General features: G+C 37.0%; 2 protein-coding genes across 2 annotated transcripts; one reads left to right on the top strand and one right to left on the bottom strand.

Moving 5' to 3' along the window:
- Nucleotides 1-6,569: 6,569 nt before the first annotated feature.
- On the bottom strand, nucleotides 6,570-37,846 carry LOC146735845 (ras-related protein R-Ras2-like). Its single transcript, XM_085506259.1, has 6 exons — nucleotides 37,631-37,846; nucleotides 28,608-28,695; nucleotides 26,930-27,032; nucleotides 11,828-11,936; nucleotides 10,882-11,000; nucleotides 6,570-8,249 (listed from the first exon to the last, which is right to left on the bottom strand). The coding sequence occupies exons 1-6, from the start codon at nucleotides 37,724-37,726 to the stop codon at nucleotides 8,168-8,170; spliced, it is 597 nt and encodes a 198-aa protein (XP_085362385.1). The 5' UTR covers nucleotides 37,727-37,846; the 3' UTR covers nucleotides 6,570-8,167.
- Nucleotides 37,847-57,049: 19,203 nt separating this feature from the next.
- On the top strand, nucleotides 57,050-59,520 carry LOC144349730 (uncharacterized). Its single transcript, XM_078008232.2, has one exon. The coding sequence runs from the start codon at nucleotides 57,050-57,052 to the stop codon at nucleotides 58,607-58,609; it is 1,560 nt and encodes a 519-aa protein (XP_077864358.2). The 3' UTR covers nucleotides 58,610-59,520.
- Nucleotides 59,521-65,362: the final 5,842 nt, after the last annotated feature.

The following is a 65,362-nucleotide window of genomic DNA, read 5'->3' as shown; positions in this document are numbered from 1 at the left end:
TTACCTGTGCAATCACAGTACATACCAACTACCAGTATATCAATATTAACTTGCCCATACAAACACAGTACATACCAACTACTAGTACATCGATATTAACTTACCTGTGCAATCACAGTACATACCAACTACCAGTATATCAATATTAACTTGCCCATACAAACACAGTACATACCAACTACCAGTATATCGATATTAACTTACCTGTGCAATCACAGTAATACCAACTACCAGTATATCAATATTAACTTGCCCATACAAACACAGTACATACCAACTACCAGTATATCGATATTAACTTACCTGTGCAATCACAGTACATACCAACTACCAGTATATCGATAATAACTTACCCATACAAACACAGTACATACCAACTACCAGTATATCGATATTAACTTACCCATATAAACACAGTACATACCAACTACCAGTATATCAATATTAACTTACCCATACCAACACAGTACATACCAACTACCATTATATCGATAATAACTTACCCATACAAACACAGTACATACCAACTACCAGTATATCGATATTAACTTACCCATTAACTTGAAATGGTGACACCGATGGCTAATGAATGGATGATACCATGACTAAAGACTGATTGGCACAGAGGGCTAAAAGCTGGGTGACATCGAGGGCTAAAGACCAGAAGGCATTGAGGGTATAAAGGCCGTCTGATTATGAATGACTAAAAACTGGATGACGCACCAAGGGCTAAAGGCTGATATACACCGATAGCTAAAGACCGGATTACACTGAAGAATAACAACTGGATGACATTAAGGGCTAAAAACTGGTTAACACTGAGGCTAAAACTGAATGACACTGGGGCAAAAGATTGGATGACATTGAATGCTAAAGGCCAGGGCGACATCGAGGGTTAATGACTGGTTGACACCAAGGCTAAAAAGTGAATGACACTGGGGGCTATAACCTGAATGACACTGAGGGCTAAGGACTGTATGAGACAGGGATTAAAAGGCAGTGGTCGTCGAGGGCTAAAGACAGGATGACACGAGGGCTAAAGACAGGATGACACGAGGGCTAAAGACTGGATGACACAAGGGCTAAAGACTGGATGACACCAAAGGCTAAAAGCTGAGTGATACCGAGGGCTAAAGAGCGGAAGACATCAAGGGCTAAAGAGTGGAAGACATCAAGGGCTAAAGAGCGGAAGACATCAAGGGCTAAAGAGCGGAAGACATCAAGGGCTAAAGAGTGGAAGACATCAAGGGCTAAAGAGTGGAAGACATCAAGGGCTAAAGAGCGGAGGACATCAAGGGCTAAAGAGCGGAAGACATCAAGGGCTAAAGAGTGGAAGACATCAAGGGCTAAAGAGTGGAAGACATCAAGGGCTAAAGAGAGGAAGACATCAAGGGCTAAAGAGTGGAAGACATCAAGGGCTAAAGAGCGGAAGACATCAAGGGCTAAAGAGCAGAAGACATCAAGGACTAAAGAGCGGAAGACATCAAGGGCTAAAGAGCGGAAGACATCAAGGGCTAAAGAGTGGAAGACATCAAGGGCTAAAGAGTGGAAGACATCAAGGGCTAAAGAGTGGAAGACATCAAGGGTTAAATACAAGATGACACGAAGGCTAAAGACAGGATGACACGAGGGCTAAAGACAGGATGACACGAGGGCTAAAGACTGGATGACACAAGGGCTAAAAACTGGATGACACAAGGGCTAAAGACAGGATGACACGAGGGCTAAAGACAGGATGACACAAGGGCTAAAAACTGGATGACACGAGGGCTAAAGACAGGATGACACAAGGGCTAAAGAAAGGATGACACGAAGGCTAAAAACAGGATGACACAAGGGGTAAAGACAGGATGACACGAGGGCTAAAGACAGGATGACACGAGGGCTAAAGACTGGATGACACGAGGGCTAAAGACTGGATGACACGAGGGCTAAAGACAGGATGACACAAGGGCTAAAGACAGGATGACACGAGGGCTAAAGACAGGATGACACGAGGGCTAAAGACAGGATGACACAAGGGCTAAAGACAGGATGACACGAGGGCTAAAGACAGGATGACACGAGGGCTAAAGACAGGATGACACGAGGGCTAAAGACAGGATGACACAAGGGCTAAAGACAGGATGACACGAGGGCTAAAGACAGGATGACACGAGGGCTAAAGAAAGGATGACACGAGGGCTAGAGAAAGGATGACACGAGGGCTAGAGAAAGGATGACACGAGGGCTAAAGAAAGGATGACACAAGGGCTAAAGAAAGGATGACACAAGGGCTAAAGAAAGGATGACACAAGGGCTAAAGACAGGATGACACGAGGGCTAAAGACAGGATGACACGAGGGCTAAAGAAAGGATGACACAAGGGCTAAAGAAAGGATGACACGAGGGCTAAAGAAAGGATGACACAAGGGCTAAATTAAGGATGACATGAGGGCTAAAGAAAGGATGACACAAGGGCTAAAGAAAGGATGACACGAGGGCTAAAGACAGGATGACACGAGGGCTAAAGGAAGGATGACACGAGGGCTAAAGACAGGATGACACGAGAGCTAAAGAAAGGATGACACGAGGGCTAAAGAAAGGATGACACGAGGGCTAAAGAAAGGATGACACGAGGGCTAAAGACAGGATGACACGAGGGCTAAAGACAGGATGACACGAGGGCTAAAGAGAGGATGACACGAGGGCTAAAGAGAGGATGACACAAGGGCTAAAGACAGGATGACACAAGGGCTAAAGAAAGGATGACACTGACGGTAAAGGATTATATGACAACTATATATGATAAATGTATTCAGCATTTATTACATATAACAAACACTCCTCAGAAGGCTAAATAAAAATTGGAAGACATTTCAACCCACTGGTTTAACTCATATTCAAGCTCTGTTATGCTAGAATTAAAAAAAATGTTTTAACATCAGTGATAAAATTGAATCATGGCCCCTATTTCTTTAAGCAGTTTAGGGTAGATAATAGACAACGATCAAGTATAAAAACCTTTGTTTACATTGATACATGTCTCAGATATATTATGAATGGCACACCTATAAATAATTAACTAGGTTGAACATCAAACATTGTACAAGGCAGCAAGTAAACAAGAGTATTTAAAGTAAATAAGCACAATGGTGCTGTAACTGAAAATTTACAATTAAGCCCAAAAATGATCTACAATTATAGGTGATTACCACATTGCAGTCAGTGGCCATCTTGTTTTTCCTGCAAGTATTTTAAAACATTTTATTAAAAAGTAACTGTCAAGCACTAGTCTGTAAATTTGCAGTATATCACAGCAATACAGAAAATGTTTTTAAATTATTTTAAACAATAACAAGCAGCCTGTCGGCTGAGACAGCTCCGCTGTTAGCAATGCACATTTCAATTAAAGAACAGAAGATATCATTAGAAAATGAACAATATGTATAAGTATCAAAGCAACAGGACTTGCTGTTTTCAACAAGAAGTCGAAAATATCACTTTTTACCAAAAATTAAAAAAATATTCACTAAAATTAGAGAATTAAAGATATCATTACAAAATGAACAAATCTGAGAGAGGTCCACATGCAGTACCTATATATGTAATATCAAAGCAATTGGACTTGCGGTTTTTAACAAGCAGTCGAAAATATCACTTTTTACCAAAAATGACAAAAATATTCACCGAAATTAGAGAATTGATGATATCATTACAAAATGAACAAATCTGAGAGAGGTCCACATGTAGTACCTGTATATGTAATATCGAAGCAATTGGACTTGCGGTTTTTAACAAGAAGTTGAAAATATCACTTTTTACCAAAAATGACAAAAGTATTCACCAAAATTAGAGAATTGAAGAGATCATCATGAAATGAACAAATCTGAGAGAGGTCTACCCAAGGTACATATACACCAAGTATCAAAGCATTCAGGCTTGTAGTTTTCAAGAAGAAGACGAAAAAGTAAAACATTGACACGGACGACGATTTACAATCACTCATATGATAAGGTCCGCATGACAAAGTCGACAGCGGAGCTAAAAAAGAATACTGAAAAAGTTGAGGAATACATACACATTGACACAAGAATGATTTATGTTGATACAAGATACAAAGAGCATGAAAAAGATATTGTATTACAATGTTTATGACACAATGCAGATGATCAGTTTGTTACACATCCATTATGTAACTAACACTGTAAAAACTATGTAGCTAATGTATCTACACTGTAGATAGCATGTAGACAAATTATGTACAATGTAGGTACTATGTAGCTAATTTATCTACACTGTAGATAGCATGTAGACAATTTATGTACAATGTAGGTACTATGTAGCTAATTTATCTACACTGTAAATAGCATGTAGACAATTTATGTACAATGTAGGTACTATGTAGCTAATGTATCTACACTGTAAATAGCATGTAGACAATTTATGTACAATGTAGGTACTATGTAGCTAATTTATCTACACTGTAAATAGCATGTAGACAATTTATGTACAATGTAGGTACTATGTAGCTAATGTATCTACACTGCAAATAGCATGTAGACAATTTATGTACAATGTAGGTATTATGTAGCTAATGTATCTACACTGTAAATAGCATTTATACAATTTATGTACAATGTAGGTACTATGTAGCTAATTTATCTACACTGTAAATAGCATGTAGACAATGTAGCTAATGTATCTACACTGTAAATAGCATGTAGACAATTTATGTACAATGTAGGTATTATGTAGCTAATTTATCTACACTGTAAATAGCATGTAGACAATTTATGTACAATGTAGAAACTATGTAGCTAATGTATCTACACTGTAAATAGCATGTAGACAATTTATGTACAATGTAGGTACTATGTAGCTAATTTATCTACACTGTAAATAGCATGTAGACAATTTATGTACAATGTAGGTACTATGTAGCTAATGTATCTACACTGTGGATAGCAGGTAGACAATGTAGCTAATGTATCTACACTGTAGATAGAGTGTAGACAATTTATGTACAATGTAGGTATTATGTAGCTAATTTATCTACACTGTAAATAGCATTTATACAATTTATGTACAATGTAGGTACTATGTAGCTAATGTATCTACACTGTGGATAGCAGGTAGACAATGTAGCTAATGTATCTACACTGTAGATAGCATGCAGACAATTTATGTACAATGTAGGTATTGTGTAGCTAATGTATCTACACTGTAAATAGCATTTATACAATTTATGTACAATGTAGGTACTATGTAGCTAATGTATCTACACTGTAGATAGCATGTAGACAATTTATGTACAATGTAGGTACTATGTAGCTAATTTATCTACACTGTAAATAGCATGTAGACAATTTATGTACAATGTAGGTACTATGTAGCTAATGTATCTACACTGTGGATAGCAGGTAGACAATGTAGCTAATGTATCTACACTGTAGATAGAGTGTAGACAATTTATGTACAATGTAGGTATTATGTAGCTAATTTATCTACACTGTAAATAGCATTTATACAATTTATGTACAATGTAGGTACTATGTAGCTAATGTATCTACACTGTGGATAGCAGGTAGACAATGTAGCTAATGTATCTACACTGTAGATAGCATGCAGACAATTTATGTACAATGTAGGTATTGTGTAGCTAATGTATCTACACTGTAAATAGCATTTATACAATTTATGTACAATGTAGGTACTATGTAGCTAATGTATCTACACTGTAGATAGCATGTAGACAATTTATGTACAATGTAGGTACTATGTAGCTAATTTATCTACACTGTAGATAGCATGTAGACAATTTATGTACAATGTAGGTATTATGTAGCTAATGTATCCACACTGTAAATAGCATGTAGACAATTTATGTACAATGTAGGTACTATGTAGCTAATTTATCTACACTGTAAATAGCATGTAGACAATTTATGTACAATGTAGGTACTATGTAGCTAATGTATCCACACTGTAGATAGCATGTAGACAATTTATGTACAATGTAGGTACTATGTAGCTAATTTATCTACACTGTAAATAGCATGTAGACAATTTATGTACAATGTAGGTACTATGTAGCTAATGTATCTACACTGTAAATAGCATGTAGATAATTTATGTACAATGTAGGTACTATGTAGCTAATGTATCCACACTGTAGATAGCATGTAGACAATTTATGTACAATGTAGGTACTATGTAGCTAATGTATCTACACTGTAGATAGCATGTAGACAATTTATGTACAATGTAGGTACTATGTAGCTAATTTATCTACACTGTAGATAGCATGTAGACAATTTATGTACAATGTAGGTACTATGTAGCTAATGTATCCACACTGTAGATAGCATGTAGACAATTTATGTACAATGTAGGTACTATGTAGCTAATGTATCTATGCTGTAACAGTATATAGCTCACTTTATCTACACTTTATCTAAAAGGCATTGTGTTATCATGCACCATTCTCAAGGCATTATTTGTATACAAATAGGCCAATTCAGGGCTATCATAACATGTGAGTGCAAGTGTGTCCACAGTACAGTGCATACAAAAACATCTGTTATCCATTTTAGGTTTCAACACTGCTCTTATGAGCCATGGCAGTATTTCAAAATTTCAGAGAAGCTAAGGGACTTGAGTCCATTTAAATTTTATCATGGAATTAAACAGCCTTTACATTTTTACCCTGGAGTTTTCTCAGCCAGGTAAAAAATAGAATGGAATTGTAAAACCTTCAAAAAATAATGCATCTAACATGATTCTCATTTTAGGCAGTGTGCCTATCAGTATTTATATTTGTAATTTCATTCTATATAACTTATATATACTCAGAATATCAACAATGTTACACACGGCAAAAAAATACTTGAAAATGTTTACAAAAATGCAATTTGTAATTTAAATGTCATCTATATGGATGGGTTGGGATCTATGGTAATACCAATGCAGTTGACAGGCACGCACTAAACATGGAAAATGCCACATTGACTGATCATGGGACCCATACAGTATACAACGGACACCTATTGACTGTGACCATGGGATCCATCCAAAATATAACATTTATTGAGGTGTAGTTGGTGAGACTAATAACTTGCAAAGCCGCAATGGTACCATGGTTTCTCCAGTCATACAAAAGATTTGGGATGAGACCAATATGGCATTTTTACAATACGGCACCAGACGTACATGTATGAGTTATGCGTTAAAACCTAATTTCGGGACTGATGGGCTAATCCGATGGCAATATAAAAATAACGATGAATCAAGAAAGTAGCACCAGGTGGTCCCTGCTTCAAGGGACGGCTTCAATATCAGGGTGGGTTGTGTTGGTGGGGGAGTGATCACAACCTTTTAGGGATATTATTTCTGAAACGTTCAGTAGAACTATTTAAAAAAAAATGCACAGGGTAGAAGTGCACAGATGCAGAGCAATTTGTACTGCAAGTATTTAACATTCTCAAGTTCATTGGTTATAGCATTAGTTATGACATCACAGTATTACACATGACATCACAGTATTAAATATTACATCACAGCAGTAAATCTGTGATGTGATAGTGTACTACCAAGATGCTGTCAACTACTACCAACTACTGTGAACACTAGTAGCAAAGTTATGTTCATTGTTAGGAGAGGAGAATGCACTGTTACATCTAAAGTTATGTTCATTGTTAGGAGAGGAGAATGCACTGTTACATCTAAAGTTATGTTCATTGTTAGGAGAGGAGAATGCACTGTTACATCTAAAGTTATGTTCATTGTTAGGAGAGGAGAATGCACTGTTACATCTAAAGTTATGTTCATTGTTAGGAGAGGAGAATGCACTGTTACATCTAAAGTTATGTTCATTGTTAGGAGAGGAGAATGCACTGTTACATCTAAAGTTATACCACAACTGCAACCAATATATGCAGGCCATGTTTGCGGAAATAGTAGCTAATATTGGACAGACTAGAGATGGCATTCACTCAAATCCAGGAAGTATAGTTCCAGAATAGATTCTTGAATATAAATAAATCCTACTTTTACTGTTTTCTTCCCTCCTCTTATAAGAACATTTTTTTCTTAAAATAAATAGGGCGCCCTCTTTAGGTACACTAAGTTAATTGCAGACATAATTGAGCCCCCTTTATATAGGTAATGTAAATTCAAGTCTATTTTTTTATATTATAACACATTTTTTTCTTCTTCCTGTTCCTGTTAAATTACTTGATGCTTTAGGATTTTGTTGGGCTTGAAACTTCCTGTAAAAAAATGAGATAGGAATAACAAATGTTAGAAGCTGATGAGATGTCCCACACCCTACAATTTACAACAAGTACATGTCAACCCAAAATAGCTTAACAGCTTTTTGACTTCTGTTTATTGTTTATAGCTTAAAACACACCAATGTCAATGCTAAGTATTATGTCACACACCATGTCAATGCTAACTATTGCCACACACCATGTCAGTATTAACTATTATGTCACACACCATGTCAATACTAACTATTATGTCACACACCATGTCAATGCTAACTATTGTGTCACACACCATGTCAATACTAACTATTGTGTCACACACCATGTCAATACTAACTAGTATGTCACACACCATGTCAATACTAACTATTATGTCACACACCATGTCAATACTAACTATTACAATGTATGTCACACACCATGTCAATGCTAACTAGTATGTCACACACCATGTCAATGCTAACTATTGTCACACACCATGTCAATGCTAACTATTGCCACACACCATGTCAGTATTAACTATTATGTCACACACCATGTCAATGCTAACTATTATGTCGCACACCATGTCAATGCTATTATGTCACACACCATGTCAATACTAACTATTATGTCACACACCATGTCAATGCTAACTATTATGTCACACACCATGTCAATACTAACTATTACAATGTATGTCACACACCATGTCAATGCTAACTATTATGTCACACACCATGTCAATGATAACTATTATGTCACACACCATGTCAAATCTAACTATTGCCACACACCATGTCAATACTAACTATTACAATGTATGTCACACACCATGCCAATGCTAACTATTATGTCACACACCATGTCAATGCTAACTATTATGTCACACACCATGTCAATGTTAACTATTATGTCACACACCATGTCAATGTTAACTATTATGTCACACACCATATCAATGCTAACTATTATGTCACACACCATGTCAATGCTAACTATTATGTCACACACCATGTCAATACTAACTAATGTGTCACACACCATGTCAATGCTAACTATTATGTCACACACCATGTCAATGCTAACTATTATGTCACACACCATGTCAATGCTAACTATTATGTCACACACCATGTCAATACTAACTATTATGTCACACACCATGTCAATGCTAACTATTATGTCACACACCATGTCAATGCCAACTATTATGTCACACACCATGTCAATAATAACTATTATGTCACACACCATATCAATGCTAACTATTATGTCACACACCATGTCAACGCCAACTATTATGTCACACAAAATGTCAATAATAACTATTATGTCACACACCATGTCAATAATAACTATTATGTCACACACCATATCAATGCTAACTATTGCCACACACCATGTCAATGCTAACTATTATGTCACACACCATATCAATGCTAACTATTATGTCACACACCATGTCAATAATAACTATTATGCCACACACCATGTCAATAATAACTATTATGTCACACACCATATCAATGCTAACTATTATGTCACACACCATGTCAATGCTAACTATTATGTCACACACCATGTCAATACTAACTATTATAATGTATGTCACACACCATGTCAATGCTAACTATTATATCACACACCATGTCAATGCTAACTATTACCGGTATGTCACACACACCATGTCAATGCTAACTATTATGTCACACACCATGTCAATACTAACTATTGTGTCACACACCATGTCAACACTAACTATTATGTCACACACCATGTCAATACTAACTATTACAATGTATGTCACACACCATGTCAATGCTAACTATTATGTCACACACCATGTCAATGCTAACTATTATGTCACACACCATGTCAATGCTAACTATTATGTCACACACCATGTCAATACTAACTATTATGTCACACACCATGTCAATACTAACTATTATGTCACACACCATGTCAATACTAACTATTGTGTCACACACCATGTCAATACTAACTATTGTGTCACACACCATGTCAATACTAACTATTGTGTCACACACCATGTCAATGCTAACTATTATGTCACACACCATGTCAATGCTAACTATTATGTCACACCTTATGTGAACCATAACTAGTATGTCACACACCATGTCAATACTAACTATTGTGTCACACACGATGTCAATGCTAACTATTATGTCACACACCATGTCAATGCTAACTATTATGTCACACCTTATGTGAACCATAACTAGTATGTCACACACCATGTCAATACTAACTATTATGTCACACACCATGTCAATGCTAACTATTATGTCACACACCATGTCAATGCTAACTATTATGTCACACCTTATGTGAACCATAACTAGTATGTCACACACCATGCCAATGCTAACTATTATGTCACACACCATGTTAATGCTAACTATTATGTCACACACCATGTCAATGCTAACTATTATGTCACACACCATGTTAATGCTAACTATTATGTCACACCTTATGTGAACCATAACTATTATGTCACACAACATGTCAATGCTAACTATTATGTCACACACCATGTTAATGCTAACTATTATGTCACACCTTATGTGAACCATAACTAGTATGTCACAGTATGAATGTAAATAAATACATGACTACATACCTAAGTACTCTAACTAACTGATGAAAAGCATGGTCTACATTCATTCTACTTTTTGCGCTGGCTTCTACAAATTCTATTTTTAATTGTTTCGCAAGTTCATCTCCTTCTATTGTAGACACCTACGCCAAGACAAAAAAATATGTTATTGTATTAGAATAAAAATATAATATGATATATTATCTACATATTGTACAGAGAGAGAACATCAAGATAACAGATGAGATTACTCTAAATCAAATTATGAATGTGATCCAATACATTGCCTTATATCTTGAAATAAGAGTACTGTAATACAAAACGTACCGTACAGTCAATGTATTAGAGATTATTGCTATATCTCCAAGTTAAGCAGTGTCATCGTCAAGTTTTTTCAAAAAATTAGTTGTTTTCAAAAGATAAACTGAGCATTTGAACAGCTCATTGTTGAAACAAAGCTTACCCATTCACGCTAGTTACAATAAACATCATACTCTTGAATAGACGTCAATGACTACGGTAAAACTTAAATTAGACTACTGTGGAATACTTTATTTTCGCTGGAATTAATTTTCGCTGAAAAGGCTTTTTGGGCGTTTTGTATGGAACTTATTTTCACTGATTTTTGATGAATTTAATGTGAAATATAGGAAAAAAGTATATTCGCTGGATTTTATTTTCACGGAATCATCCATTCAGCGAAAATAGTGAAAATAAATTTCAAGCAAAAATAAAGTATTCTACAGTATTTTAGGCATCAGGAATGATTCAAAATGTCCGAAAAATGACACCAAAATATTAAAAAATACATCTTAAAAAACTTCTGAAAATTTTTCGGTCCCATTTTATTTTTTTAAAAACCCAAACTGCCATTTAACGACCCAGGCTGAATTTACGCCACAATCCAGTACGTGTAGTATTATATCAAGCAATTTTGGGGCACATGTATGTGGGTAACAGTTAGACATACCTGTCGTTGATTTTCTAAATCTGCTTTATTACCTATGAGTATCATGGGAAATTCATCCATATCTTTCACTCGTAATATCTGTCTGTGATATTCATATATTTCATCAAAACTGCAAAAAAAAATACAAAAAATATATAAAATGGGCCCAAAATGATTAATTGTGTCACTAAAACAGTCCTACAAGGCTTGTCATGGAAAATAAAACCAAACACATTTGGTATGGGTTCTACAAGACTTGTCTTGGGTAATGAAACCTAACATATTTGGTATGGGTTCTACAGGGCTTGTCATTGGGTAATGAAACCAAACATATTTGGTATGGGTTCTACAGGGCTTGTCATTGGGTAATGAAACCAAACATATTTGGTATGGGTTCTACAAGGCTTGTCTTGGGTAATGAAACCAAACATATTTGGTAAGGGTTCTACTAGGCTTGTCTTGGGTAATGAAACCAAACATATTTGGTATGGGTTCTACAGAGCTTGTCTTGGGTAATGAAACCAAACATATTTGGTATGGGTTCTACAAGGCTTGTCTTGGGTAAAGAAACCTAACATATTTGGTATGGGTTCTACTAGGCTTGTCTTGGGTAATGAAACCAAACATATTTGGTATGGGTTCTACAAGGCTTGTCTTGGGTAATGAAACCAAACATATTTGGTAAGGGTTCTACAGAGCTTGTCTTGGGTAATGAAACCTAACATATTTGGTATGGGTTCTACTAGGCTTGTCTTGGGTAAAGAAACCTAACATATTTGGTATGGGTTCTACTAGGCTTGTCATTGGGTAATGAAACCAAACATATTTGGCATGGGTTCTACAAGGCTTGTCTTGGGTAATGAAACCAAACATATTTGGTAAGGGTTCTACTAGGCTTGTCTTGGGTAATGAAACCAAACATATTTGGTAAGGGTTCTACTAGGCTTGTCTTGGGTAATGAAACCAAACATATTTGGTATGGGTTCTACAAGGCTTGTCTTGGGTAATGAAACCTAACATATTTGGTATGGGTTCTACTAGGCTTGTCTTGGGTAATGAAACCAAACATATTTGGTATGGGTTCTACTAGGCTTGTCTTGGGTAAAGAAACCTAACATATTTGGTATGGGTTCTACTAGGCTTGTCTTGGGTAATGAAACCTAACATATTTGGTATGGGTTCTACAGAGCTTGTCTTGGGTAATGAAACCAAACATATTTGGTATGGGTTCTACTAGGCTTGTCTTGTGTAATGAAACCAAACATATTTGGTATGGGTTCTACAAGGCTTGTCTTGGGTAATGAAACCAAACATATTTGGTATGGGTTCTACTAGGCTTCAGGGTTCTCCCCAGAAAAAATGCATAGCGCCGGGGCTAATTTGCATAATAATTTGCATATCATTTACATATCTTTCCTTCATTGATTAACAGAACTTATTTACAATTATGAATATTAGTGAGCTCAGTCACAGGGCAAATATTTTTTTTAATGGAATCAACACATTATGTTTCACAATTTAGAAGAGTTTGAAACATTCTCGAAATACAAATGCTACAGATTAAAAACAAACACAAATACATTATTGTTGCAATTTAATTGTTTTGTAAAACCATGGAACTATAACTTATAGTTCCATGGTAAAACGTTGAAGGAAACGCATTCAAAACGTTAAGCCAGATTTATGTTCACGAATCTCATAATTTTATTCACTCCAAAAACATTCTCCTTCAAAAAATCGATCACGTAATTAATTGACGTATTGTTGTAATTTATTATTCGTACCATCAACTTCTAAAACGTTTACAATTACAGTAATGAGCGAACAAATAAAGCTTCAAAACGATCATCAAAGTTACGACGTGACATAACTTACTTGGCCATGTTATACACCAGTTATAGCAATAATTCCTCAACAAATTTTACTTCTTTTTTTTTTATATGAAATGTAAGTAAAATCCGACTTATTTTTATCGGGAGCGATTATTTTTGATCACTTGATCGCTTCGGTAAAAAAAAAACAGACCCGCCATGATGTTTGTGAAACATTAGCATGTGTCCTTTGACCCGATGGGTCAAGAATTCCATTAACCAATCAAAATGCCGCATGGTAATGCCGGTAGAACCCGAAGTTTTCCGAATGGTAGTGATCATAAAAATTACATTGCGGAAGTAAAGCGATGTCGTAGCACGATGTGTTGGCATCAATTTCAATTGAAAACTGCATGACAGCTTTCGAAAGAGGTGATTTGCAATTTTTAAAAGGTAAATTAGGTCTTGAAAGAAGAGTTTTTACATGATTCGCAATGATAACAGTTCAAATGTATTTTACTAAATCACGCAATAAACACGTTGTTTTTTTCTTGAGTAGCGTGAACTGATCGTGAACTCCGATTTGACCATGTTATATCGAGGTGGAATTGATTTTGAAATAATTTTAGCTTTCAATCTAAAGACTGTGTCTATCGCAGAAAGTATTTACTTACAAACAAAGAGGTGCTAATTCCACAAATTTGACTAGCCGCTACGTATCGTGCGACTAGGTCTATTGTTTATAAATTATAATCCACGACTGGCAGGATGCGTGTCGGTCGGTACGTAATTATACCAACAATCAGACAATAGTCCTCGTCGGAAGCATTTCCGTGGTGGTCACTAATTTTGAGTGACGGTCGGGGCCGACCGGCGTGGCGAACAAAGCTTTTTCACATCTGATATTGGCATGTCAAATATGAAATCAAGCGCCGAGGTGGGAACACATAGCGCCGAGGTCCCAAGTGAAGCGCCGAGATTCACAGGTATAGCGCCGCGGACCTCGGCGCTAAAAAGCCCTGGGGAGAACCCTGGGCTTGTCTTGGGTAATGAAACCAAACAAATTTGGTAAGGGTTCTACTAGGCTTGTCTTGGGTAATGAAACCAAACACATTTGGTATGGGTTCTATAAGGCTTGTCTTGGGTAATGAAACCAAACACATTTGGTATGGGTTCTACAGAGCTTGTCTTGGGTAATGAAACCAAACATATTTGGTATGGGTTCTATAAGGCTTGTCTTGGGTAATGAAACCAAACATATTTGGTATGGGTTCTACAAGGCTTGTCTTGGGTAATGAATCCAAACATATTTGGTATGGGTTCTACAAGGCTTGTCTTGGGTAATGAAACCAAACATATTTGGTATGGGTTCTACAAGGCTTGTCTTGGGCAATGAAACCAAACATATTTGGTATGGGTTCTACTAGGCTTGTCTTGGGTAATGAAACCAAACATATTTGGTATGGGTTCTACAAGGCTTGTCTTGGGTAATGAAACCAAACATATTTGGTATGGGGTCTACAGAGCTTGTCTTGGGTAATGAAACCAAACATATTTGGTATGGGTTCTACAAGGCTTGTCTTGGGTAATGAAACCAAACATATTTGGTATGGGTTCTACAAGGCTTGTCTTGGGTAATGAAACCAAACATATTTGGTATGGGTTCTACTAGGCTTGTCTTGGGTAATGAAACCTAACATATTTGGTATGGGTTCTACAGGGCTTGTCTTGGGTAATGAAACCAAACATATTTGGTATGAGTTCTACAAGGCTTGTCTTGGGTAATGAAACCAAACATATTTGGTATGGGTTCTACAGAGCTTGTCTTGGGTAATGAAACCAAACATATTTGGTATGGGTTCTACTAGGCTTGTCTTAGGTAATGAAACCAAACATATTTGGTATGGGTTCTACAAGGCTTGTCTTGGGTAGTGAAACCAAACATATTTGGTATGGGTTCTACAAGGCTTGTCTTGGGTAATGAAACTAAACATATTTGGTATGGGTTACACTAGGCTTGTCTTGGGTAATGAAACCTAACATATTTGGTAAGGGTTCTACTAGGCTTGTCTAGGGTAATGAAACCAAACATATTTGGTATGGGTTCTACTAGGCTTGTCTTAGGTAATGAAACCAAACATATTTGGTATGGGTTCTACAAGGCTTGTCTTGGGTAGTGAAACCAAACATATTTGGTATGGGTTCTACAAGGCTTGTCTTGGGTAATGAAACTAAACATATTTGGTATGGGTTACACTAGGCTTGTCTTGGGTAATGAAACCTAACATATTTGGTAAGGGTTCTACTAGGCTTGTCTAGGGTAATGAAACCAAACATATTTGGTATGGGTTCTACAGGGCTTGTCTTGGGTAATGAAACCAAACATATTTGGTATGGGTTCTACTAGGCTTGTCTTGGGTAATGAAACCAAACATATTTGGTATGGGTTCTACAAGGCTTGTCTTGGGTAATGAAACCAAACATATTTGGTATGGGTTCTACAAGGCTTGTCTTGGGTAATGAAACCAAACATATTTGGTATGGGTTCTACAAGGCTTGTCTTGGGTAATGAAACCAAACATATTTGGTATGGGTTCTACTAGGCTTATCTTGGGTAATGAAACCAAACATATTTGGTATGGGTTCTACAAGGCTTGTCTTGGGTAATGAAACCAAACATATTTGGTATGGGTTCTACAAGGCTTGTCTTGGGTAATGAAACCAAACATATTTGCTATGGGTTCTACAAGGCTTGTCTTGGGTAATGAAACCAAACATAGTTGGTATGGGTTCTACAAGGCTTGACTTGGGTAATGAAACCAAACATATTTGGTATGGGTTCTACAGGGCTTGTCTTGGGTAATGAAACCAAACATATTTGGTATGGGTTCTACTAGGCTTGTCATAGGTAATGAAACCAAACATATTTGGTATGGGTTCTACAGGGCTTGTCTTGGGTAATGAAACCAAACATATTTGGTATGGGTTCTACTAGGCTTGTCTTGGGTAATGAAACCTAACATATTTGGTATGGGTTCTACTAGGCTTGTCTTGGGTAATGAAACCTAACATATTTGGTATGGGTTCTACAAGGCTTGTCTTGGGTAATGAAACCTAACATATTTGGTATGGGTTCTACAGGGCTTGTCTTGGGTAATGAAACCTAACATATTTGGTATGGGTTCTACAGAGCTTGTCTTGGGTAATGAAACCAAACATATTTGGTATGGGTTCTACAAGGCTTGTCTTGGGTAATGAAACCAAACATATTTGGTATGGGTTCTACAAGGCTTGTCTTGGGTAATGAAACCAAACATATTTGGTATGGGTTCTACAAGGCTTGTCTTGGGTAATGAAACCAAACATATTTGGTATGGGTTCTACTAGGCTTGTCTTGGGTAAAGAAACCTAACATATTTGGTAAGGGTTCTACAAGGCTTGTCTTGGGTAATGAAACCTAACATATTTGGTATGGGTTCTACAGAGCTTGTCTTGGGTAATGAAACCTAACATATTTGGTATGGGTTCTACTAGGCTTGTCTTGGGTAATGAAACCAAACATATTTGGTAAGGGTTCTACTAGGCTTGTCTTGGGTAATAAAACCAAACATATTTGGTAAGGGTTCTACAAGGCTTGTCTTGGGTAATGAAACCTAACATATTTGGTATGGGTTCTACAGAGCTTGTCTTGGGTAATGAAACCTAACATATTTGGTATGGGTTCTACTAGGCTTGTCTTGGGTAATGAAACCAAACATATTTGGTAAGGGTTCTACAAGGCTTGTCTTGGGTAATGAAACCTAACATATTTGGTATGGGTTCTACAGAGCTTGTCTTGGGTAATGAAACCTAACATATTTGGTATGGGTTCTACAAGGCTTGTCTTGGGTAATGAAACCTAACATATTTGGTATGGGTTCTACAAGGCTTGTCTTGGGTAATGAAACCTAACATATTTGGTATGGGTTCTACAGGGCTTGTCTTGGGTAATGAAACCTAACATATTTGGTAAGGGTTCTACAAGGCTTGTCTTGGGTAATGAAACCTAACATATTTGGTATGGGTTCTACAGAGCTTGTCTTGGGTAATGAAACCTAACATATTTGGTATGGGTTCTACAAGGCTTGTCTTGGGTAATGAAACCAAACATATTTGGTATGGGTTCTACTAGGCTTGTCTTGGGTAATGAAACCAAACATATTTGGTATGGGTTCTACTAGGCTTGTCTTGGGTAAAGAAACCTAACATATTTGGTATGAGTTCTAGAAGGCTTGTCTTGGGTAATGAAACCTAACATATTTGTTATGAGTTCTACTAGGCTTGTCTTGGGTAATGAAACCAAACATATTTGGTATGGGTTCTACAGAGCTTGTCTTGGGTAATGAAACCAAACATATTTGGTATGGGTTCTACAAGGCTTGTCTTGGGTAATGAAACCAAACATATTTGGTATGGGTTCTACAAGGCTTGTCTTGGGTAATGAAACCAAACATATTTGGTATGGGTTCTACAAGGCTTGTCTTGGGTAATGAAACCAAACATATTTGGTATGAGTTCTACTAGGCGTGTCTTGGGTAATGAAACCAAACATATTTGGTATGGGTTCTACAAGGCTTGTCTTTGGTAATGAAACCTAACATATTTGGTATGGGTTCTACAATGCTTGTCTTGGGTAATGAAACCAAACATATTTGGTATGGGTTCTACAAGGCTTGTCTTGGGTAATGAAACCAAACATATTTGGTATGAGTTCTACTAGGCGTGTCTTGGGTAATGAAACCAAACATATTTGGTATGGGTTCTACTAGGCTTGTCTTGGGTAATGAAACCTAACATATTTGGTATGGGTTCTACAGAGCTTGTCTTGGGTAATGAAACCAAACATATTTGGTATGGGTTCTACTAGGCTTGTCTTGGGTAATGAAACCTAACATATTTGGTATGGGTTCTACAAGGCTTGTCTTGGGTAATGAAACCAAACATATTTGGTATGGGTTCTACTAGGCTTGTCTTGGGTAATGAAACCAAACATATTTGGTATGGGTTCTACAAGGCTTGTCTTGGGTAATGAAACCAAACATATTTGGTATGGGTTCTACAAGGCTTGTCTTGGGTAATGAAACCTAACATATTTGGTATGGGTTCTACAAGGCTTGTCTTGGGTAATGAAACCAAACATATTTGGTATGGGTTCTACAAGGCTTGTCTTGGGTAATGAAACCAAACATATTTGGTATGGGTTCTACAAGGCTTGTATTGGGTAATGAAACCAAACATATTTGGTATGGGTTCTACTAGGCTTGTCTTGGGTAAAGAAACCTAACATATTTGGTATGAGTTCTAGAAGGCTTGTCTTGGGTAATGAAACCAAACATATTTGGTATGAGTTCTAGAAGGCTTGTCTTGGGTAATGAAACCAAACATATTTGGTATGAGTTCTAGAAGGCTTGTCTTGGGTAATGAAACCAAACATATTTGGTATGAGTTCTAGAAGGCTTGTCTTGGGTAATGAAACCTAACATATTTGGTATGGGTTCTAGAAGGCTTGTCTTGGGTAATGAAACCAAACATATTTGGTATGAGTTCTAGAAGGCTTGTCTTGGGTAATGAAACCAAACATATTTGGTATGAGTTCTAGAAGGCTTGTCTTGGGTAAAGAAACCTAACATATTTGGTATGAGTTCTACTAGGCGTGTCTTTGGTAATGAAACCAAACATATTTGGTATGGGTTCTACAAGGCTTGTCTTGGGTAATGAATCCAAACATATTTGGTATGGGTTCTACAGAGCTTGTCTTGGGTAATGAAACCAAACATATTTGGTATGGGTTCTACTAGGCTTGTCTTAGGTAATGAAACCAAACATATTTGGTATGGGTTCTACAAGGCTTGTCTTGGGTAATGAAACCAAACATATTTGGTATGGGTTCTACAAGGCTTGTCTTGGGTAATGAAACCAAACATATTTGGTATGGGTTCTACAAGGCTTGTCTTGGGTAATGAAACCAAACATATTTGGTATGAGTTCTACTAGGCGTGTCTTGGGTAATGAAACCAAACATATTTGGTATGGGTTCTACAAGGCTTGTCTTTGGTAATGAAACCTAACATATTTGGTATGGGTTCTACAAGGCTTGTCTTGGGTAATGAAACCTAACATATTTGGTATGGGTTCTACAAGGCTTGTCTTGGGTAATGAAACCAAACATATTTGGTATGGGTTCTACAGAGCTTGTCTTGGGTAATGAAACCAAACATATTTGGTATGGGTTCTACAAGGCTTGTCTTGTGTAATGAAACCAAACATATTTGGTAAGGGTTCTACTAGGCTTGTCTTAGGTAATGAAACCAAACATATTTGGTATGGATTCTACAAGGCTTGTCTTGAGTAATGAAACCAAACATATTTGGTATGGGTTCTACAGAGCTTTTCTTAAGTAATGAAACCAAACATATTTGGTATGGGTTCTACTAGGCTTGTCTTGGGTAATGAAACCAAACATATTTGGTATGGGTTCTACTAGGCTTGTCTTGGGTAATGAAACCAAACATATTTGTTAAGGGTTCTACAGAGCTTGTCTTGGGTAATGAAACCAAACATATTTTGTATGGTTCTACTCGGCTTGTCTTGTGTAATGAAACCAAACATATTTGGTAAGGGTTCTACTAGGCTTGTCTTAGGTAATGAAACCAAACATATTTGGTATGGATTCTACAAGGCTTGTCTTGAGTAATGAAACCAAACATATTTGGTATGGGTTCTACAGAGCTTTTCTTAAGTAATGAAACCAAACATATTTGGTATGGGTTCTACTAGGCTTGTCTTGGGTAATGAAACCAAACATATTTGGTATGGGTTCTACTAGGCTTGTCTTGGGTAATGAAACCAAACATATTCGGTATGGGTTCTACTAGGCTTGTCTTGGGTAATGAAACCAAACATATTTGGTATGGGTTCTACTAGGCTTGTCTTGGGTAATGAAACCAAACATATTTGGTAAGGGTTCTACAGAGCTTGTCTTGGGTAATGAAACCAAACATATTTGGTAAGGGTTCTACTAGGCTTGTCTTGGGTAATGAAACCTAACATATTTGGTAAGGGTTCTACTAGGCTTGTCTTGGGTAATGAAACCTAACATATTTGGTAAGGGTTCTACTAGGCTTGTCTTGGGTAATGAAACCAAACATATTTGATATGGGTTCTACAAGGCTTGTCTTGGGTAATGAAACCTAACATATTTGGTATGGGTTCTACTAGGCTTGTCTTGGGTAATGAAACCTAACATATTTGGTATGGTTCTACAAGGCTTGTCTTGGGTAATGAAACCTAACATATTTGGTATGGGTTCTACTAGGCTTGTCTTAGGTATTGAAACCAAACATATTTGGTATGAGTTCTACTAGGCGTGTCTTTGGTAATGAAACCAAACATATTTGGTATGGGTTCTACAAGGCTTGTCTTGGGTAATGAAACCAAACATATTTGTTAAGGGTTCTACAGAGCTTGTCTTGGGTAATGAATCCAAACATATTTGGTATGGGTTCTACTAGGCTTGTCTTGGGTAATGAAACCAAACATTTGGTATGGGTTCTATAAGGCTTGTCTTGGGTAATGAAACCAAACATATTTGGTAAGGGTTCTACTAGGCTTGTCTTGGGTAATGAAACCAAACATATTTGGTATGGGTTCTACAGAGCTTGTCTTGTGTAATGAAACCAAACATATTTAGTATGGGTTCTACTAGGCTTGTCTTGGGTAATGAAACCAAACATATTTGGTATGGGTTCTACTAGGCTTGTCTTGGGTAATGAAACCAAACATATTTGGTAAGGGTTCTACAAGGCTTGTCTTGGGTAGTGAAACCAAACATATTTGGTATGGGTTCTGCAAGGCTTGTCTTGGGTAATGAAACCAAACATATTTGGTATGGGTTCTACAGAGCTTGTCTTGGGTAATGAAACCAAACATATTTGGTATGGGTTCTACTAGGCTTGTCTTGGGTAATGAAACCAAACATATTTGGTATGGGTTCTACTAGGCTTGTCTTGGGTAATGAAACCAAACATATTTGGTATGGGTTCTACTAGGCTTGTCTTGGGTAATGAAACCAAACATATTTGGTATGGGTTCTACTAGGCTTGTCTTGGGTAATGAAACCAAACATATTTGGTAAGGGTTCTACAAGGCTTGTCTTGGGTAGTGAAACCAAACATATTTGGTATGGGTTCTGCAAGGCTTGTCTTGGGTAATGAAACCAAACATATTTGGTATGGGTTCTACAGAGCTTGTCTTGGGTAATGAAACCAAACATATTTGGTATGGGTTCTACTAGGCTTGTCTTGGGTAATGAAACCAAACATATTTGGTATGGGTTCTACTAGGCTTGTCTTGGGTAATGAAACCAAACATATTTGGTATGGGTTCTACTAGGCTTGTCTTGGGTAATGAAACCAAACATATTTGGTATGGGTTCTACTAGGCTTGTCTTGGGTAATGAAACCAAACATATTTGGTAAGGGTTCTACAAGGCTTGTCTTGGGTAGTGAAACCAAACATATTTGGTATGGGTTCTGCAAGGCTTGTCTTGGGTAATGAAACCAAACATATTTGGTATGGGTTCTACAGAGCTTGTCTTGGGTAATGAAACCAAACATATTTGGTAAGGGTTCTACAAGGCTTGTCTTGGGTAGTGAAACCAAACATATTTGGTATGGGTTCTGCAAGGCTTGTCTTGGGTAATGAAACCAAACATATTTGGTATGGGTTCTACAGAGCTTGTCTTGGGTAATGAAACCAAACATATTTAGTATGGGTTCTACTAGGCTTGTCTTGGGTAATGAAACCAAACATATTTGGTATGGGTTCTACTAGGCTTGTCTTGGGTAATGAAACCAAACATATTTGGTAAGGGTTCTACAAGGCTTGTCTTGGGTAGTGAAACCAAACATATTTGGTATGGGTTCTGCAAGGCTTGTCTTGGGTAATGAAACCAAACATATTTGGTATGGGTTCTACAGAGCTTGTCTTGGGTAATGAAACCAAACATATTTGGTATGGGTTCTACTAGGCTTGTCTTGGGTAATGAAACCAAACATATTTGGTATGGGTTCTACTAGGCTTGTCTTGGGTAATGAAACCAAACATATTTGGTATGGGTTCTACAAGGCTTGTCTTGGGTAAAGAAACCTAACATATTTGGTAAGGGTTCTGCAAGGCTTGTCTTGGGTAATGAAACCTAACATATTTGGTATGGGTTCTACAGGGCTTGTCTTGGGTAATGAAACCTAACATATTTGGTATGGGTTCTACAGAGCTTGTCTTGGGTAATGAAACCAAACATATTTGGTATGGGTTCTACAAGGCTTGTCTTGGGTAATGAAACCAAACATATTTGGTATGGGTTCTACAGAGCTTGTCTTGGGTAATGAAACCAAACATATTTGGTATGGGTTCTACTAGGCTTGTCTTGGGTAATGAAACCAAACATATTTGGTAAGGGTTCTACAAGGCTTGTCTTGGGTAGTGAAACCAAACATATTTGGTATGGGTTCTGCAAGGCTTGTCTTGGGTAATGAAACCAAACATATTTGGTATGGGTTCTACTAGGCTTGTCTTGGGTAATGAAACCAAACATATTTGGTATGGGTTCTACTAGGCTTGTCTTGGGTAATGAAACCAAACATACTTTGTATGGGTTCTAAAAGGCTTGTCTTGGGTAATGAAACCAAACATATTTGGTATGGGTTCTACGAGGCTTGTCTTGGGTAATGAAACCAAACATATTTGGTATGGGTTCTACGAGGCTTGTCTTGGGTAATGAAACCAAACATATTTGGTATGGGTTCTACTAGGCTTGTCTTGGGTAATGAAACCAAACATATTTGGTATGGGTTCTACTAGGCTTGTCTTGGGTAATGAAACCAAACATATTTGGTATGGGTTCTACTAGGCTTGTCTTGGGTAATGAAACCAAACATATTTGGTATGGGTTCTACTAGGCTTGTCTTGGGTAATGAAACCAAACATATTTGGTATGGGTTCTACTAGGCTTGTCTTGGGTAATGAAACCAAACATATTTGGTATGGGTTCTACAGAGCTTGTCTTGGGTAATGAAACCAAACATATTTGGTATGGGTTCTACTAGGCTTGTCTTGGGTAATGAAACCAAACATATTTGGTATGGGTTCTACTAGGCTTGTCTTGGGTAATGAAACCAAACATATTTGGTATGGGTTCTACTAGGCTTGTCTTGGGTAATGAAACCAAACATATTTGGTATGGGTTCTACTAGGCTTGTCTTGGGTAATGAAACCAAACATATTTGGTATGGGTTCTACTAGGCTTGTCTTGGGTAATGAAACCAAACATATTTGGTATGGGTTCTACTAGGCTTGTCTTGGGTAATGAAACCAAACATATTTGGTAAGGGTTCTACAGAGCTTGTCTTGGGTAATGAAACCAAACATATTTGGTATGGGTTCTACTAGGCTTGTCTTGGGTAATGAAACCAAACATATTTGGTAAGGGTTCTACAAGGCTTGTCTTAGGTAATGAAACAAAACATATTTGGTAAGGGTTCTACTAGGCTTGTCTTGGGTAATGAAACCTAACATATTTGGTAAGGGTTCTACTAGGCTTGTCTTGGGTAATGAAACCAAACATATTTGGTATGGGTTCTACAAGGCTTGTCTTGGGTAATGAAACCAAACATATTTGTTATGAGTTCTACTAGGCTTGTCTTGGGTAATGAAACCAAACATATTTGGTATGGGTTCTACAGAGCTTGTCTTGGGTAATGAAACCAAACATATTTGGTATGGGTTCTACTAGGCTTGTCTTGGGTAATGAAACCAAACATATTTGGTATGGGTTCTACTAGGCTTGTCTTGGGTAATGAAACCAAACATATTTGGTATGGGTTCTACTAGGCTTGTCTTGGGTAATGAAACCAAACATATTTGGTAAGGGTTCTACAGAGCTTGTCTTGGGTAATGAAACCAAACATATTTGGTATGGGTTCTACTAGGCTTGTCTTGGGTAATGAAACCAAACATATTTGGTATGGGTTCTACTAGGCTTGTCTTGGGTAATGAAACCAAACATATTTGGTATGGGTTCTACTAGGCTTGTCTTGGGTAATGAAACCAAACATATTTGGTATGGGTTCTACTAGGCTTGTCTTGGGTAATGAAACCAAACATATTTGGTATGGGTTCTACAAGGCTTGTCTTGGGTAATGAAACCAAACATATTTGGTATGGGTTCTACTAGGCTTGTCTTGGGTAATGAAACCAAACATATTTGGTATGGGTTCTACAAGGCTTGTCTTAGGTAATGAAACAAAACATATTTGGTAAGGGTTCTACTAGGCTTGTCTTGGGTAATGAAACCTAACATATTTGGTAAGGGTTCTACTAGGCTTGTCTTGGGTAATGAAACCAAACATATTTGGTATGGGTTCTACAAGGCTTGTCTTGGGTAATGAAACCAAACATATTTGTTATGAGTTCTACTAGGCTTGTCTTGGGTAATGAAACCAAACATATTTGGTATGGGTTCTACAGAGCTTGTCTTGGGTAATGAAACCAAACATATTTGGTATGGGTTCTACTAGGCTTGTCTTGGGTAATGAAACCAAACATATTTGGTATGGGTTCTACAGAGCTTGTCTTGGGTAATGAAACCAAACATATTTGGTAAGGGTTCTACTAGGCTTGTCTTGGGTAATGAAACCAAACATATTTGGTATGGGTTCTACAAGACTTGTCTTGGGTAATGAAACTAAACACATTTGGTATGGGTTCTACTAGAACTTTAATGATAATCTAATTCTCTATTAAGTTTATCTAGAATTAATTAATTCTTGTCATTGTCTGTGTTGTCTTTATTCAGTTTATTTTTTTATTTAATCTCTTTTGTCAGCTACGCTATAATCAGTGGTGACTGAGCAAAGCTCTTCATTTCACTGTAGGTGACTGTCTGTCACCAATGTCAACAAATTTATTTTCAACTTTTTTTTTAAAACAACCAGCTCAATTGATTTGATACTTTTGTATGTAAGGCCTTGGGTTGACCTCTGTCAGATTGATTCATTTCTTGATCATATCTACAATTTGTAAACAATGGAACTAGTCGCCCAATGAGGTAATAACTTGTAAAGAACACATTAGTAGACTTTTTGAGCACCTTCTTTAAACACTTTCTGACGATTTAGAAAACCCTTAATTTGAAAATTCTGTCAAAACCACTCCCACTCCAATATATCGTGGTCAAAGCAGAGCTCACATTCTGTTTATGCTACTCAAAACAAAAACAAAAAAAAGTAATGAATGACACTGCCTTTGCTTGTTGTCATTTGAAAGTTGCAACACATAATTTAATCAGTTTCTGGCAAGGACATAAATTGGCAAACATGATTTCTATGGTATTTTCAAGTTTATAGCACTCTCAATGCTGGTCAGCATCATTCTCAGCATGAAAACCAGATAGTGACAAACTAGGACAACACGTACAATGACATTTAGAAAATGAAAGAAAGTATGCAAATCAGAGATCTGCAATCGAATTATCAAAGCAATCGGACTTGCAAGTGAAGTTTTCCCCAAAATGACAAAAATATTCATCAAAATTATAGAATTGAAGATATCATCATGAAATGAACAAATCTAAGAGAGACCTACCCAAGGTACATATACACCAAGTATAAAAGCATTCAGGCTTGTAGTTTTCAAGAAGAAGTTTAAAAATAAAGCATTGATCGTACGACGCCAGACAATCACTCGTATGATAAGTTGACAGCGGAGCTAACAATTATTACAATTGCTACAACAAGCTTCTAAACACAGGCTGAATCTAAGCATATTCAAGATATTACATGTTTCTCTTTGAAGAATTTGACAGTGTGAACAAATGTTAGAACGATTGTCTGTATTGTTGATGTTGTGACGTCAAGCACAGGAATATCAATAAACATAATGAATGGTAGAAATAAGATAAATAACCGAGATATATGAAACACCTGTAGTTTAATACAATTTATTTAAAAAAAACCTTACAAGGTATATGATAAAAGCTATAAGGACTGAATATGGCTATTGTGACCCTTGATCGTATGACAGAGCGCCCAAGCATGCAATTTACTTTACACGGGTTGAGTCCAATATTGAGCAGGAGGTAGTGTGACGACTGCCTTTTAAATAAAATCAGGGTTCCCTTTAATTTAAGTAGGCATGAGGATAAATAAACCAGAAATCAATAGTTGCTGCCTTGTTTGGTGACGTATCTGATGAGATTAATAGTATATTCACTTACCTTCCCCTGTCAATAACTGAATACACTAAAAGAAAACCTTCCCCAGTTCTCATATACTGCTCTCTCATTGCACTAAACTGTTCTTGACCAGCAGTATCTAAAACTACAAAACAAATACATATGGTTAGACATGTATACTCACTTTACATGAATAGACATGTACATTGTATATGAAATATATACTTACTATCTAGTCTTACTACTGCTTCATCTATGACACATTGCTTTGTGTAGGAATTATATGAAATATATACTCGCTATCTAGTCTTGCTACTGCTCCATCTATGACACATTGCTTTGTATAGGAATTATATGAAATATATACACACTATCTAGTCTTGCTACTGCTTCATCTATGACACATTGCTTTGTGTAGGAATTATATAAAATATATACTCACTATCTAGTCTTACTACTGCTTCATCTATAACACATTGCTTTGTATAGGAATTATATAAAATATATACACACTATCTAGTCTTGCTACTGCTTCATCTATGACACATTGCTTTGTGTAGGAATTATATAAAATATATACACACTATCTAGTCTTGCTACTGCTTCATCTATGACACATTGCTTTGTGTAGGAATTATATGAAATATATACACACTATCTAGTCTTACTACTGCTTCATCTATAACACATTGCTTTGTATAGGAATTATATGAAATATATACACACTATCTAGTCTTACTACTGCTTCATCTATAACACATTGCTTTGTATAGGAATTATATGAAATATATACTCACTATCTAGTCTTGCTACTGCTTCATCTATGACACATTGCTTTGTATAGGAATTATATGAAATATATACTCACTATCTAGTCTTACTACTGCTTCATCTATGACACATTGATTTGTATAGGAATTATATGAAATATATACACACTATCTAGTCTTACTACTGCTTCATCTATGACACATTGCTTTGTGTAGGAATTATATGAAATATATACTCACTATCTAGTCTTACTACTGCTTCATCTATGACACATTGATTTGTATAGGAATTATATGAAATATATACACACTATCTAGTCTTACTACTGCTTCATCTATAACACATTGCTTTGTATAGGAATTATATGAAATATATACACACTATCTAGTCTTACTACTGCTTCATCTATGACACATTGATTTGTATAGGAATTATATGAAATATATACACACTATCTAGTCTTACTACTGCTTCATCTATAACACATTGCTTTGTATAGGAATTATATGAAATATATACTCACTATCTAGTCTTACTACTGCTTCATCTATGACACATTGCTTTGTGTAGGAATTATATGAAATATATACTCACTATCTAGTCTTGCTACTGCTTCATCTATGACACATTGCTTTGTATAGGAATTATATAAAATATATACTCACTATCTAGTCTTACTACTGCTTCATCTATGACACATTGCTTTGTGTAGGAATTATATGAAATATATACTAACTATCTAGTCTTACTACTGCTTCATCTATGACACATTGCTTTGTGTAGGAATTATATGAAATATATACACACTATCTAGTCTTGCTACTGCTTCATCTATGACACATTGATTTGTATAGGAATTATATGAAATATATACACACTATCTAGTCTTTCTACTGCTTCATCTATGACACATTGATTTGTATAGGAATTATATCAAATATATACTCACTATCTAGTCTTGCTACTGCTTCATCTATAACGCATTGCTTCATGTAGGAATCTTCTATAGTAGGATCATAATCTTGTACAAAATATGACTGAAAACCAAAACGAGATTTTGTCATTGGACATGGCAGTGTTCACTTAATAACAGCGTTAATCACTTATATTATTTTCATTCATTTTCACTTATATTATTATTTTATGCTGAGTGTTTAGCCCAAATAAAGAGTTGGCAACCCTACATGAATTACATTACAACAGGTTTCCTAATAAAACACATGTGCCTCAAAGTTGAAAATATTTTTCTTGGTGTTCAAGACTACTACAGTACAGCGGAGTATTCTACAGTATTTTATTAAATTTGTATGTTTGTTAATTGTTTATTGTCTCCATAAAACAATCACAATACTTGAAATGAATTACAGTCTATCCAAAGATATATGATGTATGTGTAAAGTTTGAATGTTAACAATCTAGTTACATGCATACAAATTAGTTTATTATCATGTCTTTTCCATGTCAAACAGCATATTGGATACTGTAGAATACTTTATTTTCGCTATTTTCGCTGAAGGGATGATTCCGTGAAAATAAAATCCAGCGAATATACTTTTTTTCCTATATTTCACATTAAACTCATCAAAAATCAGTGAAAATAAATTCCATACAAAACGCCCAAAAAGCCTTTTCAGCGAAAACTAAATCCAGCGAAAATAAAGTATTCCACAGTATTTTTGATATCACACCCCTGATATCCAATGGGCTGTTGATAGGGATCTTGCCAGCTCGAGATCTCAAATGCTGGTTACTCATAAATATTAATGAGCTTGGTAACATGTGTAAATACATTTTTTATTCAAGTAAGAATATTTGTTTATTTTTCAGTTATGGAAAAAATTGGACATCAAATAAAACAACAATTCCATTTAAAATGTTAAACAGTTGGAATTTAAAAAATAAACCAGTTCTAAACATTGCTGAAATGCAAATTGCTCAAATTTATTATTGTTGCAATGTCTATTGGAAAACATCGTCTGAATCGCACAGTTTGTCTGCCTACTCCACCAACCCGTGCGGGATCAGCCTGGGTAAACACGTGTTTTATGTTAAACAAATGGTCAAGTTTGATTGGATGCGACTGTTGGAAAGGCGTTCAATTAGACGCTGTGTAACATTGCAGGTAAGCTAAAGAACAAAGTGTCGAACATGGCGACATGTAGCACGGTTACTTCACAATTCTTTAAGTAACCATGCGTATAGAGTGTGCTTAGGTTTGCCAAACTCCAAAAACCGACGCTGCATTTTTTCACCCACTATTCCTCAAATTTTTATGTCAACGTTGCAGGCTGTTTGTGGCACACATCATCAGCAAAGTGACAAATATTTATGTCGACCATGTTTTAACAAAGTAGTGAAACTATCAACTCTGAAAGAAAATCTACTCGACTGATCGATCAAGAGTTGAACTGTTACACAATATTTGTGATTTGCCACTCCCTGTCCATGTTGCAACAAACTCATCTTTTTTAGCTTTTGCCTCAATTGCATAGGTTTTGTGGTTGGGTTCGGTTGGGCAACATTCCAACTTGAGTAGGATTTCAGCGGAACTTTACCTTAAACTCTCACAAATCAATTGATAACATGAACTGCATTTATTTGCGAACGACACTCTTCAACAAACTGATAAATACATAAACTTGTAGAACTGACCCACAGTTGAGCACGGACCAACAAACTGGAACACAACTACTGTTCAACTTTAAAAGTGAAATAGAACATTACGGCGTTTTCCACGCAGACGAAGATTAACCAATCAGTGACTGCGTTCTGAATTAATAATGGAATCTCAGTCAACACCTATGGCTTATTATGGTTTCAACGATATACTGGCGGCAGGCAAAAGTTGCCTTCTAAAGCAATATATAAGCATAGTGGGTTTAACAATAGAAATGGTTAATAAACCTCAAAGTTAAAAGTTTAAAAAATTCAATAAACTAATTAACAACAACAATAATGGAAGTGTGACTCTGAAAAGAGACGCTGAATAAAATATCACTGTACAGGAGTGAAACGTTTATAAAAGTTTATTTATCAGCTTTCACACCAGATCATCTTCATATAGCTGGGTAATCCTTCTGTTTGCATGTTCTGCTGATACTCTCTTTGAACGTGAATTGTTAATTGGTGATTGTGATGATTGTTCAGGTATTTTGTTTTCAGTCTGATCCGGTGATTTGTCCGAAGATTCTGCCGATAATTCTAAGGGATACAATTGTGAAATGGCACGATTCGTTGAACCGTATTTGGTTTTGAGTTCAACTGCACGTGTTATACCATCAGCGCCCGTCAGCAATTTGGTCACCTTGGCCATATGCCAATGAATTCGCTTTCGCACATCATCATAGATTAACACAATGTTGCCAACTTTAACTGTGTTTGATTTAACACCTTTGATTTGATTTAAATGTCTCTCGCATAGGGATGTTATGTATTCAGATGACCATCGCCTCCAGAAAGCATCATGTAACACAGTCAAATAACGATAACGACGGTTGACAGTATTAGAATTCATCGAAAAGTTGGAGTTATGATCTGTGACAGAAACGCGAGGTAAACTTCGAATGGTTCGCCCATTAATGAGATGTGAAGGTGTAAGCGGTGTTAGATCGTCGATACTTGTTGATAAGTACATTAAGGAACGATCGTTTATAGCAGCTTCGATCTCTGCTATTAGTCTCCATTTCGACGTACGAAATACAGGTACGACCTAGTACCTTCTTCAAACTTGTTTTCGTTATACCTATGAGTCTTTCATAAAAGCCTCCCACCCAGGGAGAACGTTTTGGAATAAATCGCTAAGTTATCCGATTATCTGCCAAGTACCACTGAACAGAGGAATCAGCCATGGTAGTGTTTATCTCGTTAGTGGCTGAAATAAATGTGGTAGCATTGTCTGAAATGATCAACTGTGGTGTTGACCGACGGGCAGTAAATCGTCTCAATGCCAGTATGAATGAGGCAGTCGTCAAGTCCTTGACGAGTTCTAGATGAACAGCACGGGTTATGGCGCAAGTAAACAAACAAATATATGTCTTTATAATCGTGTTATCATGTATGTTTTTCACAAACAAATGTCCGGTATAATCAATCCCACAGACAGAAAAAGGATTCGCTCGCTTCACACGGAATTCTGGAAGCAAAGCTGGAATCGGTCGTGAATACGGAGGGACATCCACCTTCTTACATACCACACACTTATTTAGAACTGTGTTTACGAAACGTTGAATGAATGTTATCCAGTATCGTTCGCGTAGACTGGTAATTGTAGCGAGAGCGCTGCTGTGTTGTAACCGCACATGGGCATTGCAGATAACAAGTGTGGTGAAGTGATCTTTTCCGGGTAATATTATTGGGTGCATCGTATCATAGGGCACAATTCAGTATTTTGAAGTCTTCCGCCTGTCCTGAGTATTTGTTGACTGTCGATAAATAATTTTAGTTGGCGGTTTATTGATCCTAGTTTAGAATTATTTCGGATGAGTCCGTTAATAGTAATGAGATCGTTGTACTGTTCGTATCCATAGAATGATGTCATATCTAAGAGTTTGTCGATGCCATGGGTTGTTTCCGTAGTTTCACACACATTAATTGATGAATTTGAATTCTCATGGATTGGGGATTGATGCGATGTAGAAGTGATTTCAGTAGCAACATGATTGACAGTATTTGCAGAGACTTCACTTGTAGATCACATTTCGGCCAATGTTCGTGTGAGCTTAGCCATGGTGGCCCATGCCACCAGAGTTGAAACGTTGACAAATCTTTAGGAGTAATCCCTCTAGTTAAGAAATCGGTGGGGTTCTGAGTCGTTGGAACATACATTGTAGCGTAATTCCTGTTTGAAAAAGTTGATCTCTGTGACGCGGTTTCGTGTGAATGTATCTTGAGTTCCATGGCCATTCAACCAATGAAGCACGATTTGGCTATCAGACCAAAGATTGTAACGAATAATTTTGTATTTGCTTTCGCGAGATTGAGATACAAATTGACTGAGACGGGTGGCTATCACTACACCCATTAATTCCAGGCGTGGCAGTGTCAGGGCTTGTTTATTGATTGGAGATACACGAGTCTTAGCCATGATAATTGCAGATTCAGTGTCCGTAGCTAGATATATCACACCATCATATGCCCTTTTAGAGGCGTCTGAGAAGGCATGTATTTCAACACTTGTAGGATTGTTTTTGAAATACATGTATCGTCTAGAAATATCAATGTCAGTAACTTCATAGAGATCATGTGCAATTTGCGTCAAATTCTTTGGTTATAGGCATGTCCCAATTGTGATTGAACAACCAAAGAGTTTGTATTAGCAATTTTGCTCTTATTTGTATCGGAGAGAACAGTCCTAACGGGTCGTACAGGCTCGCCGAGTATCCGACAATGTCGCGCTTCATGGTATAGGAGCCAAAATCGGGCATTTTGGGTGGTTTTACTCTCAGCGTGTCGTCATCTGAGTTCCATCGGAGGCCAAGTACACTAACATTTGTATTCATGTTGGATCGGCAGTCGTTGTTCATGACAGTGTGCAAGAAAGAATCGTTCGTATTCCACAAGTGTAGATTAAATTTGCGTGTTGCAAATATGGAGGTCGATTGTTCATAGAAATTGATTGCTTCGATAGTATTACTGCATCCTGAAACAACATCGTCGACGTAGATATTTTGTTGTATGTCACGTGCTACCCGTAACCGGTTTATGAATGTGACTATCTATTAGGTTTCTTATCACAGCGTTGAGTATAAAAGGTAAACAAGTTGCTCCGAATAACACGGATGCGAACTGGTATGTTTTGAAACTACTGTTAATATCGTCAGCGTTCGACAACCAAAGAAATTTGGTAAACTTTCGATCCCTTTCGTCGAGTTTGATTTGCAAGAATGCCTTTTCGATGTCTGCTGTAAGCGCGATTGGATTTGCCCTGAATCGGAGTAGAATTGACGTTAATGAGTTTAGCATGGGGGGACCCGTGTCCAGACATTGATTCAAATTTGGTTGACCCTTACCTGGGGTCGCTGAGCAGTCATACACTATTCGTATTGGCATGGTTTTACTGTCTTTCTTTACAGAACGATGGGGTAAATAATGTTCTACTTCAGAATTATCTTGCGTTACTTCTTCAATGTACCCTTTCTCGATTTGTTCGCGTATAATATTATCGTAGACGGTAAGAAGATGGCATTTTAGCGATCGTATTACGGGTACGTGCTCGAGTAGAATCAAAGTTGGTTGGAAGGGTTGCGTGGTTAGTCTTCCATGGATAGTTTTGCGTTGAAATGACCGTCATGTTCGGTAAGACAATGATCAGTATAATTTCGATATTGTTCATTGTGTGACATGGATTTAGTATCATTACGTGTGAGTGTATCCTTTAATCCGATTGTTTCTAAATACCAATAAGAAGCGATCATTGTATCGAGTTGTTCATCTGGGGATTTCAGTGTTGAAACATGGAATGTCTGTATATTGGATGAACAGCGTTTTCCGGTGTTTATAGGACCCGAGAGCAAGTATCCAAAAGCAGATGATAACGGCAACTGGACTACAACCTTGTATGATGTGATTACCAACAAACTCCCAGTATTTGTCTACTCCAATCAGTATGTCAATAGTCATGGTCACATCGTTTGAAGGAGGGTGTGCTAGGGGCAGTCCTTGTAAGTGTTGCAAGTTACGTAAGTCATGTGTAATATTGTTGTCTAGATTGTCAGAAATCTCGTCAACAATCAGTAGATCTATGGAAATTCTTTCACCATCTCCTTTTAGTAGACTGACGGTTGTACGTGGAATAATCTTGTATTCGGTGCGAGGGTTCGAAAATGATTTCAAATTTAACATTTCGGCATGGTTGGGATTTGCCTTTATCGAGTTAGCAAATTTAGTTGTTATAAAACTTCTATCCGCGCCTTCATCAAACAATACCGTGGCGACTCGCGAATTGCTGTTAGCTGAAGTAGTGATTCGAGCAGTTTTTAACAACACTCCTGGAGGTTGCAGGGAATTGGATTCTACCTGATGTTCATCAACTTGAAATTGTCGCTTTCTATCATGGGTAGACGTGTGATTCAGACGGTTTAGAGACTGTAGCGGGAACTGACATGTCGGAATGTATTGAAGTGTGGTGTCTACCCTTACAAGTTCTGCATGTGAAACGTGATCGACACTCCTTAACTGTGTGACGGCCCAAACAATTGAAACACAATTTTTTTTCGTTGAATAATATTAAGTCGATCAGCCCGGGTTGATACTATTCTGCAGTCGTTAGTATAGTGTTTCCCCTTACAGTAGATACATAGCGGAGGTTTCTGAGGTCGGGAGAAGTTTGATTCCATATTATTAACGATGTTTCTGGTTCCAACTGGCGGTTGATATTCTTTGTTTCGAAAGGTTCCATTGAACGCGGACACATTATCGGTTTGAGGTTTTTGACTATTCGTGGTGAATTGAACAGTTTTGCGTTGGGATTGATTGGTAGCGATTGGTTCACTTGCCTGTTGCGTTGCGGCTTCGAGATCCCTGAGTTGTTTGTTTTCTGTTGCAATGTGTATTTAACCGGACACACTGTACTCGTCAACAAACTTTGCAATATATGTACATCTTCTTGAAATATCGACTTCAAAGTCCACGGTTTCGTTGAATTCCGTGTCAGAAGGATCAACTATGTTGATGATATCTTCATCAACGGATACGAGTTGTTCCATGAGGCGATTCAATGTGGGTTGGTTGTAAACGATTTCATTGTAGATGGTTTCTTTGTCGAGTTGTTCGTCGTAGTCCTGGACGAGTGTTTCTATTGGTGCAATCACTTTGATTAGAATTGTTCTGGCTTTGTCTCTCTTCTTCAGCAAATTCTGTAGACTTGGCGGCATGATTGACAACACGAATGTCATACGAAGCGTAAAACTTGAAGTACTCGATGAGTTGGTTTATAACTGTATCTCGTTCGGTATGGGTTTTCTAGACGGTGATGAAAATCTTCGTGGGTTTCCCTCGTGAGTACAGGTAGATTCGCAGAAATAATCGATGAACCTTCCGGAGAAATCCTAGTTTGCAATCCTGGTCTCGGCACCAAATATGTGGTTGGGTTCGGTTGGCCACAATCCTACTCAAGTTGGAATGTGGCCAACCGAACCCAACCACAGTTTTGGTGATCGGTGAGGCTTTTTATCTTGAAAAACTGTGTGATCTGTTCTGCTTGGGTCGCCTTTAAAATAAAAACACACTCTACTGTATTTTGATACAAGATAGCTGATTGCCCGTTTATTTTTGTCGCATCTCCCCTCCTTTTTGTTAAGGGCGCCTATTAAACACACACTGTAGTGGTTCAATCCGCCAATACCTATTAATCTTTACAGGAATTTTAACTTCTTGACATTGAATTTTCTTGGCTTTATGTAGAAAGCCTACAACAATTTTTTTGATTTTATTGAAGTTTCAACCATTAGTACGGTACTTTCATCTAAAGTTTTATTTTCAACATTGGAATCAACATTAATTTGTTTTGAAATCAGACTTCAGTTGTGGTGTGATCGGTAAGGTACAGACTGCTTTATATAAGTGTGTGTGTGATTTTTTACCATAGACCCATAGGGACAATACCAGTTGCCAAATTTTAGATTTCCTTTTAGATATTTTGGAATAACCTTTTCTTAAAACATTTTACTTTTTATATCAGCTGTGGCATGATCAGTGAAACTTACAACAACATAAATGCAAACCCAAATAAACTTGTATTTGTTATTGTTTAGAAGTACAATTGAAAGAGTCTCATGAAACATTAGCTGTGGCATAGTAATGCTGCAGAAATATAGCATGGCGGTAATGATTTTGAACGTGGCAGTGTCAGACTAGCATGGCAGTCTCCCAGAGCGCAGCCACTCTTTTTTATCCTGGGAGAACATTGAATAGTTAAAATTTTTATAATTAAAAACATAAAATGCAAAAAAAAAAAAAAAATTAAAAGAGCATCATGAAAATCTATCGCTAACCTACAAGTATAACATAAAGTGAATATTACAGCAGTACTCTTTATTTTTCTACACATATTAGTAAGACAAACTCATGACTTTTTTTTCCCATTCACAAATTAGAAACAAGTTTGAAAATGTAGTATTAAACAATGTGACTAAAACAATTTAATCTTAGAGGAAGACCAGCCATGACATTACTTTTATCAACCAGTTGTACAAAGAAATGATATACAGCTATACAGTGATAACCTCATATTTTTATATATCAAAAACAATATAATTTACTGTTCTATAAAAAGCTGTATCTGCATTCGTTCCAAGATTCATCTACACCATTCAAATGTTCAAACTTTCTTTTATGTGGAGAAAACTACACATTATTATTAATATTATTCCTAGAGACCTTACATGGACAGTTGTTTCACTGTTAGTGTTACAGGATAGAGGGGGAATAATAATAATTTTATTGCACCCGTAAAAAAAATAAAGGGCAGTGGGCGTCGTACCACGTCGTGTTCGACATGGTATTAATAGCAACGTACACAACGACTGTAAAATACATGGTTTGTTTACATGAAAATTTGAACACGCGTCGAGACGACCTACGCCCTTTAAATGTGTCCATTAGTAAGAACAGTGAAAATGAAGACGAAAAATAAGTAATATGCATGGTGTGAATGAATTGTAAAGATGTATTTAACTGGCCGCATTGAAACAAGGAAACGTCGGTTTGGACATATTTATTATAATTATAGTTTACAAACATTTGGATGTTGGGCGGATTAGGTACTTATTTTTATAGACACGGAAGTGAATGCGACGGCGACTTGAATGACAACGTAAGTGGGGTATTGTTGACAAACAGCAACCAGAGTTAAATCGAATCAGTGTTATCAATACACAATGTTGCTAATTATAAAATATAGGTATAAAACAGTAGCAGGCAACAGTGTTTTGTTTTAAGTGTGGAACATTAAAGTTAAAATAATGTCTGTCTTACCTGTATAAACTGAATGGTAAGAGCACTCTTACCAACGCCACCACCACCGACAACTACTAATTTGTGCATTTGGCTATATGAATTATTAGATGACATTCTGGAAGAACTTAGAATACGTCAAAACTGGAAGAGTTCGCCGAAATGCCGTCAAAACGCCATAGAAGTCAACAGAATAATACCCATTGGAAAACTTCACAATACCGAGGATTGGAGTTACAAGCCGGAAATGACTAAGATGGCGGTGTGATTAAATATGCAAATTTATTCAAAACAAACAGTCCCGTTGGAGAATGGTAGATATTTGTCACGTCTGACGAAAATCGTAGCGGAATTTTTGGTTGGAGCGAGAGACCCAAATTGCACTAAGTTGTGAACGCCGTTTAAACCGTTAATATCCATTTAAACTAGTCTGAAAGTCAGAGTAAGCGTATCGCCCGCTGAGGGCGCAACGCACAAACTTTGACCCTTTGACATTTGCTCTGGGATGGGATGACCTCTTATACCCTCTTCGGTTCCGGACAGTTGTTTGATCACGAACGCAAACGCGATTCTAATTATCAAGCAGCAATCTACCAGTAGGGATCAGAATGTATTCAAGAAATTATTGTGGATGAATGAATTCTGGCAACCTATAAATTGTTTCTAAACTTATAAATAATCTCGAGGGACCGATCGAGAGAAAAAAATGTGCATTATCGGGTTATCAGTATTTGTCATTGTTGTCGCCAAAGAGAAACAAATCATCATGCTAAATCGACAGACAGCCAAACGAGTTCCGACTACAGGAGCGGATACAGGATTTTTTATCGGAGGTCCAAATATTAAAATCGCCAGACTAAGTTAATGATTGTTTTATTATATACCCTATATATAAAATATGTTTTTGAAATGCAGTCCCTCACCCTCTTAGCTATTTTCGTCGCCGGAGCGATTCACGTCCCAAATTTTGGTTCTCCGGGCGTCTCTAATAAATACCCTATCTAACCGCTGGACTCAATTAGCTAAATTATGAAAAATTCATAGAAGATTGGGCGAAAATCGGTCGTTTTTGGCCTCAACGTTTTTTTGCTCGGAAACGCAAGGGCGATAAGACTCGATTTTCAAGAACGCAGGTCGCTCGGATCGGACGGTTTCTATTGTTTCGAATCTGTTGTGTGTCAAGATACATAATAACTTTGTTTTTTGGTAAATATAGAACATGCTCTGTTCCAATAAAGGATTTGTATATGCAAATCGAACATTATTAATAGTTCTTATTGTAACGTCTCCCATATAAATACTCCTCTACTCCCCAGAATTTGACAATGGTACTAACCCAGAATTGACTTTCTGTTCAGCGCGTCTTTGATTGTAGCAATGTTTACGCCACTGTACGAAAATACGCACACTCGCGAATTTACGGTGGCCCATATATACAATCGGCGAAGAATGACCAAATTTCGGCGATCAATGACGCATTGCGACGATCAATAACCAATTACGACGATCAATGACGCATTGCGGCGAACAATAACCAAATTGCGGCGATCAATGACGCATTGCGACGATCAATAACGCATTGCGACGATCAATAAAGCATTGCGACGATCAGTAACGCATTGCGACGATCAATAACCAATTTCAGCGATCAATAACGCATTGCGACGATCAATAACGCATTGCGACGATCAATGACGAACTACAGCTTGTGTAAGTAATGTTAGTAAAGAGCGCCGTCTATGGTGACATTGACGCGACGAACAGTGATCACGTGGTGAGGGCGTTTATGCGCCAATTGTACTCTCCGTGCCATTTCGTCGACTTTACTTTGACGATTGATCCATGCTTGATTCTGGTCTATTTATCGCCAGGATAATCGAAGATTGTTGTAGGTAAGTGCAGTCATACCATATTCTTTATTATGATTTATCTTCTAATAGTAATTCATATGTTATCGTAAGCACTGAAACAGCGTCTTTATGATGTGACCTTAATTCGCGAATGACTATGTGTGAGGTTATTTGAACTAAAAATCGCCCCTGACAGTGGAAGAGATTATGCTTTGCTTCTACTGTTATCAGATGATGATGAGAATCTATATTTTTCATATGTAATTTGGAATTATTTTGAGTGATGACTCAAGGAAGACAGTGATATTAGGGTCTCATACTTTGTGACAGATTTGGTGTCATTCCCGGTGATTTATAAGTGTATTGACTTATTCAACGTTAAACCTGTGTATTATATCGTGGTGAGTATGCTGCATGATGCATGTCTGAAGAACAGAGAGGCGAGTGGCTGCCTATCGGTATATTTAATTTATTTTTTGATGCATTTAAACAATAATTATGAAAATTAGCATCTTCTTATCATTTTACTGTTATTTGGCAGACATGGTATTTTTATATAAAGTGAGACACCAATATCAGCGAAGAGCAGATGATAAGCTGGCATTGGAAGTTGGTGACATTGTGAAGGTTCAAGGGCTTCCATGGAAGTTTAGGGGGATGCCAGAGAATCCAAGAGGATGGTTAACTGGGGTTAACCAAACTTCTAAAGAAGAGGGTTCATTCCCTAGTAATTTTGTGGACTTTATGGGCCAAAATACTTCCCCTAGGCCCCCAACACCCCCCTTACCAGTGAAGGAAGGACAGAAACGTAAGTACAAAGTATAAGTGCAGGCATGTCATAATTTTCTTTTGCTTCAAATTAGTTACCGCATCAATTGTGTTTTAGTCCAGGAATTGGCTGTGTGGTCAGTTCTGTAAATTGTCAATTGCAACCTGAAGTGCTGCACCTAAATTTTAGAATTTCTTTTTGTAAAATAATTTTGCAGCAATTAACATATCAAGCAAAAACAGGGATGGCAATTTGTACCCCTCGCTATGTCTGTATACATGTCCTACTGATCACATTCTATATATATATGAAATACGAAAGAATTGACACTCAACCCTGGTTGGTCATGGTAGTTGATTGTCATTGTTGTTAGAATTGACAATAAACAGTACAACACTTTCGACTAAACTAATTGCACACAATCTGCCATTATGTGACATCTGACAATTAACATTATGTGAGTTGTCTGTGATCATAATTCATTTTAGCTTATCTTGTGTATCCTTATTTTTAAACATTAGTTACCTTTGATGGCGGATATTAATTTCTACAGCATCAAACGTTTAAATTTCGACCGTAATCTTTTGCTTAGGCCAGACTTTTATTATCCCTTGTTTCGCGAACCCACCGAATGAACAGGAGCCTAAAATGAAATAAAAATTAAATTTTATTTCTGCGTAATTTCTCGCGCTCGCCGACATGTGAGTGCAAAAAATTGCTAAAAAAAATTATTTTTATCTTAATTTTTTAGGCCCGCCGCCTAACAAATCCAAGTTGCATTTTCATGGGAGTATCATGATCAAAGTACCGAAGTCTCGCGCAGATCTATACTTTATGCGCGTTGGTTGACAGTGACCTCTCTGCGTACTGCCTGCTTGAGACTACTAGGTGAACATGGCATGGCGTGGCGTGGTGACACGCCTTGAAACTCTGTCGCCAAAAAACCAAGAAATCTCTCATTAATGTTGAAAATTGTACCACCATTGGCGACATTGCCAACCACGTTATACATGGAATAAAATTTTATTTCATTTCTTCTCTCCGATCAATGATCTCACTTACAATTCTTTGAGAATCATACAAATCTAATGAAAAAAAAAGAGTTAATTTTATTTTTTTTCCGCCCTCCTCAAAAAAATTGACTTATAAAAACTCGAGAAACAAGGAATAAAAAAAGTCTGGCCTTACGATGAAATAAGTTGAAATTTATTTGCATTTCATAACAATTCAACGAATTTTTTGCACGTTATTATAATCATTACTAGGTAATAATCAACAATTGTGAAACGCAGCATAACCGGATTGCACTACCGCGATCATTTGCTACTAAGGAATGCAGATGTGTTCGTTTTTATTTGAAACTCCTTTTAAAATATACTTTCATTACTAATAAATAATCGTATTTGGCGCACAAAGTTTGTTAATTTGATTTTTTTTGAGAAAAATGTTCTGATTGACATTGTAATGAAATTTTAGGCGGTCTATTTTTTAATCCAGCAAGAAAAAAATGTATACAATTTTAAATTAGCTTCTGCAATAGTTTTTTTTTTTGTTTTGGGTGGTCCACTTTCATGACAGCAGACAATTGCAGTAGTATATTCTGAATTGGCATAATTGAACGCACTACACGCACTGACTCCACTGGCAAATTTTGAGCATTCGTTTGCACTCTAGCCACATGCAGTTGTACTGTAACAAAATCTTCAGAAAATAGTACTGCTTGTAGTAGCCATCCACTTTGGAGAGATGCGATCAACTTTGAAAATCAAAGGTTGGGATGCTGCAAAGGGTCTGTATTGCCACTCTTACGGGCTAATTGTTCACCACTGTCCAAATATATACAACAGTGAGGTGTTTGCAAAGTTCTAATATCAGTACAGTAACGTTCTTAGTGTCAGTAATCCTGACCATTACGCCCTGCCACCATGTCTCATTTCATCGAAACAGCTGACTGTGGCGGGCAGTGCAAAAGCAGCGTTTGATATTCAAATGAGCAAACGCAACTTAAGATCTCTCTGTTGTGTTTTATTTTTGTTTTGGCCACATGAAAGGTATATGATAATAAGGTTATTCACAAAATACCATATTTTACATTTTGTATGCTATGGTATTGTCCTTGGTGCTTCACGTCTTGAACAATACAGTCATGAATATTGTTTGGCTCAATTTCAATGGAATCAATTTGTTGCTTCATTTCTGTACAGCATGTTCAATTTAAATTAGTTCATGTGCTTGTATGCTACTTATTTTTCCTTCAACTATGTTTAAGATTCTTCTTTCTTTTTTTCAGAATCATCTGAAGAAACATCATCAGAAGCATCACTTACAGATATATTAATATTTGCAACTGGAGCTGATAAAGTTCCTCCTTTGGGATTCTTCCCCAAACCTAGTGTAGATTTCATTCATGATGGGGATATAGGGAAGCAAAAGTTGCCATTGGGAAACACGTGTGCAAATCTCCTTTATATTCCAGTTGTTAATAGTTATGAACTATTTAAATCATCCATGGACTTTGGAATCCTTAACAGTCCTGGTTTTGGACAGGTCTAGGTGTTCGGCGGTACATCAGGTTACATCATCAATTTATACCCCAACTTTAATACTCAACAAACTAAATTAATTTTGCTCTTGTGCTCTTAAATGACCTACAATATTAACACAGTGTATCTCAGTTCATCAACTTACTGGCGTATTGTTTAACTCACTCACATTTTTAATTAATTTTAAACATTTCTATTTTTTTCATTTGATATTTATATCCAATTTTGATATGTAGTTTATTCTCTTTTATTTTTATGAGCAAGTACTAGGCTACAATTTAAATTTGTACGCATCATGGTGTGCGTTATTTAGGTAGTTCACAGGAAATAAAACTGTGAATTGCAGCTAGTTTCCTTATTAAGATAAGAATGGTTGATAAGATAGGAATGCATAAGAAATAGTTTTACATACACCCAAATAGTTTCTTACAACGGTTCTAGGAACTATTCTGACAGTTAGCAAGGTTGCTTAAAACTTTGCAAAACACCGTTTTTTCGTTGAGTTTAGATTGTTCCATACCCTCGTTCAGATGAAGGTAATATGATACACGTTCGAGTACATGAATAGCACAGTCTAGAAAAATATTGTGCAACAATGACATCTATCTTGCTACCCGACAGTCTGAATAATTCTTAGAACTGCTGTAAGTACAGAATAAAACTTGATTTCTAAGATGCATTATTCTCTTGACAGTAATTAACATTATAGTCAGCGTTACCACACCGTACATTATGTTGAATCAACCTTCTATGCTCGGCACTGTAACTACCATATGATAGTAAATACATATGAACAGCATACTGTATAACACAGTGATAGCTATATTTGTAGGTTCTCTCTATAATTTTTTTCCATTTTGTGACATTCTAAATTCTTTAATTTTGATGAATATTTTGGTACTTTTTAGTAAAAACATACTTTTAACAATTTCTCAAAAACTGTTTTGCTGATTGTGTTAATGTGTGTATGTACATTCATTGGGATGACCATTATTAGATTTGTTCATTTTGTAACATCTTCAGTCTGCTTCCAAATATGGATCAGATTATTTTTATAATATGCAGTACATACAGCAAAGCTATGGCAGCTGACAGGCGGCTAGTCTTATATGTACACGTATTACTAACATATACATCTCAGCTAAGATCTATGTATGTAGAGTGTCATTTTTTTTAACCAGTACAGAAAGATTGTCTGCAGTAATTGTAGTAATAGTACAGATAGTTTAAAGTTACATTGTTGGCAAAATTAAACTCGCTATGTCATATTATCACAATTTGTGACTTCTTTATCAGCATTTTAGGGTGGCCATGCCCATTCCAAGCTAATCTATATTGCAGTAGGGACATTAATTGCTTTTGTGTAGCATGTCCACTGTCTGTGATACCACGTTACAAGACAGTCAAGCTACACAATGTATGTCCCTATCGCAACATAGATTCATCCAAAGTAGGCATGGCCACAAGTCGACACAAGCAATATTAGAAATAAGTTATGTTTGTCAAATCCAAAGTAGTAAGCCAATTCACAATCAAGTTTGCAAATTGGCTGCCCAATACTGCCAGACTATTTATATTGTGTTAATTGCACAGTGACCCGAGCAAACTTTCATTAATACATATTTCCTAGGTTAGTTATGTCAAGTAAGCACAGAATTTGAAAGCAATGCATGATGTGGTTTATTGTAGTCAATGAAAGGTGCATTGTACCAGGTTCTGATCAGTATAATTTGAGAATGATGTAACTTTAGAGTTACTCATTGAAAGGGCTTTCATCAATGAAGTATATTACCTATTTTTCTAACCAGTCTTATGTTTAAATTTGTCTGTGGTGGTAAATAGGTGTCTGTGACATCAAATCAACGCTAATATTATTTTGATCTGTGCAAATAGTGAATTGCTATAAAATACTGTAGTGTTTTCTTTTTTTAACATGGGCAAGACTCATGAAAACAGCTTGCATATTGTTAAACTGAATCCATAGTGAATGTATCACACTATTGCAACATACAGAAATGTAGTTGATTTTTCAGAATAATTAAAAAAATAATGTGTTCAATACAGAACTTGGGTGTTATATGGTATCATAGAATTTGTACCCACAAGTAAATAGTGCAGTTTGAATCACTGAAATATACCATATTTGTCCTATTGGTTGCACAAGTGAATGAAATGACAACTGATCATGACTATTAAATGTGGCATGCATTTTTCATACTACCGGTAATATAAGCAACAGCAATGTAGTAGTCCCCCATCAATATACACTGTATCAAACCAATTTAATGCATTTTTCAGAAAATTCTCGACCAATAACATCTACAACTGTAATCTTTCAAATAGAGCAGTTCAACACACATAATGAAATTTGTAATATTTGAATATTTATTGTACATTTTCCATAATTACCACTAAACAATATATAATATGAGATATCTACGCTGTTAGCAATGCACATTTCAAGAATTGAAGATATCATTAGAAAATGAACAATGTGTATAGTATCAAAGCAATCGGGCTTGCTGTTTTCAACAATAATTCAAAAATGTCACTTTTTACCAAAAATGACAAAAATATTCATTAAAATTAGAGAATTAAGATATCACGAAATAAACAAATCTGAAAAAGGTCTACCTGAGGTACATATATGTATAGTATCAAAGCAATCAGACTTGCGGTTTTTAACAAGAAGTTGAAAATATTACTTTTTACCAAAAATGACAACAGCGCCACCACCGCCACGGCATACAATTGTAGGCCCCCTAAGTTTGTTACGGTTTATGAATCAAAATAGAAAATTGTCGAACGAAAAAAAACCAACAGAATTCTGCATGTAAAATATATTTCACGAGTGAAATAATTTTGATTCAGAACTGAAACATAAATTTACCCTAAACACATCAGAAGTAAAATGAATGACACAAAATAACCTTTATTTAAACATAAATTTGTGTACTGAATGGAATATAAATTGTACACAACAAACTGGCGTCTGAATAATTAAATAGGAATTCTTTGAACAAAAATACGTTTGATGCAATCAAATACGAATTTTAGAAAACGAAATAATATTTTATGAAATGTAAAATAGAATTTACAAACATAAATTGCGTTTTGTGGAATAAAATATGGATTTAAAAAAAAAAAAAATTGTTTTTAATAATATTGCAACACTTGACTTGCCATAGCAATGGATTCTAGTATTTTGGATTTATTCATATAACGAATACTTACACAACCTGTAGTTCGTGGACGAACGAAGTTAACTCCATGGCGGACGCCATTGAAGTGTGCAAAGCATTGTGGGTCCATCCTTTAAACTAAATCGCTGGAATTGGTTATTGATCGTCGCAATGCGTTATTGATCGTCGCAATGCGTTACTGATCGTCGCAATGCTTTATTGATCGTCGCAATGCGTTATTGATCGCCGCAAGCGTTATTGATCGTCGCAATGCGTTATTGATCGTCGCAATGCGTTATTGATCGTCGCAATGCGTCATTGATCGCCGCAATTTGGTTATTGTTCGCCGCAATGCGTCATTGATCGTCGTAATTGGTTATTGATCGTCGCAATGCATCATTGATCGCCGAAATTTGGTCATTCTTCGCCGATTGTATATATGGGCCACCGTACGAATTTGACAACATTCACTTGAGCGTTTTAGGATAGTGGGAATAGAAGCAGATAGATCGAAATGACAGTTACGTCACTCATGAAGATTGACATATTCCATTTATTTCTTTATCCAATAGTAAGTTGAGACTGATGTTTTATAAAGGTGATGTCCACAACATAACAACACAATTTTGCACTCAGCTGTCAAGTTCAAAACAAAATTGCTAAAACGTTCTGCTGTGGCAACGCAATGTACTGGTAACTGGCTAGAACCAGTTTGGTGAGTATGCTGCTTCAAATCTATAGAAGGAATATGTGTGTCCAAACAGGGCCGGGCGTGTTATGAAAAATAACTGCATGGCTCACTTTTTCTTGCGTCTGACCTGCCTATAGAGGGCGTCAGTACGAGGGACGTTCAATAAGTAATGCCCCTGACCCACTTCCAGTTGTCTGATCTAGATGAAATTTTGCATGTGTAATAATTTACATCTCTATGGGTTATGTTGCAAAAAACAGCTCTGAACTAACTGTGGTTTCTGATTTACAGGTGTTTGAACTGGGTCAGGTGTGAAATGGAGCCAGTTAAGTGTTGCGCAGTGATCCGTTTTTTTTTTGTATTTGAAAGGACGCACACCAAAGGAGACTTTTGATGAAATGAAAGAAACTTATGATGATGATGCCCCATCATATGACCTTGTAAAACGCTGGCATCGTGAATTCAAACATGACCGGAAGTCTGTGGAAACAGCTCCCAGACCTGATTGTCCCTCTTCTGCCATTGATGAGGCATCTGTCCGTCAAGTTGAGGCAGCCATTTTGGAAAATCGACGCATTTCTGTTCGCCAAATAGCCCAAGAGGTCACGATCATTACAGGGCCTGTGGGAACTATCATTCATGACCATTTGCATATGCATAAGGTATATGCCAGATGGATTCCCAGGTTGCTCACACCTTTCCAGAAGCAATAACGCGTCGAGTGCTCGAGGATCATGAATTTGGAGATGATGTTCCAAGAAGATGAGTCAAAGTTTTTAAAAAGACTGATTACACAGGATGAAACTTGGGTCCGTCACTATGATCCAGAGACCAAAGCCAAGTCAATGCAGTTGAAGCACTTGGATTCACCACCTCCAAAGAAGGCAAGGGTGCACCCCTCCGCTGGCAAGGTCATGCTTACAGTCTTTTAGGACCAGGACGGATTAGGAATGACAGATTTCCTGGCAAAGGGTACCACAATTACAGGAGCCTATTATGCTTCACGTTTGATGAACTTTAAGAGAAGCTATCAAAATCAAGAGGCGGGAAAGATCAGTAAAGGTATCCTCCTCCTGCAGGACAACGCTCCGGTCCACAACTCGCATGCAGATCAGAAGCATGGGCGTGTGGCTAGGAAATCCTCCCCCATCCTCTTACTCTCCTGACCTTGCACCCTCTGACTTTCATCTCTTCCCAGCGATGAAATTGTTTTTGAAAGGAAAGCGTTTCCCAGATGATTCAGCCTTGATTTCAGAAATTACGACGTGGTTTGAGGACCAACTTGGGGTGTTCTACAAAAACGGTGTCCAGAGCTGCATCAAACGATAGAAGAAATGCACAACTCTGGGTGGTTTCTATGTAGAGAAAGACTAATAACTGTACAAAGTTTCATTAAACTCCACCTATGGGAAATGGGTCAGGGGCATTACTTATTGAACGCCCTTCGTATGTGAAAGTTTTGAACACCGCGAATATTATGTTCATTTCGACGACGTTAATTTTACGAATCCTCGTTAATTCTCGCCACAGAAACACTTATTATAAAAGTGTGCGACTTATAGCAATGGTATGTCCCACTATTTTCCCAATTAATTCGATGAGCGATTCCAACGTTATACAATTCTCGCGTACTAGTCTCGTATATTGTGTGAATGTCTCAACGCTAATCAATCATCATTGAACAACAATGAAGTAACTAACGATGTTATTAAAAACAACGGTATTGTCTAAACTCTAATAATAAGTCACAAGAACCATGCCGATTTAAAGTTCCAGAAACGTAGTTTCAAACATCTGAAAGATACAAAGGCATTGAAATATAACAATACAGTAAGTCATGGAGCCGGGACACTTCAATATAAGACCGTTTTGTCCGTTTTCTTTTTGTGTCACTATGAAACGGGACATACGTTTGCCATTTGTCTGTTTTGATCGCCAGTTTAAAAGACACCCGTGGTACTGCGTGTGACTGAAGCTTAATAGTAAACAAAAAACAGCTGCCGTTTTGTAAAAGATAGTCGTATTGATTGCAAGGAATACAGCGTTCAACACAATACACTTGCGGCAGATGAGTGCATGGTATACTTTTCACCATTGCAATGTACACCAATCACTGTACGTAACCAGTTTGCAACATGTCCGTCATTATGGCCAAAGATTGTGTATATTTATCGCTGATTGGCATTTTAGCGATGACTAGTGTCAATCAAATGTCTCTATCCCCCTAATGTACGTGTTTGCAGTTACGTCATAACTACGTCAGTCACCAGTCACCGCTTCCGGTACAGTCGTGCAGTGAAATATAAATATTCTCGACTTCTGGATACTGTCACACTTGTAACCATGCCAACTACGTCTTGTATGAGATCGTAACAGCGGACAGCGGACAGAGTCTGTGTCGTATATGCCTATCAGACATACAGGTAAACTAATTTACATGCACTTATTTAACGATTATAAATCCCGCACTTACTAAATAACCACTCTATGTACGGATCTATTATAACCCATCAAAACAATCGCCACGATTCTTTAGTCAGTACTTCTTAGCAGATTATGCAGAAAATAAATCGCAATAAAACAATAGCTAATGAAAGATTGATTAATAATTACCAAATACAGATGTTTTGTTAGTGAACAATAACAAACTGTAACTGCCTGCGATAATAATGTTATAATTTAATACATGGTTTTAGATTTACAATGTTTCTAAACTTTTTAAAGTTTCCGTAAAATGCTCTATTACATGCTCAAAAATACGCTAATTAAAATCTACGTGAACGTGTTAAATAACAATAAAACTCTTAATTGATAAATTAGCGATATTAAAACACATTAAATATCAAAACATCAAATTAGTGAAATTAAATGTCAGTGAAAATAATTGGTTTTACAGAAGTGAACGGAATGTTACGCTGAAAACGCTTACTACTAGGACAGTCACTAATGAAATGAAGTCCACGCACTTATTTGAGCAGAATGTCGTGTCTTTTGTAGTGGTTGTACACTGAATTGAAAACATCACGTATTGTGTGATTAAGCTTTGGCATTTAGTATCACTTTAATAAAAATTACAGTCGATTTAGGAATATAATTAACTCATAATATTCACAACTGCATTACTGCCATTCATTTCATGTCAATATGAAACTTGAAACATCCCAAGATTTGTTTAAATGTAAGTTTTGATTGCTACTGTTTTTGTGCAAATTGTAAGTACAAGTATTTCATTTAGTGGTGGCACTTGCCACAGAAACCCATGTTACCGAAACCGTGCGATCGGGACGATGACAGAAACCATATTGACATTATTTTGAATGTAATGCACTATCATGGTCAAACACAAACACATGTGGACCTTAAAGTTTCCCTCAAAGTCGCATCTATTACTGAATGAATCAGAAGATTAGACTTCCCATTGAGTATGCGGTATATTCACCCTGGGATGGTGTTCAACCAAAGTATCTTTTGATAATGTCCTGTGCAACTAGCACTATGCTATAGCTAACGGCAATCGAATCCACCGCACACGTGATGTATGTGACTATATTTCTATCTGATCGTCAGAGAGTAGCGAAATACAAATATGGTCACACAAATTCTCATTATGTCTCGCAACGTGTTTTAAAATTAATATACTGTTCACTATTCTCCGCTGATGGCGCTGCTGTCAAACTGCTACAATACAAAGAGGCATCAGTGTTGAATATGATAGCTACCTGCAGCTAGTAAATGTATATTCAGAGTCGAAAGGAGTGAAGATGCACAATAAACCTATTTTCAGTGTTTGATTTATAAAAAGAACCGTTTAAAATGACCACAAATAATATTAATATGAGTACGTTTGCACATGATTCACTGTATTACGTGCAAAGGAATAACGCATGCGCAATGATACACGTTTGTCTGGTTTGTTTTATATGCTTTATAGATTTTTTAGATAACATAGTGGGCAGCGAATCGATTTGTTGACTGTCACGTAATACTGTTCATGAATTACACAAACAGTGTGACCCGCTGATTGATCGGTAGTGCCGTGGTCTCAATCACAGCACTGTCGTCTAACGAGTTGCGACCGTCAATGGCCCAACATATCGCCTACGAGTTTGACTGATCTCAAATTCATGTTGACTGTCTCATAGAATGTGCCAGTGATATGGGACTGGAGAACGGATATCATATCAATAGCTCAGTGTGAGCACTGCACTCAACATTCAACTAGTTTGTAATTGCCTTTTAATTAATCTGTTATCTTTCTTTTTTTTTACTGTGTTATTTGTTATCACCTTATGGTGAATTTGCGACGTGTAAAATAAATAATGACGAAATGATTGTAACAGTAACAACCTAATAATAATGACGTCATGATGGATTCCGACACTGCACAGAGAGCAATAACATCAACGCCAGTCAGAAACGCTAATTTCCTACATCCATCTCAGTGCATCTATAATAACTTTTGATATGCAGCGTACATCAATTTTATGGAGTGTATCAAATTTGTTCATTCCATTATAAACTGTATTCATTCAATTTTATTAAAATTAGTCAGTGGTCTAATGCCGAGTGCTAATGTTCGGATTCATACTTGTAGTAATGATTCGAAAATAATGAACTTTTAATTATGACCATGCCGTCTCCATTGAAGGGCAACTTTGAAAGCTTTGTAATACTTTTCTTTAAACCCTTTTTGTATATTCAATGTCATGAGTAGGCCAAGCTACTTAATGATATTCTATGTTGTATTATGTTGTAGTTCTTTGGCCAATGTGTTATTATTGGCATACTCTATGTCGAGCATGCCAGTCTGAATACAATAACATGCCTCTATATCTTTTCAATCCAACGGATTGGTGTACAAATCCAAAACTGGATAAAGTGGTGAAAATTGGAGGAACTATAAATGAATAAAACATGCTCGCGATCTTTGGAAATTAACATAATGTTTTCATATTAGGAATTTGTATTTCCTAATAAGGTAGGATGTAGATACAGAAATACGCTGTGACTCGTGTTAATACTAAATAAGGTATCAATCTTCAAATAATAATGGCATGCTAGTTTTTTGGTAGGTGTTACTTAAAATAAATCATAGGAGTTGGAAATAGTTTGTAATTATCTCTCGGTGTATTCATCCATTCTATTACAATACTTGACATCCATGACATTAGAATCGTACATTTTGTCACACTTTTCAAGTACCAACATTTACATAATTAGACGATGTAATTTGATAATTTGATGAATGCTGTCGGTGAAGAGAGTTTTATATCGATTTGAAGGTGATGAGAGGTTTATATCGAATTGAAGGTGATGAGAGGTTTATATCGAATTGAAGGTGATGAGAGGTTTATATCGAATTGAAGGTGATGAGAGGTTTATATCGAATTGAAGGTGAAGAGAGGTTTATATCGAATTGAAGGTGATGAGAGGTTTATATCGAATTGAAGGTGAAGCGAGGTTTATATCGAATTGAAGGTGATGAGAAGTTTATATCGAATTGAAGGTGATGAGAGGTTTATATCGAATTGAAGGTGATGAGAGGTTTATATCGAATTGAAGGTGATGAGAGGTTTATATCGAATTGAAGGTAATGAGAGGTTTATATCGAATTGAAGGTGATGAGAGGTTTATATCGAATTGAAGGTGATGAGAGGTTTATATCGAATTGAAGGTGAAGAGATGTTTATATCGAATTGAAGGTGATGAGAGGTTTATATCGAATTGAAGGTGATGAGAGGTTTATATCGAATTGAAGGTGATGAGAGGTTTATATCGAATTGAAGGTGATGAGAGGTTTATATCGAATTGAAGGTGATGAGAGGTTTATATTGAATTGAAGGTGATGAGAGGTTTATATCGAATTGAAGGTGAAGAGAGGTTTATATCGAATTGAAGGTGATGAGAGGTTTATATCGAATTGAAGGTGATGAGAGGTTTATATCGAATTGAAGGTGATGAGAGGTTTATATCGAATTGAAGGTGATGAGAGGTTTATATCGAATTGAAGGTGATGAGAGGTTTATATCGAACTGAAAGTGATGAGAGGTTTATATCGAATTGAAGGTGATGAGAGGTTTATATCGAATTGAAGGTGATGAGAGGTTTATATCGAATTGAAGGTGATGAGAGGTTTATATCACATTGAAGGTGATGAGAGGTTTATATCGAATTGAAGGTGATGAGAGGTTTATATCGAATTGAAGGTGAAGAGAGGTTTATATCGAATTGAGGTGATGAGAGGTTTATATCGAATTGAAGGTGAAGAGAGGTTTATATCGAATTGAGGTGATGAGAGGTTTATATCGAATTGAAGGTGAAGAGAGGTTTATATCGAATTGAAGGTGAAGAGAGGTTTATATCGAATTGAAGGTGATGAGAGGTTTATATCGAGTTGAAGGTGAAGAGAGGTTTATATCGAATTGAAGGTGAAGAGAGGTTTATATCGAATTGAAGATGAAGAGAGGTTTATATCGAATTGAAGGTGATGAGAGGTTTATATCGAATTGAAGGTGAAGAGAGGTTTATATCGAATTGAAGGTGATGAGAGGTTTATATCGAATTGAAGGTGAAGAGAGGTTTATATCGAATTGAAGGTGAAGAGAGGTTTATATCGAATTGAAGCTTGTAGTTTCCGCCAAGGAATATAGGAATTACAACGGTTTAGTTTTGGAGTTCTTAGATTGAGGTTCCAGGACATTAAAACTATACATTGCTCAAATTCGATAGAAGCGGTATCGTATGAGAGATTTCAGTGACTCTGTAATGAGGCAAGATGTGAGTATCTGATGACGCCACCCTTTACATAAAAAACACTTCTCCACAAATCACTTCGTTCCAGATTCCCTCGTGTCACATGTGCACAATAGTTAATATTTAAGCGACAAGGATATGTTTGTATTAAGAATAATATTTCGATATAAATATTAAACACACTTCAAAATGATATGGTTCAAATAGCATTGGGTATTTTGAATTGAATGAATGTGTATATCACCTTTGTTTTAATTTGCAGTATTATGATAACTACTTTTTCATTTTAATTTAATTCCATTAACCGATAATGTTATCATAACGACATGTGATTATTGTGCAAGACATACAACCTTGAAAAAGAATGCAACGTGTCCGAGTCTTGGGACGAAGCGAATGTGTGATGCAAAGTGACCATTTTGTACAAAGTGACTTTGGACGCAATGACTTGGGACGAAGCGACTGTGTGGTGCAAAGTGACCATTTTGTACGAAGTGACATGGGATGCAATGACTTGGGACGAAGTGACTGTGTGGTGTGAAGTGACCATTTTGTACGAAGTGACTTGGGACGCAATGACTTTGGACGAAGTGACTGTGTGGTGCGAAGTGACCATTTTGTACGAAGTGACTTGGGACGCAATGACTTGGGATGAAGCGACTGTGTGGTGCGAAGTGACCATTTTGTAAGAAGTGACTTGGGACGCAATGACTGTGTGGTGCGAAGTGACCATTTCGTACGAAGTGACTTGGGACGCAATGACTTGGGTTGAAGTGACTGTGTGGTGCGAAGTGACCATTTTGTACAAAGTGACTTGGGACGCAATGAATGTGTGGTGCGAAGTGACCATTTCGTATGAAGTGACTTGGGACGCAATGACTTGGGACGAAGTGACTGTGTGGTGCGAAGTGACCATTTCGTACGAAGTGACTTGGGACGCAATGACTTGGGACGAAGCAACTGTGTGGTGCAAAGTGACCATTTTGTACGAAGTGACTTGGGACGAAATGACTGTGTGGTGCGAAGTGACCATTTTGTACGAAGTGACTTGGGACAAAATGACTTGGAACGAAGTGACTGTGTGGTGCAAAGTGATCATTTTGTACGAAGTGACTTGGGACAAAATGACTTGGGACGAAGTGACTGTGTGGTGCGAGGTGACCATTTTGTACGAAGTGACTTAGGACGTAATGACTTGGGACGAAGTGACTGTGTGGTGCGAAGTGCCCATTTTGTACGAAGTGACTTGGGACACAATGACTTGGGACGAAGTGACTGTGTGGTGCGAAGTGACCATTTTGTACAAAGTGACTTGGGACGCAATGACTGTGTGGTGCGAAGTGACCATTTCGTACGAAGTGACTTGGGACGCAATGACTTGGGTCGAAGTGACTGTGTGGTGCGAAGTGATCATTTGGTACGAAGTGACTTGGGACGCAATGACTGTGTGGTGCGAAGTGACCATTTCGTACGAAGTGACTTGGGATGCAATGACTTGGGACGAAGTGACTGTGTGGTGCGAAGTGACCATTTCGTACGAAGTGACTTGGGACGCAATGACTTGGGACGAAGCAACTGTGTGGTGCGAAGTGACCATTTTGTACGAAGTGACTTGGGACGAAATGACTGTGTGGTGCGAAGTGACCATTTTGTACGAAGTGACTTGGGACGAAATGACTTGGGACGAAGTGACTGTGTGGTGCAAAGTGATCATTTTGTACGAAGTGACTTGGGACGAAATGACTTGGGACGAAGTGACTGTGTGGTGTGAGGTGACCATTTTGTACGAAGTGACTTAGGACGCAATGACTTGGGACGAAGTGACTGTGTGGTGCGAAGTGCCCATTTTGTACAAAATGACTTGGGACACAATGACTTGGGACGAAGTGACTGTGTGGTGCGAAGTGACCATTTCGTACGAAGTGACTTGGGATGAAATGACTTGGGTAGAAGCGACTGTGTGGTGCGAAGTGACCATTTTGTACGAAGTGACTTGGAACGAAATGACTTGGGACAAAGTGACTGTGTCGTGCAAAGTTACCATTTCGTACGAAGTGACTTGGAATGAAATGACTTGGGACAAAGTGACTGTGTCGTGCGAAGTTACCATTTCGTATGAAGTGATTTTGGGACGCAATGACTTGGAACGGAAAGAAGCGAATCTATGGTGCGAAATGACCATTTGGTTCTCATGTGGTTACTGTAACTAGTTGTGTAACGCTCAGTTGATATCCGTAGAATTAGTACATTCGAATACCGGTTGTTGATGCCGCGTCCGCCACGTTAACTTGCCACTCTCCGTCACCCAAGTCCATGTCAACATCTGTGTATGTGTCTCGTCCCAGACTGAGTGTACGAGTACATTCCATCCTTTCGAGTTCGTTCATTCTATCTTGTTTGAAGGTAGACACTGGCTAGATATGTAAGCCGTTTCTTGTTTATGATAATAATGATTTTTATAAATACAAGGTTTAGAATATATCAATTGAAAAACAAAGAGAAGTTGGTAATCAATTTTGAAATGAAAATTATATTTATTTATGGGATGTCAGCACACACAATTGCGTTTTTCGATATTTGTCGTGTTTACACAGTGATTACTAAACTATCTGTTTCTACTATCAAGACACGGGTATCAACGCTAATTAATTTGAACAATTAATTTAATTCATCGTTCATTATGTATGATATTGCCCAAAAGGTATCACATGAACAGCTGACAGTATGTCGTGATATTTTCACATTATAATCACCCAATCTGACACCTTACGATAAAGCCTTTGTTTTAGATACGAAATATAATCATAATATAAAAACATTGATATCAACATCCTAATATTCAGCAATTCTCGGATTATTGTTTCGGATCATGAAATCTGACGCTGAGCCACCTTCTGATATATTGGCGAATTGTATTAAAATTCTATTTGATTGGTACCATGGCAACACACCTAATGCTTTTACTTTGGGTATAACCGTGACCTATAAACAAAGGCAAAACTTGGACGAAGGTCAATGCTCATCACAGAATAACGAGTCGCGTGACGGAATGGCGATACAAATATTTCCTGTCAATCTACTTGAAACTAAACTGAAAAAGAATATGTCTAACAGGGAAGAACCACTCTTGACAACCTTAATTTTATCGGGAAATAAATGGTCGTTTGTATATAACGCATGTTAATATACAACCACAGTCCAGAGGGACTCTGATACTAACAGTCAATTATTTGTCGTGTGACTACAACAAATTTAGTCCCAAATGTACCAATACAGGAAGCAGTCTTCGTGTACTATATATGCTGTCCACTTGGTTCGAATGGACAGTCACTTCGGGAAGAGGCACGCATACATGGGTTTTACAGCCACACAACATTCCGGGGACTCCACTAAGTCAGAGTAACATGTTGTAACGTAGTAACGATAATGATGTCACCACTCTAACTCTGCCCTCATCATATCTTAACCAAGTTTTAGAGTCCATTGGAAGCATTCCGAACACACAAACTGGCATGTTATATATTCTTTTTCGTTATCAAATAGCACTGTTTTAACGTTATTACGTCGATATTAATGATTTAACGTTTATTGGAGTCCATGGTAACGCGCAGGTGTTTCTGTGTTATTTTTTTCTATAGGATAAAGCCCGGATATGCGTCAGAATATGGAATTTGTTTATAGTGATCGCGAATGTGTAAACGAAGCAAGACCAAAGAGTGTATCGGACATCGTGTACACCTCAATGTATGGTGATGCACGAGATAGAAGTGGCGAACCACTAGTACGCCAATACCGGAGTGTTGAGCCACGAGAAGGACAAAGACCAAGGACACCACGAAGGTTCAGAGCACCGCAGTCGACTAAAACTGTTCAGAGACCCTGGACTGCAGAAAGGCCACGAACTCCGCGGACACCTCGGAGACCTGTAACTTCAGGCGGATCGAGAAGGCCTAGTACACCCCGGCAAAGGGCATTGTCCAGTGCAAAGAACACATCCCGGCCAGAAACACCTCAGAGGCCGCGAACTGCAGCTAATGTAAAAGTGGCGACTGTGTGTGATTGGAGCGACTTGTCGTGCGTGGTGGACTGCAGTCTCGACGATATGCGAGGACTGACATTTGGCGAAGACAACAATAACGACAACCACCTACAGAGACCGGACGGTTTCCAATTCGACGGTCGTGGACTTACAGGTCGGATGTTCGTACGCGAGAAAACAACGCTCACAAAGGGAGAACAGGCCATAATCGGTGGAATTGTACGAAATAAGAGTGACCTAAGGGTTCCAAGACTATCGAAAAGTCTGGACACCACCACAACTACTGCAATTACTCCACCTTCTAACACGAACGCCAATAAAAATGAACCGGAACGTCATCGGGACGCGTGGCTATTACGCCATAACAATTATTTTTTGGAGGCGTTGGAGGGTGCTCATAATGTGAATCCCTGTCTTATTCCAGACCGCTGTCCGAATGCCGACCAGGATCAGGATCGACAGAAATCTAAAGAGTGGCGGGAACAAGGAATTCTACAAACTTCCAAAAGTCTATGCCGGGGACTAAGTATATCACCTCGTATAAACCAATGTGGCCGGCCACGCAATGGCATGATCAGCGACCGTGCCGGGAATATTGTCTACGACCCGACTCGTGACGGTACTATCGGCATTACTAACTCGAATGATTTTGCTGAAAAAACAGGGTTTTTTGTCACCGCGCAAAAATTCCGGTTCTTTAAATTTCCGGACATTCATTTGGGATCGCTCGACAGAGACAGAAATCGAGAAAAACACGATCTACGAAAACGAAAAATACCACCGATTGTGATTCCGAATAGACAAGGTAGGGTTACTGTGAAACACGTGGTGGAGGAACGCACTAAGGAGGAGGGAAAAAAGACAAGAGTGAAGAAGGCATACGTGGACGTGTTTTTACCCACAGCAGGCTGCGTTTATTATCCGGAAGAAGAACTCATAGAACTAGGGAAGAAAGCCCAGAAAGAGCTGGATGATATGAACAACGCCACCAGTAACAACAGCCGCGTAGTTATTCACGTTGAGACGTGTGACAATGACGGTGATAGCAGCGATAATGAAGATTATCAATCTGATATAGATCCGCAAGATGACGTCACCAATAATCGCAGATTAAGACATGAACATTGCAGTTCTTCTAAGCATATTTGTAGTGCCACGGATGAGTTTACTTAATTTACCTAACTCCATAATGTTATGTACTAATGAGTGAGTTCACGTTACATGTACTATGTTTATCTTTGTACTTAAATTATTATTTAACCACAAATCGTAAACGAAGGTATCAAACTTAACATTATGTTAATCGTACGTGTACAAGTCACACATGCTTGTCACTAAACGTAGCGAATGCACGTCAGTTAAAAAAACTGTAAACAAAAATAATCATTTTCCCAACAATTTGGGCTGGAGAATTTGCCGTGCGTCGACAAGATGTCATTATAGAATTATTTAAAATTTCAACAACATTGTGACACGTGGATACGCTGTATGTTTACAAACATTAGTTTAAAAAACGTTGCCATGGTAATTATTTAAATGAGCCATGAAGCGTGTTCAAAAGAACCTAAAGGCTGGGAAATGTGTAGCACATTGAAGTAAGTTTGTTTATCAGTTCTATAACATGGTGGTATTTAAGAAGCCGAGAAGTATCTAGTACAGAGTAGATGCCTGTCTAATAAAGTTCCACGTAAATCACAATCACAATAGTTTTTGAATATTTCTCCAATAAAGCTAGAAAAGTTAATCGCTTACAAAACTAACATACTCGATGACACCGGTCGTTCCCAGGAGGAACAGGTGAATCTAAATATAATTATGGCGACAGGCTTTCACTCACGTTCAATTAATAATTGATTAATGGCGTCTCGAGAAGGAAGTTAATAGAAAACTCACTCAATTTTATCATCTCGTGTTCATATTTTACTGACCATAGTTATTATTATGTTTAAGTAAAAATAACGGTTGTCATGGTGATGCGTGAAGTTGAATGAATGACATTTGTAACATGTTAATAAATGGGTGCGTAATGTAATGTAGCCTTACCTTGTCATGGAATCTTGCAATAAAGGTCATGTTTCTCACTATGTGTTGTGATGCAGGAATGTTTTATTTTGTTTATTTGTGGCTTCTATGTTAGACGGTGATCAGGAGGTCAACTTATACACTATGAATGAAGTATATTAACCCGATAGTGTTTGTTTGTTTGTATACTTTTATTTTAATCGGTCACACCACCAATATCGATCCTGTTTATATGGACTTTGTATCACAAAACTAGCTGAAAAAATAGGCTACCGAGCGACGCTATAAAATCCTAAATGCTTTATTGACTGATGTGCCCCCCCCCCCCGCAAAAATTCTGAGGAAATTCCATTGTCTAACTTTTCTTATTCCGTGCATTGATACAAGAAATGAACGGAAGTACTTTGCGATAACAAATAAAAATTTGCTATTACAAGGCTATACTATGACTGGGTGTTGATGAAGCCACAGTAATTGATCGACGGTATTAGTGAACGATCAGACGAATACATCCAATGCTTGCACGAGTGTAAGTTTTTTTGCGACATAAAACAGCTACAGTATGGAACACTTTAAATCACAGAACATGTCACGTGTGAGGCGCCTTATTTGAAAAATACTAGTAATATAATTTGTTTATTTTCAAACTAAACAAATGTATGAATTAAAATCGTTAAAAATATTAGGTCTGAGTTCGACACCAGTCACATGATTTAATATGATGTCATATTCCGAATACTTGACTTGTAGCCGCACCTACTGGAATTGGAGGCTGCGTTCATTACATAGCAGATACTATGTGTTACGTTTGGAAGTAATGGATTGTAAGGTAGGTTTTATGTGTTACGTTTAGAAGTAATGGATTACATAGCAGATACTATGTGTTACGTTTGGAAGTAATGGATTGTAAGGTAGGTTTTATGTGTAATGTTTGGAAGTAATGGATTACATAGCAGATACCATGTGTTAGGTTTGGAAGTAATGGATTGTAAGGTAGGTTTTATGTGTTACGTTTGGAAGTAATGGATTACATAGCAGATACTATATGTTCGGGTTACGTTTGGAAGTAATGGATTATAAGGTATGTGTTTGTGTGCAAGGATGTATTCAATTTGTTTTCTCCAACCCTGTATAACTATAGATAACAAGGTACGTCTGACACCATAGGTTTGTAATAGCAACTTCTACACCAAACGACTTCAATTTGTCAAGATTGATATTTTTCTTTACTTCTAAAATGTATCAAGAATTTGTTTACAAGATTGATATGAATGAGCCGGGTTACTTCTACTCTCGGTACAGACAACACACACATTATTGTCCCAGTGGAAGTAATATTTTGTCTCGACAGTCAAGTCATGTTGCCACTTTACGTCCGTTGTTGTAAGTTTTATAACCATCAAATGATAATTAACGACGACTATATAATTTATGACCCCCTAGGACAGAAATAAATAACAGCCCATTATGCTCAAGCTAATGTATGTTGTTTAATCATGAATCATTGAGAGATTGTCTACGGACGCCAGGAAGGAAGTCAAGTCATTTCCACCAAAGCTTTTAACCGCTAGCATAACAAATAATTTAGAAAATGTTTTGAATATGTTGATTTAAACAATACCAAGAGACATTGTAACCCGGTTATTCGATCAATATGATATATTACTATATATTTAGAGATGGTAGTTTTCTCGCCAATTGTTCACCAATGTGCGACCCGATATCTGTAAAATACGCAACTGCTAGAACCTTAGCGTCCTGTTCATTGCGCTAATTTCTGTGAAATCCACCAAAGCTTTGGTTTGCAAGGAGTTACACCGATTTTTAAGTTTCTACTTAAGATTGAGTAATTGATCGATGCCCTGAAATAGTTTCCAATTAATCAAAATACTATTTCCTGGATTAAAACAGCGAACAATAGACACACAGAGCAAAGCTAGCGAACAATAGACACTTGAGGCAAAGCTTGCGAACAAAGGACACATAAAGTAAAACTACTTGAGTGCACGAGTAATAAAATAGGTGCGTCTCGATAACATCGTCCTAATTGACTGACTTGGCGGAAGAATGCGTGGATAAACTATAAACCGTCTAACTGGATTTCGAAAATGTGGGTTATCTGATATTATGCCACATTTTCGGTGACACATCTTTAAATCGCACTCTCGCTTTGTACTTTGGTACTAACCAAAACAAACATACTAAGTAATATAAATAGATGAAATTGTCAAAATTATTACCTAAAAGAAGAGTGAAGGGTTTCAGGATAAAGACATCACTTCTGGCAGAGTGAAAACCAAGACGGCGGTTTTTTTTCACATTGACAGAAAGAAGCACCCAGCATAACACAGAGGGCGCAATAACGATAAAGCTTAAGAACAGTAAAGTAATTTAAAAGAATGAAATTAAATATATATTAATGTTACACGTAAAATAAAAAGTATTTTAAATAAGTTTTTTAAATAAATTTGAATAAAAAAATAAATTCGACAAGAGAATCAACATACTCTCGTTTATTGTCTTGTTTTATTATACTGTTAAGATCTTGAAAAAATCTCTTGTATGTGCCCTCAACGGTAATAACTTGGGTTACTAACCAGTTACGTCGACATTACGTGATATTTTGCTGGAATAACCAGATTAAATACTAATACATTTGCATAATTTGACACAAAGAAAACTATCTTCATTATTGTAGTTCTATGGGCTTTGTGCAAACTGTTATGGGACGCCGGTCTAAAAGCCGATGAAAACAGCACGAAGTCAACTTTAAGGGAGAAGCATACTCATAAATGCAAATATTTTTTCCAGAATATTTAAAAATTGTTTTAAAAAGAGTCATAATTGTGGTCTATAAAATTGTCAACAGTTTTTGAGAACAAGTTTCGCAAAATTTGTCCCTGAAATTCAAAATAATGTTGTTTCATGATGCTTCGGAACAATAGCCCCACGATTTCACACAATAAACCAATAAACATTGTCATGCGAGTTATGGCAAACTTTCTCAAAAATGATGAATAGGCTTCTTCTATCTTGAGGCAAACCAGAACAACAAAATTGATATTTGGTGCACGTGTAGGAGCAGTTTTGTTACACTGCTAAGGTGAGTGTCAACGACGAGCCTCAAGTATAGTGTTATAAGGGTTTTCGACCGTAGTTTTCACCGCTGATGGTTGACAGGCGTGAACATGCCAGGATATTTGTATCCGAGAATATTAGTAGCAACGTAACGACGCGGTCACGTGACACTGTACTTTCACAATTATATTTTGATATGTCTAGGTGTGCATTCTAGAATGTACTCCGTGAATTTATACCACGATTTACTTAAATGTACTAATGGGCATTCTAGACTGTATTCCGTGAATTTATACCACGATTTACTTAAATGTACTAATGGGCATTCTAGAATGTACTCCGTGAATTTATACCACGATTTACTTAAATGTACTAATGGGCATTCTAGAATGTACTCCGTGAATTTATACCACGATTTACTTAAATGTACTAATGGGCATTCTAGAATGTACTCCGTGAATTTATATCACGATTTACTTAAATGTACTAATGGGCATTCTAGAATGTATTCCGTGACTTTATACCACGATTTACTTAAATGTACTAATGGGCATTCTAGAATGTACTCCGTGAATTTATACCACGATTTACTTAAATGTACTAATGGGCATTATAGAATGTACTCCGTGAATTTATACCACGATTTTCTTGAATGTACTAATGGGCAATCTAGAATGTACTCCGTGAATTTATACCACGATTTTCTTGAATGTACTAATGGGCATTCTAGAATGTACTCCGTGAATTTATACCACGATTTATTTAAATGTACTAATGGGCATTCTAGAATGTATTCCGTGAATTCATACCACAATTTACTTAAATGTACTAATGGGCATTCTAGAATGTAGTCCGTGAATTTATACCACGATTTTCTTGAATGTACTAATGGGTATTCTAGAATGTATTCCGTGAATTTATACCACGATTTACTTAAATGTACTAATGGGCATTCTAGAATGTAGTCCGTGAATTTATACCACGATTTTCTTGAATGTACTAATGGGCATTCTAGAATGTACTGCGTGAATTTATACCACGATTTACTTAAATGTACTAATGGGCATTCTAGAATGTAGTCCGTGAATTTATACCACGATTTACTTAAATGTACTAATGGGCATTCTAGAATGTACTCCGTGAATTTATACCACGATTTACTTAAATGTACTAATGGGCATTCTAGAATGTACTCCGTGAATTTATACCACGATTTACTTAAATGTACTAATGGGCATTCTAGAATGTACTCCGTGAATTTATACCACGATTTACTTAATTGTACTAATGGGCATTCTAGAATGTATTCCGTGAATTTATACCACGATTTACTTAAATGTACTAATGGGCATTCTAGAATGTACTCCGTGAATTTATACCACGATTTACTTAAATGTACTAATGGGCATTCTAGAATGTACTCCGTGAATTTATACCACGATTTACTTAAATGTACTAATGGGCATTCTAGAATGTACTCCGTGAATTTATACCACGATTTACTTAAATGTACTAATGGGCATTATAGAATGTACTCCGTGAATTTATACCACGATTTTCTTGAATGTACTAATGGGCATTCTAGAATGTACTCCGTGAATTTATACCACGATTTTCTTGAATGTACTAATGGGCATTTTAGAATGTACTCCGTGAATTTATACCACGATTTATTTAAATGTACTAATGGGCATTCTAGAATGTATTCCGTGAATGTATACCACAATTTACTTAAATGTACTAATGGGCATTCTAGAATGTAGTCCGTGAATTTATACCACGATTTACTTAAATGTAATAATGGGCATTCTAGAATGTACTCCGTGAATGAATACCACGATTTACTTAAATGTACTAATGGGCATTCTAGAATGTACTCCGTGAATTTATACCACGATTTACTTAAATGTACTAATGGGCATTCTAGAATGTACTCCGTGAATGTATACCACGATTTACTTAAATGTACTAATGGGCATTCTAGAATGTACTCCGTGAATGTATACCACGATTTACTTAAATGTACTAATGGGCATTCTAGAATGTACTCCGTGAATTTATACCACGATTTTCTTGAATGTACTAATGGGCATTCTAGAATGTACTCCGTGAATGTATACCACGATTTTCTTAAATGTACTAATGGGCATTCTAGAATGTACTCCGTGAATTTATACCCCGATTTTCTTGAATGTACTAATGGGCATTCTAGAATGTATTCCGTGAATTTATACCACGATTTACTTAAATGTACTAATGGGCATTCTAGAATGTACTCCGTGAATGTATACCACGATTTACTTAAATGTACTAATGGGCATTCTAGAATGTACTCCGTGAATTTATACCACGATTTACTTAAATGTACTAATGGGCATTCTAGAATGTACTCCGTGAATTTATACCACGATTTACTTAAATGTACTAATGGGCATTCTAGAATGTACTCCGTGAATGTATACCACAATTTACTTAAATGTACTAATGGGCATTCTAGAATGTACTCCGTGAATTTATACCACGATTTTCTTGAATGTACTAATGGGCATTCTAGAATGTACTCCGTGAATTTATACCACGATTTACTTAAATGTACTAATGGGCATTCTAGAATGTACTCCGTGAATTTATACCACGATTTACTTAAATGTACTAATGGGCATTCTAGAATGTACTCCCTGAATGTATACCACAATTTACTTAAATGTACTAATGGGCATTCTAGAATGTACTCCGTGAATTTATACCACGATTTACTTAAATGTACTTATGGGCATTCTAGAATGTACTCCGTGAATTTATACAACGATTTTCTTGAATGTACTA

This window comes from Saccoglossus kowalevskii, chromosome 12 (genome assembly GCF_978046115.1).
Source record: "Saccoglossus kowalevskii chromosome 12, keSacKowa6.1, whole genome shotgun sequence".
NCBI lineage: Eukaryota > Metazoa > Hemichordata > Enteropneusta > Harrimaniidae > Saccoglossus > Saccoglossus kowalevskii.
This window is presented reverse-complemented; position numbering and strand designations above follow the sequence as displayed.

What these genes read in the sequence shown, in the direction of transcription:
- LOC146735845 (XM_085506259.1), bottom strand. Translation starts at nt 37,726, where the DNA reads ATGTCATCTAATAATTCATATAGCCAAATGCACAAATTAGTAGTTGTC. An exon ending in TCAGTTATTGACAGGGGAAG is followed by an intron (nt 11,937 to 26,929) that starts GTAAGTGAATAT and finishes TTTTTTTTGCAG; the next exon opens with TTTTGATGAAATATATGAAT. An exon ending in ATTTAGAAAATCAACGACAG is followed by an intron (nt 11,001 to 11,827) that starts GTATGTCTAACT and finishes GTCTTGGCGTAG; the next exon opens with GTGTCTACAATAGAAGGAGA.
- LOC144349730 (XM_078008232.2), top strand. Translation starts at nt 57,050, where the DNA reads ATGCGTCAGAATATGGAATTTGTTTATAGTGATCGCGAATGTGTAAAC.